At 38.3% G+C, this 70,298-nt stretch overlaps 5 protein-coding genes and 1 non-coding gene across 15 annotated transcripts in view; 2 read left to right on the top strand and 4 right to left on the bottom strand.

Annotated features, from left to right (window-relative positions):
- The window catches only part of phf11 (PHD finger protein 11), a 7,198-nt gene extending 4,764 nt beyond the window's left edge, over positions 1-2,434 (top strand). For 2 of the 4 annotated variants that reach the window (XM_044130707.1, XM_044130706.1), the window contains exons 14-18: positions 65-126; positions 260-404; positions 714-1,094; positions 1,569-1,640; positions 2,086-2,434. In XM_044130707.1, the coding sequence (XP_043986642.1) occupies positions 65-126; positions 260-404; positions 714-1,094; positions 1,569-1,640; positions 2,086-2,192 (767 nt within the window). In that variant the 3' untranslated portion in view covers positions 2,193-2,434. Of the gene's footprint in view, positions 1-64; positions 127-259; positions 405-713; positions 1,141-1,568; positions 1,641-2,085 lie in introns of all 4 variants that reach the window. The other 2 variants (XR_006372017.1, XM_044130708.1) reach the window with 2 other exon arrangements.
- A 1,419-nt stretch (positions 2,435-3,853) lies between these two features.
- On the bottom strand, positions 3,854-12,479 carry LOC122839281 (RCC1 and BTB domain-containing protein 1-like). Of its 3 annotated transcripts, none has more exons than XM_044130695.1 (12): positions 12,305-12,479; positions 10,156-10,320; positions 8,867-9,017; positions 8,621-8,787; positions 8,048-8,206; positions 7,848-7,955; positions 7,407-7,549; positions 7,124-7,314; positions 6,139-6,265; positions 5,892-6,070; positions 5,635-5,765; positions 3,854-4,845 (listed from the first exon to the last, which is right to left on the bottom strand). In XM_044130695.1, exons 2-12 carry the CDS (start codon positions 10,279-10,281, stop codon positions 4,705-4,707), a joined length of 1,623 nt encoding a protein of 540 aa, XP_043986630.1. In that variant the 5' UTR covers positions 10,282-10,320; positions 12,305-12,479; the 3' UTR covers positions 3,854-4,704. The 3 variants fall into 3 exon arrangements, with proteins under 3 accessions (XP_043986630.1, XP_043986632.1, XP_043986631.1); XM_044130697.1 differs by having other exon boundaries at positions 5,892-6,043; positions 12,305-12,477; XM_044130696.1 differs by lacking the exon at positions 12,305-12,479 and adding an exon at positions 11,302-11,420.
- A 2,850-nt stretch (positions 12,480-15,329) lies between these two features.
- kpna3 (karyopherin alpha 3 (importin alpha 4)) lies at positions 15,330-35,809 on the bottom strand. Its single transcript, XM_044130698.1, has 18 exons — positions 34,755-35,809; positions 34,269-34,590; positions 30,737-30,781; positions 27,228-27,317; positions 25,304-25,333; positions 25,117-25,169; positions 24,938-25,033; positions 23,919-24,004; positions 22,398-22,484; positions 22,151-22,320; positions 21,365-21,409; positions 21,133-21,264; positions 20,919-21,047; positions 20,542-20,646; positions 20,242-20,313; positions 19,813-19,975; positions 18,285-18,379; positions 15,330-18,188 (listed from the first exon to the last, which is right to left on the bottom strand). The coding sequence occupies exons 2-18, from the start codon at positions 34,335-34,337 to the stop codon at positions 18,090-18,092; spliced, it is 1,566 nt and encodes a 521-aa protein (XP_043986633.1). The 5' UTR covers positions 34,338-34,590; positions 34,755-35,809; the 3' UTR covers positions 15,330-18,089.
- A 425-nt stretch (positions 35,810-36,234) lies between these two features.
- On the bottom strand, positions 36,235-44,085 carry spryd7b (SPRY domain containing 7b). 3 transcript variants are annotated; one of them, XM_044130703.1, is made up of 6 exons: positions 43,115-43,205; positions 42,908-43,028; positions 41,220-41,336; positions 40,745-40,911; positions 39,446-39,548; positions 36,235-37,316 (listed from the first exon to the last, which is right to left on the bottom strand). In XM_044130703.1, exons 2-6 carry the CDS (start codon positions 43,011-43,013, stop codon positions 37,219-37,221), a joined length of 591 nt encoding a protein of 196 aa, XP_043986638.1. In that variant the 5' UTR covers positions 43,014-43,028; positions 43,115-43,205; the 3' UTR covers positions 36,235-37,218. The 3 variants fall into 3 exon arrangements, with proteins under 3 accessions (XP_043986638.1, XP_043986639.1, XP_043986640.1); XM_044130704.1 differs by lacking the exons at positions 42,908-43,028; positions 43,115-43,205 and adding an exon at positions 43,961-44,085; XM_044130705.1 differs by lacking the exons at positions 42,908-43,028; positions 43,115-43,205 and adding an exon at positions 43,816-43,867.
- On the top strand, positions 43,165-52,150 carry trim13 (tripartite motif containing 13). Of its 3 annotated transcripts, none has more exons than XM_044130700.1 (2): positions 43,165-43,239; positions 44,560-52,150. In XM_044130700.1, the coding sequence occupies exons 1-2, from the start codon at positions 43,210-43,212 to the stop codon at positions 45,745-45,747; spliced, it is 1,218 nt and encodes a 405-aa protein (XP_043986635.1). In that variant the 5' UTR covers positions 43,165-43,209; the 3' UTR covers positions 45,748-52,150. The 3 variants fall into 3 exon arrangements, with proteins under 3 accessions (XP_043986635.1, XP_043986634.1, XP_043986636.1); XM_044130699.1 differs by lacking the exon at positions 43,165-43,239 and adding an exon at positions 43,642-43,883; XM_044130701.1 differs by lacking the exon at positions 43,165-43,239 and adding an exon at positions 44,323-44,467.
- Positions 52,151-56,983: 4,833 nt separating this feature from the next.
- On the bottom strand, positions 56,984-57,057 carry LOC122840485. The gene has a single exon (XR_006372241.1). It is a non-coding gene; the product is annotated as a small nucleolar RNA SNORD34 (small nucleolar RNA).
- Between the last annotated feature and the right edge of the window lie 13,241 nt (positions 57,058-70,298).

The raw sequence follows: 70,298 nt of genomic DNA, 5'->3' as shown, positions 1-70,298 counted from the left end.
GCGGTTTTACCAGAAATACAATCAAAATTTAAACATTTTTTCTAATCTCTGTCTGGTTTTTCAGGGTTTCGGGTAGAAAATATAAATTCAGACTTCAATCACAACGACGACACCATCATACACTCTGCAAGTTCTCAATCAAGCCTCCAATGCCATTTTTAGTTTGGCAGCTTCAAGATTCGAATTATGTAACTTCTCTGATTCAGCGTAAACAAAACATGACGGTTTTGTGATGCAACGCGTGTCGTTTCCTCTCAAGGATGCGGAGTCCGAGAGTTTGCTGTCCCCGGTGGCGGACGGCGCCGAGTTTTACCCGGATCCCTCACCTCGATCCGTAACTGACGAGCGTCTGCAGGTTCAGCTGATGGAGAAGGCGGTGCAGACGATAAAAAGAGAAAATCCAAGTAGGATCTCCGTAATTTGGTGTTTCCCCACTGTGTCTCCTTGGCAACATGCAGATTTAAAGCTGCTAGAGTAGAGAATCTGAGCAGTCCTGTTGGATGGACAACATGCAGCCCTTCAGTTGCTGATAGATTATTATAGATTTGTGAAGAAAAGAGAAAATGTGTCAATTTCTTCTCTGATTGACAGAATAATCAATTACTAAAATTGATCCTCAGTTGCAGCCGTAGTGTGTTTAGAGCAAATCATCGTTCTAAATCGCTGTGATCTTGAAATCAGTTGTCATGACGTCGCTCTGTCTCTGTCCTCAGAGTCCAGACCTGAGCAGCAGGAAGAACACGTCAGCGGATCGTCCGTCCCTCATCAGAGTGCCGCCGCCCTCTACCCTTACCCAGAGCGCTCCAGCAGCGCTCCGTCGTACACCAGCTCCAACTTCACCGCAACTCCACCCAGAGCCGACTGCGCGACTATTATCTCGCCCCCGCCCCGTTCATCCGCCCCACACTCTCCCCACACTCCTCCTCGCTCGGAGCGCTCCTCCACCCGAGCGCCTCCCTCACCTGCCGTCGACTCGGCCGGCTTCTGGAGGAGCTGCAACGCGGCTGGATGTACGCAGGCCATCTTCACCGAGTTTATTAGAGAAATTAACAACATTTCCAGCAGAATCCAGAGTGATCAGGCCAGCCAGGAGGGTGAGGAAAAGAGAGCTAAACACAACTACAGTGGCAAAGTTTACAGGTGACTCCTGGTAAAGATGGATAAAAAATTCATGTAATTTATTTTTATTACAGCAATGATGTATTTAGAAAAAAAGCACAATTTATATTTGAGTAAAAATATCAAGGATTTTTAAAAAGTAGTTTTAATTTTCAAAAGGCACACATTTAGACACCCCCACCAACTTCTATGAAATTGACATAGTTGAACTTTTATGTTAATGTTATCAGAGTTTCATTTATAACCCATGACTTCCTGTTTCCCTGCTGAATGATTATGATTGGACATATATTTCACTTAAAAATAGAAAAGACTTAATGAAATGTTTAGGGTGTCAATAAATGTGGCACCTGTGTTTAAGAACGATTCTGACTCAACTCTACCAGGAGTGCCAGTAAACGTGGAGCACAGTGTTGGTTCAAGAAGTGAAACAGAAATTTTCTCCACAGATTATGACCAGGCTCTTTCAATGATGCGGGCTTCTGGAAGTCTCTCAGACCTGGTTACCAAGCAGAAAGAAGGTATGTCGGCTTCCTCGCTCCTCATTCATGTTAAAACGTCAAAGAAAACCTTACGTTCTGGGCATTATTCCTTCCTTCAGCTGTTCAGAAATAAGCTGAAGTTCTCCTTTCCTCCGTCGTCAGTGGTGAACTGAGCACAAATGAGCAGAGCTGCAGCTGGACTCATTTAAAATGATAAACAAAGCCCAGTGGTGTTTGGGTTTGTAGGGGCTTAATTTGCTCTTCATTGAGAGTCTAATTTACATAAATAGTTTACATCAAGCTGCAGCCTCAGCAGAGAGTGTTGCTTTTCTGTTAAGTCTCCAGAAAATGTATAAATGCCATAAATGGGGGGAACTATCCCCCTTTTCTGTGAATAAATAGGTTATTGAAGTTATAATGTATAGTAATAAGTCTGTAACTTGCAAACAAGTTTAAATTTTAACCTGAAAACTCTGATTTTTAGAGTTGGAGAGGAGACAAGTGGAGCTGCAGCGAGCGTCGGCATCTCTGAAGGAGGCCGTCTCCATTCTTGAGATGGTGGGACGTGGCACAAAGAGAAGCTACTTTTAATCAGTGATCTCCTGGTTTTAATTTACAGTTTTACTCATTAGGTTTTACATTTTTATAAGGAAATTCAACTAACTGTAGTAATATCAGGCTTCCTGATATGTGAAAGCAATATTTTTATTTATGTCCTGGAAGATCACTGAGCCTTTTGGCTGTTTACAGAAACGTGTTCAGAGTTTGGTTTTAGAGTCTGAAATGTCAAAACTCTTAACTTTAAAACATATATATATATATATATATATATATATATATTTTTTTTTTATTTATTTATATATCCACACACGTTTGGTTACAAGTGTTTTTAATAAAACTCTTTAAATAAATGTAATTTGTGTGCTTTATTTTTCTTTCTTCATTTTGTGACTTTGTTCCAGAGCTCTCACATGTTCCATGGGCATTTCAAGAAAATCCACTCTTACTGAAATATTGTCTCCTTTGTGCACAGAAATACTTTTTTAAAAAAACCTCAATTTAATTCTGCATCACATTTTATTGTGTTAGCACATGGGTCATTGCAAAGTGCTGCACACTTTTAAGTAGCATAATATCACGTTTTATTTTAAAAAGTTTTCACCCCTCCATACGGTTGATCCATTTTTTGTCTTTAACAAATCAATCATGATCAACAAAATCTTTTTTTTTTTTTTTTTTTTTTTGGAAAATACAAAAAAATTACCCCTTTAATGTAAAAGTGAAAACTTCTTTGAAAACGTAAGAGGCAACCTGCGTTCCAGAGTGAGAATCTTCCAGATTTGGTGAAATTTGTTTAGTGCGCAGCAAAGTTTCCCTCTTAACAGATTCTTCCACCTGAGCTGTGAGTCTCAGCTGCTCCTCCAGATTTTCCAATGGCCTCATGGCTGCTTCTGTGAACTATTCAAATTTGCATACTGAAAAGCTATTCTGATGAATGAAAACAAATGCCTATGCCTATTTTGTAAGATTAAAGTATGTTGGGTATTACTAATCAGCTCTCAGTAAATTGGTCAAATATGGAAAAGAACATCTTAGTATCATTAAAATACATTTTAGAAAAGTATTTTCCAGACTTATTTTTCCCCATCCTATCGTCTAAATGTTGCGGCTTTACTTACCTTTCCCTTTGGTATTTTTCTTGTCCTTAAATCTCTTTACTTCCAGTTCTCATGTGTGTTCTGCCTTTCTATCCTTGTGGACGCGGTAAATGGCTTTTATTGGGCTTTCTCCAACTCCAGAGCATTTCACAGTCAGTCATTCGCCCACTGCTGCCCTACGGCCACCACCAGCTGGCAAAGTGGGGAAAGCATGTAGTGGACAAATCGCCGAGTAGGGATTTGAACCAGCGACCCACTGGTTGCAATAGAACTTCCTAAACCACTTGCCTTCTGTTCTCCCCCCTTCCTTTGACCTTCGATCCTTCAGTCGCTCATGAAAGTTTCCTCTTTCTCGAGTTAGAAAGAGGAAACTCTAACTACAGAGACTTATAGTGGAGTGAGAGTTCATAGCACATACATTTGTGTTATATTAAATTTAAAAAGCACCACTCCATGAAAAAACGTCAAATTCTCTCTGGAGGAACATTGTCAGGAGGATCTTAGGGGGGGAGGGGAGGGATATCTCTCTACCTTTAATATGACCAGGAGTGAAACATACTTATAGATAACAACCAGACAAATATTTTTTGCTAATCTGTTTTCAGAGGTCAAAGCATTTTACTGACACTTATTATTCAGCATCAATAGAGAGAAATTGGTTGATTTTCAATGTCCTGCAAAGAAATAAGTGAAAAATATAATACACAAAGAAAACAATAAGATATAATACTGTTAAATGTAATTGTCAGAGTACATCAAAGATTTAAGGAGGGGGGAAAAAAATATCTAAGCTAGCGTCAGCAGTTATGAAGCCACCAATAAATTTCACTGACCATGACCTCATCGTGGAAAACTACATAAACTTTTTTTACAAAAAAAAAAAAACACCTTGATGAAACAAATCAATAGATAAAATCCACTAAACCTGAAGAACTACTCTTAGGCCTCTTTGCAACTCAAGTTTCTTTGGATCATTTTACCAGAAAGACTAAAAGGCACTAATAGCTCAAACAGAGGGGTTGACCTACACAGAAGAACCATCAGTTTTCAGTCATTTCCTCTCATTAACTACTAGCACAGAGTCTCAATCTGCAAAGCATAAAAGTAGACACTAAACTGATTCATTCACTTAAAATAAAAACAACAAGACCGAATACTTAAAGTCTTTTAAGTTAAACTAAAATACTATCAACAGCAGCACTCCTCTCTCCTGCCCTACACAATATGTGTAAATTAAAAAGCAAGGCACTGTAGGGAACCAGCTGCTGCTCCCAGTGTGAAGGTATATGCAACACTCGCTCGTGTTCAGACCCAGCGCCGACACAGATGGCTAGAAGGGGAAGTTTTCCATTGTGCAAACATTCTAAGACTGGATTTGACGGCATGCAGGATTCCGGATCGGGAGTCTCTCTGGATGCGTTTCCGTCACTTCCTGCAGTCCAGGTTTAGTTTCTGAAGGCTCCACAGAGACTCGCTCGACAGATAAAGTCTTTAAGCAGATTGCCGTCGATCTGCCAGAAAGCAGCCGTCTGGGTCACCTCAGTCAGGTGGTTCACGCAGAACTTGAAGCAGAACTCTTCCAGGTCCTAGAGGGAAAAGAAAAAGATAACAAAAAGAGGTCATTTTGGTCAAACAGGATGACCAAAATGAGTAATGAATGTCTGTGGTTTTAGGGTGTTAAGACAAAACTTTGTTATATTTCAATCAATCAAGTAGTCGAACAATTTTATCTATAAAGCACCCTTCATGTTGGAGGCAGCTTGATGGAAACACATAATAAAGGGTTTTCCTGAACCGGGTTTGAACCGTCCAGGGTCACAGTCTGCTGGTGCAAATACCAGAGTTGTGACGTAAACTGAAACTCCCTTTTTATCCTCCACTCTTCGTAAGAGGGCTGGTGGATACGAAAAGTGATGCACTTTCATCTTTTTCTTCACTTCCCTGGACTAGCCAGGGAAATTCATTGCTTATATTCTTTGCTTAATTTCTTAACAAAACAATTATCAAAATGCATTTTGATTCGTTCTTGATCGACTCGGCGTTTCAACTTAGGTAAGACTTATTTATTTCCTTAACAAGGGGCACCAAGATTCACAGATACAATTAATGTCACTAGTTGACTCTGACAAATGTTTCAATGCCAAAGAAAGTGAGAGAGAGAGAGAGAGAGAGGAAGAAAAAAATAAATGTAGAAAGTATGTATGGCATCAGGTTAGAAAGAAACTAGGAAGGAAGGACACAAGATATGAAACGACAAACCGATAACTTCACAAGGTTATTTTAGGGACAACTCATGCCCACTTTCACACTGATCAACTGTTTGCTTGTTATGTGAGGCTTGGTAAAGAATGAATGAACGTGCTTTGAAGACCGACCTCTGCATCGTAGCGCACAGCGGCAGACAGCAGAGAGAAGGCGTTCTCCACCGTGATCCCCCTCTTGATGATGTGCTGACACAGACGTTTGAGTCGGTTCTCGCAGTAAGACGTGGCCAGATCCAGCAGCCCTGAGGGGAGACACAGACTGGATCAACAATTAGGGATGACACGACAAATACAAGCCGAAATCCGGCTGCGTGCTGGATTGTGTGTGTGTGTGTGTGGGTGTGTGTGTGTGTGTGTGTGTGTCTGACCGATGGCGTCTTCAGGAGAGAGCTCCACGTTGTCCGTGTAGAGGAACTGGAGGAAGGCGCGATAGACGGCGTAGGAGAACTGGTCTATCTCAATCACCTCCTTCATGTCCTCGTTCCAGTGCGACTGGAACATCGATCGGAAGTGTTCGCACCTGGACGGCAGAGACGGAGGACAGCGGCTGCAAGAAATGGTTCACGCGTGAAGGATTTAGGCAGAGACTGAACGTCCAGGCGGAGAATAGCTGACCTAATTTTGAGGACCGCTTTGTGCACGTAGATGTACTTGCCACCAACGCAGAACTTAAGGTCAGCGGTCTCTGGGTTATCGAACTCCTTCTTAAGAGCCTGAGCCACAGTTAAGAAGTCATCGTGCTCTGATGGGAGAGAAGCACCACAACCAGAAGTTTACATACACTAGGAAAAAGAGGTTGTTTTCTTTTTTTTCCCTCACAGTCTGACAATAAAAACAGAAATGATTTCCATGATGATGAAAAACAAAGAAAAAGCTTTAAATTCAGCTTAGCTAGTAAAAATGTCTTTAAAAGGTATGCTTTATAATCCAGCATTTTAATGTTACTTTTGGGGTAATGGCTTCTTCCCATGTTGGTACAAGACAGCTTTTATTTCTTTATTTTTTACAGAGACTTTTTTTTAAGAACTGTTCACTTTCATTGACAGGAAATTGGCAGAAATACAAGGACCAAGACGTGCGGCAAAGGTCTCCAGGTCAGGGGTCAACAGTGAAGACAGGCCTCTGTGGCACCTGCTCAACTGCTACACCACGCGATGCAACGCAAGACTGGCTTTTATTAGGATAATGACATTCTTACCAACCGCAGCATCTTCACAAGGTTTTGCTTTTTTTTTTTTCCCTTGGGTTTACGCATAAAATCTGCACCAAAATTCTCTCACGTTCATGGTGTTCAAACGTGGTGTTGCATGTTTGAACAGTTGAATGTGGTCATTTCAGGAAATAAGGAATTGGCACAAACCAAAACGCCTCCGGGTCCAACTGGAAAAGCTGTCAACAAAATGTGACATGTCTCCACAACGTACAGGTTATCTGTGTTACAGCTGATGTAATAACTGCAACCGGCTTTGATCACTAGGACTGCAGGGTGGAGAGGTTGAGATCATCGACGAAAATACATGGAATTGGTGAAATGTGCTCTACAAATAAAATTTGACTTGACTTGGTTTTTCCACTCCTAGCCCCAAGTTTCTCATCTCACCCATGGAGAGAGGCCGCCACATTACGGAGGGCGTGGCGAAGCACGCAAAGACGTCGTCCGTGCAAGAGAAGTGTGTGAGGTGAGGCAGTACGATGGACTGGCCGCGGCACTGGCCCCACATGTACACGTGACCGCTCTGGGTCTTGGCGGCCGACGTGTGGGTGGAGTGGCAGGCGGCGACCTCCACGACCCTGTAATAAAAAACAAAAACGGACGGAGCAGTCGGACGGAGCGGCGGCTGCGGGAATCGAGAGTTTGAGAACGCGGAGAGAGACTCCGTCACCTCTCCTTCTCCGTCAGGATTTGAAGCGGGCTCAGCTGGTTGCTCTTGTTGCCTGTGCCCAGCTGTCCATACGTGTTTGCACCCCAAGCGTAGAGCAGACCCTCGTCTGTTAGCGCCAGGGAGTGGGCGTAGCCGGAGACGATCTGGGCAGAAAAGAACTTCAGCAACAAACTGAGCCCTGAGTTTTTAACCACATGCTACTGAATAGAGAACACGTTCATCGTCTGCGTATGATAAGCGAGTCAGCTGCAGATTGCTTTTATCAGTTAGTTTATGTTTATACCCTGTCATTATTTTCCTTCCAAATGGTTTACGTCAGTCTCTCACATTAAATTGGATGGTTTATAACCACAACGTGAGAAACAGAGGGGGGGAAAAAACTGTCAAAGGATGTGAATATTTTTCCAGGTAGTTTATATTTGACTCAGCATTTTCTCTCACCTGTTGCACACACACACCTTGCAGACCTATGAGTCGACAGGGAGACAGCTGGTTCCCGTTATTCCCAAGACCGAGTTGCCCATTCCCGTTGTAGCCCCACCCGTACACCTGCAGACAAATGAAAGGCATGCGTCACAGCAGGGTGGCACCCAGCACCGGCTCTGCCTAAAGAAAAACAACAAAAAAACCCAAATGGTCACCTCTCCGTTGTTCACCAAGGCCAGGGACGAGGTCTGACCACAGACGATGCTGATGGCCAGCTTGTTCTGCAGGCAGCTGGAAACCCTGCGAGGCGTGGGCTGGTTCGCCGTGGAGCCGGAGCCCACCTGGCCACAGTTGTTGTAGCCCCACGCGTACACCTGGAGGACAAGGTGGCCACATCGTCAAGGCAACGAGCTGAACTAAAAGTGTGACAACCAATAGCTTTGTCCCATGAAATCCCACTTAAATATAATGAAATATGTAGCTGTGCAGAGAAACATTTCAGAGGGTTTGAGAGCTTTCAGAGTAATGTTCAAAGCACAAAGTGTGAAAAAATTCTGCTTTTACGCCAAAGTGCAGCTTCTGCTGTAAATTGGCTTGAAGCACAATAGGTTCCTTTATCCTGAGCTTGTTTTCCAGACTTCAGCTCACAGTGGATTATTCATGACTGGACTTTTGTTTCTGCTCAACACTCCAAACAAAAGCAAATCTGCTTTCTGCAGATACTCTGGTTAAATGCAAAGACCTCTGTTTATTGCAAACATTTGTTGAGTTCAACCCAGGAAACTCACTTCTCCCGAGTTAGTCAGAACCATGGAGTGGTGGGAGCCACAAGCCACCTCCGTGACCTTCTTGTTGATCAGGTTGGCAGATACGACCACCGGAGCGACTCCCTGATTGGTCGTCCCGTTTCCAAGCTGGCTGTAGCCGTTGTGTCCCCACGCAAAGAGCTCTCCGTCTGAAACGCACAAGCACTTGTCGATCCACCGCAGGTTCTGCGTTTGCGGCAAAAATGGGGGCGAGTTCTGTGACGCTACCGTCTGTAGCCAGCAGGATGTGGGGCCCGCTGCCGTAGCTCAGGCTCACCACCTTCTTGCCGCTCAGGAAGTCCAGCTTCTTGGGGACGATGGTGCTCTGGCTGTCTCCCGTCCCCAAGCAGTTGCTGCAGTTCAGCCCAAACACAAAGACCTGGACAAGCGGGGAAAGAACACAGGAGAAAGGGTGGGACCATATGAATATATGGCAGCTCTAAACAGAGGGATTATTAGCCTTGATTCAAAGGAACTCACTTTCTTTTAAATCAAGACTAATGTCCTCTCCTCAAAACAAGCATTACCAGGCATGAATTTCACTATTTTTCAGGACATTTTTGAAAAAATTCTCAGTTTTTGAAGACTAAACATGAAACAAAATAGCTGAAGCTATTCCACAGCTTTTTTTTTTTTTTTTTTTCGATCAATGACCCAGCTCAAAGTGCTATTTTAAAATCACTTCAAGATTGATCAAATCAGGATCTAATTATTCAACACAAAATGCATGTACATTTGTGATCGGTAACATTGTTCTATTTTTAACGTTATTCTGTTTGGGAAAGTTTCAATGCTTTGGCAGCTAAAACAAAACCATGGATCTAACCTGATCTAAAACTGTAAAAGCCTTTTTTTGTTTGTTTGTTTGTTTTCTGGACTAGTCTGATGTGATCTAACAAAAAATAAATAAATTAATGCATTGGACAAAAACTTAAGTATTCATGTGGATAAAGAGCGCCCTACATAAATAAATTATTATATAAAGTGTTTTACTTTTCAGAAATTCACCTTTGTGTCCGTTAGATTTTTTAAAAATGGATTTCAATTTTTCATAATTTTTTTTTCTACTCATCTGTTATTTTTCCAAGTGGGCGTATGAACTCTGAACCTGCTAATCTGAGCAGCTGGTGTATTTCCAACCAAGTATCAACACCAGCAGGAGGTGCTGAAGCGATCATAGCTCATTATGAGAGAAGTTTTATTTAAGCTTCAGACACCAAGGCTTACAGCAAAAAATACTTTACCCTGACCTTGTTTTTCTTTTCATTGTCTGGTCATTGTCTTGGTAAAAATAATTGTATTTGCTATTGCCAGAGGTAAAACAGATCGTTTATAACAGCAATAGATTACATATAAAACTCAGTAAAACCAGCAAAAAATAGTGATTAAGAATAATATTAAATGAGATCCTGTGCAAAATAAAAATGAAATAAAATCAGCAGATATGAAATGTCATGTTCTAGATAACGTTCAAATGAACTCCAAACCAGAAAAATGTGTTTCTTGTGACCTCTCACCTCATCGTCATTGGTGACGTAGATGGCCTCATTAGCAGATGAGCCAAACACGCAGGCCTTCCTTATTGATGGGAGCTCCTCCGGCGCCATAAGGCTGAAAATGGGCCATTTGGTTACATCCACCATGATGTGCTCGCATTGGCTAGTACGCCCCAGCTGCTGTCACTGTTTTGAGTGGATGAGGGTGCATTCACTTATAAATAAGGAATAATATTCCCCTTAGTCAACACACTTAGACAATCACAAAAATATTCAAGAATCTGGATCACTTTTTATATTCTGATCTAATATGAATTAAAGCCGAACACACACACACACACACACAAATGATAGAGATCAGACATAGGTCGCGTCACAATGTTTCATAATAACTCAGAGATAAGGCAATGATTTAAGGGAGTAAAATCCTCCTGCTTTAACTTTTAATCTTTACTAAGAATGTTTTGGCTCCAAACTCACTTAAATGGCAAGATGGGAAACAAGCTGGATCAAATATAGAAGCAGAGTTTTTTTTGCACCTGGAATCTGGATCGTCGTAAATCGCTTTAGTAATTAGACAAATTTATTATCTTCAAATTCCAGTGTTCAATTCAATGAGAAATAAATGGAAGATATAAAAACATTAATAGATAAAATGTGCAACAAAACATTTCCTTAATAGCAGCTTAATGTGTTTAAGCTAATTTGCACAAATAAATTTTCAAGAAACATGCGTCCGATTGTGTCAGTGAAACTAAAATTGCATGCAAATATTTTTTTAGTGTTTTACTTTATTTAGATCATGAATGTGAGACTTTATCTATTTATCTATTGCTTGCGGTCAATCTATTTCTATTTAAATATAAAATCTCTATTTGATACAAATAGCAGACCTCCCAAATGAAGGATTTTGGCTTTACTGATGAACAGCCATGTTTATTGACGTAAACCATAAGTTTCACCGTAAGAGCTGTTGCACAAACACAAAAACACAGTGTAAGATACAAAACACGCTCTTACAACACGCTCTCAACGTTTGGAAACTGAAAACAACGTTCACTAACAACATCAACCGATTCATAAACTATACCGTATTTGATTACAAGCCAAAAATCACAATTCCAATTGATCAATATTAGAAATATCTAATTTACAAAATAAACGTACCTTGTGCCTCTATCAAGGGGGCCGCTAATAAGAAACATTTATAACACTGTTGTGTGGGGTATACAATGTATGACTTCCACAGTTGCAACTTATCCTCCGTTCTTTCTATTGCCAAGCTGGCGCTGCACAACATAAACAGCGGACGTTCTCTCGCCAAAATAAAAGCATTAAATTCAAAAACCGGAAGTCAACTAACAAAATAAAGAAAATAAGCGCTTAAAAAGGAACACAACAAACAAATAAGGAGCTTAACGTGGAGTTATTTACACAACTGAATAAAACAGAACAAATTAAGGATATTAATTACATGAAAATTTTATATTTCGACATATTTCATTAACAGAGAATGTAATTAAAATTGTGTTAATAAAAAAATATTTTTAATCAATGGATTAGTGCATCTCTATTGAACAATAAACCTACTGTCAAAATTAAAGCAACTATCTTTGTAAGTGGTGACCATAACATGCTGCTCTATAATGGAAACTATATCTTAAGTATTTTGAGGGTCTGGCAGAAGAGTTAAAGTATTTTACAGAAAAGTCTAGCTTGTACTTTTAATACCCCTACCCACCCAACCGCCTTCTCCCTCCGCCACAGCTTTGCTAAAACATTTGTTTATGAAACAAATTATAATGCTCAGCAGATAATGGGTTTGTGTGAACTGTGGACTAAAAATGAGTTGGAGGGGCAGACATCGTCGCTATGTTGTGTAAATGATGAAAACGGGACTCAGGCTGACCTGCGCGTGTGTTTGTGATGAGCAAACAGCAGACTCTAAACGCTGGCAGGGACAGCAAGCTGAAAGCCGATAGCTGCCTGTTTAGCTTTTCCTTTGTTACAAACACATTATTCAAGCAAAACACCGCTCAGCAAAAAACACTCAAGAGGAGCTGCTCCTGGACTCGTTTGATTTAATCTAGGTCGCACAGGAAAGAGAAAAAAAAAAAACACGAATAGCTGGAAGAACGTTGACCGTAAAGAAAAGATATAATTTGCTCACCTGAGCGACGAGTCTTTTTAAGAGGAAGATATCCCATCTGACAGCTCCAGGATGGCGTGCGGAAAGGTCGACACCTCTTCAGGTTTTACTTTCTCTGCTGGAACAGAAACAAAAACAACTGCTCCAACTGGCGTTTGTTTGGGGAAGTTGCGCGAGCGGAACACGTCACGTGACCACAAGACCAAAACAATCGACTTTGACTTCCGGTGAGTAGAACAGCAGCATGAAAACTCGCTCGACATTTTTTACAGAAGGGACATGTAGTCTAGAAAGAACACCAAAATGACACCATGATTTATATTTTATATAAAAAAAAATCTATAATTGTATTGGACATTTTTTTATTAATGGATATCCTCTTAGAAAACAAAGTTATGCGTATTTGTTTAATATTTATACACGTCATCTATAGAATTGAGAGTAAATATCTAGATAATCTGTAACAGAGATCATCTTAAATAAAATGCATTTCAGAGTATTTTTGTTTAAGAATCTATTTATGTCATCTTATTAAAAGTGTAATTCAAACAATAACCAATATATGTCATGTATATTAAATATTTTTTATTATATTCATATATAAAGCAGAAAAGTTTCAATAGACAGGGGAAATGTCATGTTCCTTACATATTTACACTTTGTCTAAAATGTGTGTTAGTTATACATTGATAATCTGAATAAAATGTTCATCAAAATGAAATTGGAATAAAAAGAGAAAGTAAATTTAAGACCTGCTGTGATACAAATGTAATGCAAAACATAATTATAAATGCTTCAACATAAAGAATATAGAATTTAATGAATTATTTTAACATTTAGTTATTTTAATTATGTAATAAAGTATTTGAAAATTAAAATGATCAAATTCCTTAAATTTGTATTTAATTATTTATTGATGTATTGCATGACAACACTTTGTCCCTCAACAATAGATACGATTCTTTATAGTACTGAATGCCAACATGCTTGGCACATGAATAAGAAAAGAAAATCAATGTAAAGATTAGTCTGAAGGATGATTGCAGATGCTTCTTTTAGACATGAGAAACTCTAACGTCAGATGGCCTCTCTGTGCACAACAGCTAAACAGTTCGTCTCCATGTTGTCACCCGAGAGAAACCGGCAGCATGACCTGCTGACGCTGACTGAGGTCATCAGCTGAGTGGTTGCCAAGCTACAAATGTTTGTGACACTCTGTAGCTTTTTAACAAAGTATAAAAGGACTTTTCATCTCTATTATTTATTTATGGAGTCGCTTCTCCCTAATTATAGTTCAACAATGTAATGCTTGCTTTGAGAATAAATCCAGTATGAGTCAAACATTCTGCTTTAGGAACGAATTTTCCCACTTCAAAATTCCCTTGCGCATGTCTAGAACGCAATAAAATTGTCTTGCAACAGTACTCTGTCATTAAATTTCTGAATTTGTGGATACCATTGAGTCCCCTAACTAAAATCCAGTTCTATCAACTGTCTACAAAAGTCCTAATTGCCATACAGAAGACTTCAGACGGTGCAGCAGCTGTGAACGGGTAGGTTTTATACTCACCACTGTGAAATGTGGTAGTGGCAGCATTAAGCTGTGGAAATGCTGGGGAGCAAGTCAGAGTTGACGGGAACGATGAAAATAAAACTTAACACTGGTTAATATTGGAAACATGTTAGTGGAAGGAAAGGACTCAACACTGGGCCTTCCATCCGAATATTGACTCTAAAGATACTCGCATAGCCACAGTGAAATGCTTCTATTTAAAAAAAAAATAAAGACATTAACAAGTTTGTGACATGAACTGAAAACTGATATTTTTCCTTTCATCTGACTTAAAGCATTTCAGAAAAGTGCAAACTTTCAGCTGCAACTGCACTGAAAGGAGGTTTCAAAAGACATTAGCTGAAAGAGGCCACGCAGAAACACACACCACACTTTTCAGATTCTTTGGGGGTAGAAATACTGCATTTCCCCTGTTAAAATGCCATACTTTCCCAGACTTCATTTTCTTTATTAATCGTGAAAGAACATGATGTGAAGCTTGGTTTCTGATCCACATGTTTGGTAAAAGGCATTGGTTTATTTTAAATTTTTTTTAGCCAGTTAAGTGAACTAACAACTACAACTCTTAAACTATCAAATCTGGACTGAATTGTCCTACACTTCAATAAACTTTTAAAAACAGAAAAAAAAAAAAAAATTACAATTAGGAGTTTTAGTGATTTGGTCAATGCCTACAACAGGCAAATTTAAAACCCATGAAGTCCAGCCTAAAACTTTGATCCGAGTAAATACCACATTTTTTCCCCGTCAGCTGATTCTTCTGCTTTCTTACTCAAGTAGGGCCCTAAATCCATTTTCTCCTGTTTTACTCATTTATTGAGAAAGTGGTTAGACTTACCAACTATAAACTGGCAAAAAGAATATATATATATATTGGAACTTTAAAAAAAATAAAAAAAATCAGTTTCATAGGTATTATAATACCAAATCAGAATGGCAAAAATAGACAAAAATAAATAGTTCTATATGAAATAAGGAATTTTTTTTTTCTTTTAGACAATAGGATATTAAATGAAATTTTAAAAAAGTTTTTTGTTTTTTCCCCCCCATGGTGCCTTTTCTTTTTTGCACTGGAAAATGTTAAAAACCTACTTAGTGCTTTCCACTGTGTAGAAATGTAGGAGTTAATGTTTGGTCTATAAACATTGATTTGTTTTATTTATATATATATATATATATATATATATATATATATATATATATATATGATAAAAGCTCAATATTTAATATGTGAATATAGGTCAGGCAGGATTAATGTCTCATTTTTGAAGCTGGTTATCTTATACATCACGTTGTTTGGACCGACCCCACGGGAAACCTCTATTCAAAGTCTAAGGCTAAGTTAATGATTCCCTTCTTGGTCTTTATCTCCAACAGTTGGAAACCCTCTCTGTGGAAAACTTTTCACATTTTAGCCAACCCAAGAAAATCTCCTGGATGTGTGAAACAAACACTTGGAAGCTACAAGGAACAAACAGCTAAACAGCAAGTTTATTTTGGTTAGAATCAGAAACACAGACGACGTCCTGAGGGTGAGATAGGAAAGGAAACCACGGTCTGTTGACTGAAATTATGGCAAACCAGTGAGGTTTGTGGAGTCAGGGTTGGAAGGAATGGTGTCGTACATTGTTCGGTGGGTAAAAGATCAGAAAGAAACAGTTGTTTTTGACAGCGGAGAGCAGCACTGACCATTCCTCATGGCAAACTCCAACAGTAGGGAGACGACAAATTTACCCCCGTGTGAAGATTCTCCAGTTGCTCCATTTGTTCAGAAAAATCTATTCGCAGTTGAAATAAAAAAAAACTAAAAATAAAACAAAAGGCACAATGATTTCTCAACTCATTATTGTCTTTAATATGCACAAGAGTTGAAAGCATCAATGAGCCACCTTAAAGAGAAGAGTTCAATCTAAAATTTATAAAAAGATACAAACAATCAGAGGCCAAAACGCTGTCTGTTGCTTCTTTTTCTCCTATTATTTCACTTAAAACAGCTTTTTATTAGCAAGTAAAAATCTTGCAAACATAAGCTTGCATCCAATTTGGATGCAAGACAACAAAATTGTAAATCTTTAAAGTGGCTCGGTCTAGTCTGCTAGTTCATGACTGTACACCCTCTCAATAGTTTTGTTCAGTAATATTAGCTAATCCCAAAAAAAAAAAAAGAAGAAAAAAAAATTCCAGGCTGCTTTCAACAGCCCTACCAGATATTTAAAGCCCCCCACTGTGATCCAATCGCTGCTCTGTACGCCCACCCCAATAATCTGAAAAGTTAGCAGCCAACCAGCGGATTCATCTACAAGACTGAGGTTCGGGGTCCGACTTAAATTTAGTCGCCTCGGCCCCGGATCTACACACCAACTGGATCGTGGGACGGTACGTTTTCAAAAACAGCTGTCACCGCAATAAGAGGTGAAAACAAAACAAACCAAAAAACCCGCCCTACTCCAATTTATCAGCATGTCATCACAATACATTTGCAAGTCAAAAAAAAAAAAAAAGAAAGAAAATATTGCTTCCAAGAAACTAAACAAAAACCCTCCCCAGCCATGTGGGATAGTTATCAACCATCCAATGACCGTCAGCTGCAGCAGCTTTGTACAGGCTTTATGTAAATATATTCATATATTTGTTAGACGGTAAGGAGAGATACACATCACATTTGTTTGTCGTTTTTTTTTTTTTTTACAATTATTCAAATCGAGTGATGACATGTGACCTCTTAATCAAAAAGCAGTTAAGTACTATAAAGATCAGGACCTGCACTCTGTATGAGGCTAGTCCTCAATGAGCATAGGTCCCTTTCTGCAGGCAGACGTCACTGTGCCTCAATTGTGTGCATAAGACTGGAGGAAAATAAAACTAATAAAAAATAAAAAATTTTCCACAGATTATACCAGACCAGGCTGAAATGCAAAATTAATATCCATTCAAAATGAGAATTTCTTAAAAAAAAAAAAAAAAAAAAAGCTAAAAAAAACCTTATGGTTTGATTTCAGTTTGAAGTTTTTTTTTTTTTTTGTTGTTGTTTTGTTTTTTTCAAACCCCGCCCCCTTATCTGAGTTTTCACATTACAGGGGAGTCCAGAGGAAAACAGCTTGCAGGGCGGGGTGAATGGTACGGCTGGTGCAGTCCCTCTGTTTGAAAATCTCTGTGCCTTCATCGTCCGCCTGGTGACAGAAATTTACATATTTTGACGACAAAAAAAAAAAAAAAAAAGAAAGTTGCTGTTCTTCTGAATCTGTAGAGGGACGTTAGCTGTTTTGTGTTGAGAGAAAAAAAAATATGGCATTTTCTTCACATTTGATGAATTCCTTTAAAAGAGTCTAATATTTCGACAGAGGTCACACCAAACAAAAAAATAAAATAAAATAAAAAAAATTGAAAGTTGAGTCAGGAGTCCCGTCAGTCAGTTTGCCACGGATTCCTCTATTGTTTTTACCTTTGAGCCCTTTCACACCTCCACCTCCTGGGTGGGCGGAGCGGAGGGGGTCCGTGGTAATCATGGCTTAGCTCGGGGATTATCTCTTTAAAACGGGTGACAGAGGGGTGTGCCTGTTCATCAGGAAATATTGTGACCAAGTGTGTACAATGGTGTGTTTCTCTCGCTCTCTGTGTGTATGTGTGCGCGCGCAGAGGTGAAGTTACAGCGGAGGACGATCCACGGGAGGGAAAGCACAAAAAAAAATAAAACCACAAACCAACAGCAGTATTTCTTCCCCAGATTTGATATGACGGCCTTTAACAGAAGTATGCACACAAATCCCAAGTGTCAGAAAGTGTGTATACATATATGTATTTCTATACATTTATATATAAATGTGAGAGTGTGTGCGAGCGGTTAGATCTGAAAATGTGCTTGTGTTTCTGTCGTGAAGACTTGACATTTGGATCTTGCCAAGAAGGCTTTTTTTCCCCCTCCTTCTGGTTTTACTTTTGAGTGATAGAAGCACTGGCAGCACTGACAGTTCTCCTCATGCAGGTTGCCAGCTGAACAACTAGTATGAAGAGTTGCACTAGAAGGAACTAAAATAAAAAAATTAAAATAAAAAACAAGACAAAGAAAAAGCTCCCACAGTGCAGAAGTGGCTGTGATTTAAATCCTTTAGTGGCGAGATTGGTGTTTTAAAATCCTTCTGTACCGGGTTGCCAGATTGTTGGGAGAGATGGATGAATGTCTGCGGTAATTACAGGACGCCCCTGCAACTAGTGGAACCAAACATCCTGGCTTTTTTAGAAATTGAACTCCTTTGTTTGCATGTTGGATGAAGGGTCAAAGTTGAAGGTTCCTCCTTGAGTGGTTTCAGGGATCAAGCTAGGGTCTTCATCAATCTGAAAACAACAGATATCGCCAAACTGATGTTAGAGCAAACACAAAGACGAGAAAAACAAACAAAAAAAAAGGCAAATTGGTGATGGAGAACTTACATCGTCCCCTGAAAAGTACTGATCAATGATCTCAAAGGCTAATTTGTAGATATCTTCATTCTCATGCTGCTGCAAGTTTTCTATTTTCTCCAAACCTTAAAAAGAAGGACAGCAACATTTCACCAGGAGGCCAAGCAAAACATTTATTTTGTTGCCAAAACTGAAGATGCTTTGTAGAGTTCACGTTCACACACTGAAAAGTCAATTACAATTGTTTCTAAGCACAGAGAGGAACCTAACAGAGGTCAGATACTTTGTAAGCTTTAAAAAAAAAAAATGCTGATTTTTAAAAGTCAGCGTTTATTTTCATGTGAAGAGCTGGCACATTTTTAGATCAGCTTCATTATTTAGTCGATCCAACTAATTTGGGCTTTTCTTCTGTCATTTGTAAGCTATTGCAAAGTATTTTTCACCCTGTGGAATGAACTTTACAGTAATCGGCCGTAAACTTAAACAGCAGCTTCTTTACTCGGGTGATCTGTTCATCATTAAATTTTAATCACATCCAAGGCAAAGAACAAAGTCAGAACTGAGCTGCATTATCATAGCAGTTCAGCAAGCTAAGCTGCATGACAACAGCCAGCAGGAGAAAGATGCAAGTTTATGAAAGACTTGTTGTTAAGAGTCGTAAATATAACTAACTCAGTACAACAAAAAAATCTTGTTGGGAGAAAATACCAAATCAATCCGACACTGCAATATGGGGAATTAAGCCCGTTGCAAAAAGCAACAAATCAATCATGTACTTCTTGTTCTACCTATTTGGCCCCAACAATTATTAAGTGAAGGGCAATTTTGTTTACAAAGACTTCATAATCCATTATATTTATGGTTTTGATTGTGTTTGGTTTTTAATTCCATTTTATTTATTGTTGTTGGTCGTTTGTTTTTTTTTATTATGAATATTTAAAATACATTCTTGTTCCAGTGTTCTTTAGAAATGTTATAGTTTATTGATCTTTGAGAAGATGTATTTCCATTTTGATGTGATTATCAATGTATTATCATTACAATATGACTGTTTATCAATAGTTATCAGGACAGTTTATAATCATGACAGAGAGAGAGCGAGAGAGATTTATGAACTAATATGTCATGTTTAGTTTTCTACAAGTTTAGCCATTTTGTTGTTAAAAATAAAATGTACCCTCCTTAAAGAAGTTGCAACCCACCTACCTCTGATCATATTACAAAAGGCGTGAAGGCAGCAAAGCTCAATTTGCATTTTTCTTGTTTTTTTATTTCCCCTGCTCATATTTTACAAATTTCTTCTTCACAAGAGTACATTTGAATTCTGTTAAGGTTTTCTAACAGGCTCTTATCACATCATCATTGTGCTTCTTGTGATCTCAATCCAAAATCAAACGTTTTTTTTTTGTTTTTTTTAAATACTTTGCATTTAGTGAAATCCTCCAGTGGAAATCCATATTTATTATTTTACAATTAGCTAAAAATGTCTATTCTTCACATCTCTGTCCCAACAGGACCAATCCTAATGTTAACCAAAACGAAGTGAATGAACACAGACCTCCACACTCCTCTATGATTTCAGCAATGGTGCTGGCTTCGTCTCCAGCCATGATGAGGATGTTCTTGAGGCCGTCCAGGACAACCTGCACCACCTGAGAGTCCTTCACTGACAGCAGGTTACAGAAGGGAGGGATGACATTCTGCTCCACTAAGAACTCCACCTACACAAACCCATACATACACACCACATTCATACTTTATTGCAACACAGGTACACAATTACAAGTCTGGAAAACAAGCTTACTCAACGTTGACAGTGATATTTAAAGAACAAAATATTGCCAAGATGCATCCGTCAAATGAGACTTCTTTATGCTCTGGTAAAGATTTACTACTGAGGTCAACAAGTAAATTCACAAATTAAAGCAACTTAAATGTAAGGAAAGTGGAAAAAAAGAAAGATTTCTACGTCAAAAGTCAGACTCACCTGGTCTTTCCTCCCACTGATGGTGAGGTTGCTGATAGCCCATGCTGCTTCCTTCTGAGTGCCAAAGTCGCCCTGTGGAGAGCCAGTCTGTTAGTAAAAAGTCCTACCACAGCATACTGCCAGGCCAGATATTAAATCCAAGCGATAATTTCATTCTAAGAGCATGTTTCAAAAAAAACAAATAAAAACAAAAGCAAAAACATCAGATTACCACTGAGACAATATACTTTTCCATTTGTTGCAACAAGGAGAAAGAACCTGAAGCTTAAATGTCGAGCCGCTCCTCTAATGTGCACAAACCTTGGCCAGTTGGTGGATGATCATAGGAATTAGCCCGGCCTCGATAACTGCCTGGACCTGCTGCTGGTTCCCAGCTGTGATGTTGGACAAGAACCACACAGCTTCCTGTAAACAAACCAATCACAAACGGTCAAAACTATTCCCCAAAAAAAGAAAAACGTTTTCAACAACAACCACTCCTGGACTTAAAACCAACTCCATTAGTCCTTCACATTATTACCAGAGTTTAAATGGCTACGTTACTCTGGTTAAATGTTAAGGCTGGATTTTGATTGGTATGTTTTTACACAATCATGACGATGCGTTAACGTTTAGAAATTTATATAAGTTTACAGACATTTTTAACAGAACAAAAAGCACCATTTAGTTAGCGATACCTTGTTAATCTTTTCTTTAGGATGGGTGAGCAGATTGGGGAAGTGTGAGAGAACGTCGCAGTTAAGAACCACCTGCGTCTGTTCGTCTGTTCCTGTCACAATGTTTCCAACTGCCCTCAGAGCTGCAGTCTGCAGTTTGAAGACAAGAGAACAAAAAACAATTTACTTAATTATAGAGACGAGCAACATTCAGACCGGCAGAACAATGTCTTACCTGAACTTTCACCTCCTGATGGCTGAGGAGAGGCACAAGAAATGGAACAACTCCAGAATCAATGACCATCTGGATTTGTTCGTTTCCTCCGTCCGTCAGATAGGACAGAGCCCACACTGTGTCTACGAGTATCTAAACGCAATGGGGTGAACAATGATTGCATAATTTTAAAAACACACAAAGTCTAAAACTGGCATGAGTAAGAAAGAAATGTATTCAGTTCGATGCTTACATTTATATCAGTGTGATATATTAGCACACAGAGAGCAGGCAAAATCTGTGAAAAGGAAAAGGAAAAGTTAGATTTGGGACATATACAGCTTTGCATGTACCCTTGGTACAGAATTTAAAAAAACAACAACTTCAAAACAGAACTGGGTAACCGAGCTAGCATGAGGCTGGCAGGTCAGCAAACTAATCTGCAGCACAGTGATACAAGTTTGTGGAAAACTGTATCTGGGATTTCTTTTCACCAGAAAATCTGATATTGCTACATTCGTTTGTTTTTTTCTTTCTAGTTTTTAAACCAAAAGTAAATCTGCACTCCTACAACAAGCTTCCATGCGCGCCCCACTCTGATGACATCACACATGGCGACCGATAACAGCTTGTAAGTGCATCTGTTTATTTTTTTGTCTTGTTGATTTTCTGTATTTTGTTAAATCAAATTCCTCCCTCAAAGAGTGTCTACTTGGATTCTGTTTCCTGCTGCCAGCTGATCACTGCCATCCACACAGCTGAATTATAGCAGCTCTTTTAACATGCTTTTTACAAATGGTAAGAGTGAAATCTTGCTGTGGAAAGCCATACTTCATTTCAGATGTTTGTTGTTTTTTGTTGTTGTTTTTTTTACCATCAGTGTACAACAAAAACACAGTAATAAAAAGGGAGGGGGGAACCAAACTTGAATAATCACAGTTTTCTACTCCATCCTCCTCCTGTACTAATTATGAGAACAGAAAATTCCCTGGAAAAGTTGAACACACTAATGGACCAATTGCTCTTCAGGCACACCCACCTCTTGCACCGTCTCCATGGGCGGAGGCGGATCCTTGTTGCGGCAGAGGTTAACGATGACCCAGGTGACATTGCGGAGGAAGGTGATGGGGATAGATGGGTTGATGAAAGAAAGCAGAGGCTTCACTACGCCCAGGGAGATGACATAATCCCTGCACTGTGGACCATCGCCTGAGCAGGAAGTGATGAACATCTCAGCTCGGGCTGTTGCTTGCTCATGGACACTTGTGTCAGTGGGTCACACTCACCTATGATGTTTCCTAAAGCCCATACGGCCTGTTCACAGACGTTCTGGTGAGGAGAGTGTAGCAGCCGCAGGAACAGGGGCACTGCGTCTGGATACGCAAACATCAACACATCAAAATTCTGCCCGAGGTGACAGCTTGTGCAACTCCACAGAAAAGCTTGTTTCCCAGAACACTTGAAGCCAAAATAAACATAAATCTACTGTGGCAACTCGGGGCCCCAAACCTCCCGTGAAAACTGAAGCGGAGGCGACAACAAAACAACCTTCATAAAAAATTTACTGGCCTGTTCTTAATGGTAAAAGCAACGGTTAGAGTACACACACGCCTCCTCTGGGTCAAGGCCCGAGTGTCTGCCTCGGCCTTGTAAACTTTAAATTATCTTGCATGTCTGCAACATCCAATACGCACCATTTAAATTAAAACACTCTACTTGGTTCATTTGCATAAACAAAAAAAATTGGCCTTTTGGAAAATTCAGTTTTATCTTTGGAATAAGCTTGAATAAACAATTTGGGACACATTTAAATCAAAATCTGACCAATAATTTTTTTGACTCGAGTTTTTTGTCCCCCCACACTTAATCTGTTCTAAAGGCAAAGAACAAACAAATTCACATCATAAATAGCATTACTCTCTTCTTGTTAGATGTGACGGTCTCACACATGCAGTCCAGACATGAAGCGTCAGATTGTATTGCATGTTGGGAAATGTATCGTCATTACAATTTGATTCTAAACAATATCAATAAGACATTGGACTGCGGTAATAAAGAGGTAATAAACCACAAAGCAATCATTATCTTTATACTTTCAATGTATTTGTTGATGCTCATTTACTGCAATAAACAGTTTATCGTATGATAAATTAAAATGAGCTATATAAATTCTGATGGTTTAACGTCATAATCCATTTTATTTGTGTTTCGGTTGTGTGTGGTTTCCATTTCTATTATATTTATAGTTTGAGTTTGAGTATAGTTTGTTTTATTTTGGATATTTGAAATGTGTTCAGCTCCATTGTGAAGTGTTCACTACAAAATTTAAGTTTATCGGTCTGTGAAAGGATGAACTTGAAAATTATCTCAAATCAACAATGTTATTGTTTATCGCGATAATTTCAGGGACGATTCTTCCAGTAAAATGTTATTGTGACAGGCCTAAACATCAAGATCCTCTGACAAGGTTGCTCCATCAGCTGTAGGCAGATGCAGTATTTTCAGTGAAAATATGTAGAAAGAGAGGAACTAATGAGTCCCTCATTATGACATTCACCATCATTATCACACTTTGCATGTATTCCTAAAGTGCATTTTCTAACTTCAAGAGAAAGCTTCAGTCGGATTGACCGTCTCTGTCCCACTAGCGAGTCACTTTGTCTATTTTGAAACACAACCAATTTTCTAAACGTTAAAATAAAAAAAATAAAAATATACAAACATGTTAGCTCCTCAGACTCCAGACAGAACATAAACACAGACTGACGGGGTAACACCGGGGAAGACAGAATGCCGGGTCAACATACTTGATTTAACCACAGCCTGAGTCTGTGCTGACGTCCCAGAGGCGATGTTGGTCAGAGCCCAAGCTGCCTCGAACTGAAGTGAAGGACTGTGGGATTAAGAGCACATTTAAATCAGTTAATAATAAGCAACAAGTTTGAAGATATTAAAAATGTAGTGGGGGAAAAAAAACTGGCCCCATTTATAGTCGACATGTACCTTGTTAGTAAAATATTAAATGCAAATAATTGGTTATAAAACAGATTTAGAGTTCAGACTCTTTAGCAGAATAAGGTTGAGTTTATGCTAGAGGACTATAATTCTTTTTTTCAGAAAAACTGAAGCAACACAAGAAAATAAATCAACATATTGTGGTCATGTGAGTAATCCATCTGCTACAATAAATATCTAACTGGCTCCAACAATTATCTGGAATCTCTGAGAGTTTGATTTACTCCTCCTGAGCACAGATGTCAAATAAACAACATCACTTTGTCATGACAAGCCTTCTGTTAGTTAGTGGTGAGAATACAGACTCCCAATTCAAAGAGCTTTATATGACTTCTTTTGTTTTCTTTTTAAGTGGTTATCAATGTAATTTAAGCTCATAACAGTTAAAACTATATATTCTTATACAGAATATTAATGCATTTTAAATGTTTCACAGACTAGCTATTGTTTGATTCCACTATAAACTTCTATACCGGCTTCTTCCTTAAGGATCTTACAACCAAGCTATTCAATCTGTCCCCTGAGTGAGCACAAGGTCCTGGGAATTGGGGAACTCTTAGAGACAGGAATGTCGATATATTTGGCTTGGCCTGAGCTGAGAGCGCCAGCCAGCTGCCCTGCATGCCTCCACACACACACACACTCACGTGTGGTCACAGTGGGGAACAACAAGACCAGTGCACTGTTGCAACAAAAACGTGCTACGGCAGCATCAGATTTTGAAAATGATGCAGAAATATGCCTTTTTATTTTTTTATTTGTTTTTAGAAATAAATGATGTGTTGCATAAAAGATATCTGAACAGACTTACTTGTCATCCCTTTCCAGGCATTTGACTAAAATGGGCAGGATCCCAGACTTTATCAAGTCATCAATAGGAGGGTTTCTGTCACTGGAGAGAAGTTTTCTGGCAAAACAAAATATCAGGATTATTATTAATGAAAATCCATGTCATTTTAGCATACACCATTTGATTTTAGAGCAACTTACCTGGCTGCTTGCACTGCACTGAGCTGTATAACAGCATTGTCACTGGTTGCGTTCTGTGTTAACAAAGAAAAACAGGATTATATGATAATATAGAATCAATGACCAGGATCAATGTTGCACAGATTATGTGCAACATGCAGAATATTTAGGACAGATTTAACAATCACAGGATAAATTTAATTCCTACCTGTAAGATTGCATCAAGTGTAACATTTTGCTGCAAAACGAGAAAAATGAGGTTATTAAAAATCTAGTCCATATTATTTTATATGTGTTGCAAACATCATTTGCAATAAATCCACATTTTTTTAACCACTGCTATTACTCTCCAACGGGCTGAATAAATTACTGGTTTGCAAAATCTGACATCTTGATATTGGGAGTATATGCTGTGAGGATATAGTTGCAAAATATTGTGCAGTTCTACGAGAATATTCCAAAATGGACAATGTTTTAACCAATTCTGTCTAGTATGCAGAACTTAAACCGGTCTCTATTCATTTGAAGAGCAAAAACAACTTTGAAATAGGACAAGTCGCAAACAAAGTCCATCATTTTTAAAATCCACAATAAACTGCATTTGTACATTGGTATGTTTTTTTCCCCCCTCAAATTATACAATTTTAAGGCTGAAATTTCTTCGAATATGATTGTTAATATTTATTTATTACACCAATCTCTGGTGTTTCAGACCATATTCCTCCACTGGGGTTTTTCTGGCAAAAGGGTAATGATTAAATAAATAAAAAAATAAATAAAAGCTAGAAAAGTAGTATGAAGGAGCTCACTCTCATGTAAATGTGTAGGAGTAGCTACGACTTGAGCACCATTTGATTACACATGAAGAGATTTTTGTGAATCCAGCAACAACAAAAGCTCCACATAGTGGCATGAGGAATAATAATAATTATAAATAATTGGGGACATAATTTGTGCAATTTCCATAGTAATAATGACAGTACATTTTTAAATGAGCCAATCACATGTGAAAATGCATGCAGCTGCAAGCACTGCAAGATTATATTAAAAATACAGAAGATTTGAATATTTCAACCATCTGCCAAAAGTAGTTTCTGTCCATCAACAATTTTATTTTTATTTGCTCCGTTTTTAGTTTCATTAACTAGGTTTGAATATTGCTGTATAATAGTGTTGGACGCTTTTAATGGGAAAAAACCCCCAAACACAGTTAGTGTTGAGTCCAACATGCCTAAACTCAGTGATTAAACAGCAGTTGCTTTTTTCATGTAAAAGATAAATAATTTGTCCTTTTCCAGTTGTTTTCACATGTGCTGAATTTTAAACAAAAGATACAATCTCTAGAATCAAACTCCTATCATGCGTTTCTTGCCTGGGTCTTCACAGGTAAAGAGTGTGTGTCAACATATGGTAGGTTTCTCTAGTCTCACCCAGACACACACACACACACACACACACACGCCCACACACACACACACACACACACACACACACACACACACACACACACACACACAGACTGCCTCCTCAGGCTGCAGTGCTGGATCTTAAGTACGTGGGTGTTTACTGCTGCCTGACCCTGGTGTTGTTTTGCCTATCAAGCATGTAATACAGCACAGCTTCAACTATGAAGCAAGATTCAATTCAGTTCATTTTTTTTTTTTCCAACAAGACAAAAACAGTTATGACTCAAATATTGCAGTTTCACCATCACAATAAATTACAGGCTCCCAGGGAGGCACATTTCTGTGTCAAAACAAACAGGATGTTTCGTGGTGAGGAACGCAACATCCTCGTATCATAATCTGAGTTCACACAATCATCACGACTTTGAAAATATCCTCACCACATCAGCACTGGGGTAGAATTTCTTCATAAATGCCTTTAAACAGATCTGATTATCCTGTTTTCTGAATAATGGCCAGCTCTATAAAATGCATCCGATTTTGAGGTGGTAAATGTCTTACTGCATAATTTTTTTCCCCCCAGAAATTCATGGGCTTCTTCTTATTATTATTAGTTTTTTTTTAAACTATTTAAATATGCGCAAAAGCTGTTTGTTTTATTTTGTCTCCCTATGACCTGTTATCTTAATAACCCGGTTTCTCAGTCCAACATACTCCCACACTTACCCCTTTAAAGTCTGAATCCACATCAGAGTCCTCCAGACTCTCCTCCTGTGGGACATTTCTCTTCTTCAGTAAATGTTCGTCTCGTTTATTCTGACCAAAGGAGAAAACACAGGAGGGCAGCGATGAGTGTTGATATATTCATGAATGTTTAAACAAGCACAAGACACAGTCTAATCTTTTGGAACCCAGATAAATACTTTAACTGCAGCCTCGCTTGAAAGCCAAGTGGTCAGTTTGAAAGAGAAGGTTAAAAAAGCCTGCACAAATTAATCTTCGCTAGACACTGAATCCCGAGTCTAAATCCCAACACGCTGCAACTCTGACAAGCTCATATTCACACAGCATGCGTCTGCAAGGCATGTGAGTCAGTGGTAGGAGGAGATTCCCTTGCCCTACATTCCTGTGCATCATGCTGACGTGCATCACCGATGACTAATCAGCTAGTGCGGTGCTTCTTGTTGCTCTGATCCGGCTAAAAAGGAATGTGCTCGACTCAGAACCGCTTTAGTACTTCACATAGAAAACGTTCAGGACTGTTACTTCAGCCAGTATTCCTGACGGCTGAGTTGCTCTCAGCAACAGCTGGTCTGCACAATATCTTCTCTCCAACCGTTAAGCTAAAGGATTCGAATGACGTTTAAATGCTGACCAGAAAACTAAGTGGGAACAAAGTTCTGCCAGACATCGGATGTCTTTATTTAAAAGTTTCATTTTTTTCCTAGAATAAAAGATGACAATGATCTCATTTACATTTTCTAAAACTAAATACTTTTAGGAAATGTAATTCTGCTTGGGAGTAAGCACTCCACATAGATCAGCCTTGATACCACAGTAGTTATACGTTTCTTGGGGACAGTTATTGTGGTCGCACAACATTAAGACAAATCAAGAAAGTGAGGATAATGAGAAGAAAATCTGAGAAATAAATTTCTGGATGCCATAATTTTTCGCCAGAGCAAAAATGCTTTGTTATAAACACAATTAGCTTAGAATAAAAGAGCAATGTCAGCAATTACTTTACATTTACAGAATTTTAGGTAATTATTTCTTCATATGTTTGTTCAAACTGGAGCACTTTGAAGATAAATTAAAGCCTGAAATTTTGGAGCAGACATCCTGACAACTAATCTCTGGACCAAGGTGACTTGGCACGTTTTATGGAAAACATTACTACATTTTTTTGTCCTGTTTGGTTATTGTCTAAATGTTCCAACTGCTGAATAGTTCAAAAACTAAAGGAAACGGTAAAATAAACACCAGATAGTCAGTCATAACATATACATGTGACAACTCTGATAACCAAGGAATTACTAAAGATTACCCACTAGCTAAAATTTTATAGATGCAGCTCTAGGTTTTTCATGTTTTAACAGCACAGACTTCCTCACAAATTCTCACCCCAGAAACAGTGCAGCTGTGAAAAATCCCCCCCAAGCATGTGTGTGACACCTCAGTAATGCCAAAGCACAAAGGCGAGAAAACCTTTGTTTACTCTGTTCATAAAGCTGTTCTTTATATTAGTAATAAAAGAAAAACTTGAGATGCACAGGAAAAATAAAATAAAATACAGCTGGTGATGATAATCAGTCTATTATAATCTGAATAGGGCCTGACGGGTGACCAGACGGTCAGAAAAAAAAGAAAAATAATAATAATCAGATTTTTTCCAGTGTTTTGTCCCAAGTGCTACCAAACCATGCTAAATACAACACTGGTCGGTGAGGAAGTAGTAACAGCTGGAAGAAGATTCCAAGTTAGTCATTTCTAGTTTTTGACTGAGACGTTGTATTTGGAGTTACAATCGAATACACCCTCCTGGCCCTGTCAGGTTTGTGCTTAGGCTCTCAATAAAGAAGGCTGTCTTTTGCTTATAAAATGTACTACACATATTTTTTTTTAACTTGAAGTATTCTTCATTACAGAACATAAATGGTGCAAGCTCTACAACTGTATTTAAATATGTATTCAATTTCCGTTTTTGATTGATGCTAGGAAGTGATTTTCAATAATTTGTTATTTTAAAATGCATTTCTTTTATCCAATGCTTTGAATTTCATAAAACATTAAATTAGATTTTAGGCGTTGTTAAAAGTCTTCGTTTTCTGTCTTTTTATGTCCAGTGAAGCACATAAGATTGCTTGGTGTATGAATGCATTTCTTGCTTTAATCTTTTCTTAGAAACAACTAGAGTCTAAAAAAGGGGATAGAAAATTGAAACAAAAGTTTTGAGGGACCAATATCTTAAAATATACCTGCAACTATTTAATATGCTCTTAAATTTAGACAGTAGGGGTACGGATACCTCAAACACATGTGCCACATGTTTCTAAAAGATTTCTGTTGATTTGGCAGCACAAAGATCTATTAAACAAACCATGTAATCATTTAGATGGAGTATTCACTAATAAAAATTATTTAGCACTACTTGTTTAACTTCTTGCACACAACCTTGTTAATTGTAATTAGTCTTTTTTCTACAGTTGTAGAGAAAATTTTAATTAGTCTCTGTATGAAAAAAAAAAAAAGGTGTAAATGTATGGAAATTATCCCGTATGATAAGAGTCAATAAATCACCCAAAGTTCCTCCAATTATGACCCTAGCCTATACAGAAGCAGTGCTAAACAAATCTTGGCAGTGTCAAGGGAATAAAGACAGTATAACCATAATAAAATAATTGAAAGGCAGCTTATTTATGACGGTGTTAACTTTTGCTGTGAATGTTTTATAATGGGTGTACTGTTGCCAGTCTTGGCCAGGGTTCTCCTGCAAAAGAGAGTTTTAATCTCAATCGGGCTTCCCTTGTGAAATAAAGGTTAAATTAAAAAATAAAAATAAAACATCCCTTATAAAAACAGATTTCTCAGGCAACAGCTCAGAAATGCAACTGACCCAAGATAAGATCCCTTTGAAAGGGTAAAAGCTACAACCACTATGAGCCTTCTTTAGGCCAGACTAAGCTCCATGAAGACAAAACAAACAAAAAAAACTCCACAAAATTCTTCACTCTAATCTTGTGTTAAAGAACCTCAGCCATTTTTTTTTTAACTGGGGATATAACTATATGAAGACCACTTGATCAAAATGCAACACTATACGGAAAAAAATCTACCATCTCCTACCTTCGCATGCGTCAACTCTTGCACTGAAAAACTGGAGCTATTTAATCACTAGCCACAGGTGGGCTAATGGAGGCAAACAACCAATCAAAATGTTCAGAGTACCATGTTCACAACCTCATTTAGGGTTTCCCACCATGTATTATAAGCCTGGTGGGCCACCAGGCTTTACTTGTCCCCCCACCAGGCTCAGCATCTTTTGATTATTTTAAATGAAGTTTTTTAACACACCAATAACACTGATATTAAGACAGATTAAGCTAGGTTTATAGTTGATGCATTGCGCATCAATTGCGCCGTCCATGCAAAAATCGCTTTGATGCAAAAATCTTGTTTGGTTCTCAGATTAGTCTAAAATAGTATTAAAGTGTTGAGTATATGTCGTTTCTCACCTTTCTCAACTCAACCGTCACCTCATTTCGATGTCTTCTCATAGTCTGTAATAGAGGAAAATTGTGAATTAGAAGCTATTTTATTAGCAGACATTAACTGTAAAGGTGAAATATACATTGGAAGGTTTACACACTTTTCAAAGCATTACAGCACATTGGTTATAATCAAAAGATACAAGCAAAAATAAAAGTTAAACCATTTTCTTCTCATTAGATGACAAAAACATTTCAATGTTCAGGGACAGAATCATGTCAGACGAAAACATGGAAGGCAAGACATCTGTAAATCAACCGAAACACAATCTAAGTGATGAAAGACAGTTTAAGGGTTCAGCTAATTACTGGATTTGTATGTCTGCTTGGGTTCCAGATCATCCATTGGAGTTGGAAATGGTCTATGATCTTGTGACTGTTTAAAAAGGTTCGTGTTGCCTTCCTAAATAGACTCTTACGTAATTTGGGCCAGTCGAAACTCAGGAGGCAGGGGATAAGAGAGGCATCTCCCAACCACTGCAAACCAATGGCAAAGCTAGTAAATGGACCCAAGTCAGAAATTATTACTGTACAGTGAGCATGTAACGGTCTAATATGAACATTAAGCAGTACACATAATTTGTAAAGTTAAATGTATTAACATCTAAACATGTGAAGTGTATAACTATTTGCTCACATTTCTACTGCTGGTATTACAATAAACTCACAACAAGGAGTGTATTTTAAATATATTGGGAAAATAAGCCACGGTTTTCACAGTAGGTTTGGCGTTACTCTTCCAATACAATACATTTGCCTGAGATGACACCAAATCTATGATAGACCAAAATAAACCCTTTCCCTACGCTGTAGCCCGAGTCATCCATGTTCAAAAACTCAATTTCATGCTAAGGTTCTAAGAAGGCCTGGATCAGACATCCCAGATGCCTTGAATAGCATCAGGAATGCACTTGGCAGAGACTACATCGCAGTAGCCACGTGCTTCTCAGACTCCTGGTTTCAAAACAACTACCAACAAGAGAAGTTGAGCTGTGTTTTGGAAAGTTCACAGTGAAACTCAAATCACCACCACAGTAGATTTTGAAGAACCATTTCCAGACATACCTTTGTTTGGGGATTATCTCAGGATTAACATTAAACCAGAATGACCAAGCACAAGCATGTTTTTGTTTAGCAATCCCATGACTGAGAGATATACCGTCTGAGAAATTGCTTAAATATCCTGCATAAGTAGAATAAATCTAAATATTTACAATTCTTTATTCCAGATTTAAAAAGCTTTTGTGCATTTTTATGTTTAAAGACATAATCACAGAGTATTTCTTCCTCAAAGAAAAATGAACACTAACTATAAAGAATTTGGATGCTGAATAAAAATTAAGAGCTGTAGGATCTCACATATGCTTTTATTTAAAGCTGACAGAAGACAATAAAAAGCCTGCTCTGCTTCATGTCACATTAGCAAACACCGTTGATAGATTTTGAAACAAGATCCAGAGGCACTCAAGTTCCACTCTAGTACACTTCCATGTGCTTTATTATTGCCAAATAATACAAAAAATAAATCTATTCAGTTTTCTCAAATGAGGCTACATTGTGTCTCTGCAGCGATACGGAATACAATTCAAAACATCGGAAGCAGAACTTTGATACAAAACAAAAGAATAAACCCTTTTTTCGTCTGCTTCACAAAAATGTATAGGGCAAATAAAAAAAAAAAATAAAATACTAGTAAGGGACTTGATGTTTGTTACCATTATGAACTGCAAAGTTCCAAGTCGTAATTACATCAAAAAGAAAGTGTGAACTCAAGTCAGAAGTTTGACTGGGAAGTCAGAGGTGTGCAAGCAAACATGAGTTCAGCATCCATTATGGCTGCCACACATCCGAAACTGTGAAAGTTTTAGATGTAAACTATATTTATGACTATTATCTCAAACCAAAGGCTCCCATAGGATTGTACTACCAGAATTTGTCAACACATTCTCTTTGTAGTCAAACACATAAAATGTAAGAAATTACATTATCAGCTTGTACTGCTAGCAGTAGTGAACTCCACAGTAATTAGCAAATCCCACTGGTTTCCCACGAGTTTGAAGAAGTTCATTCCAAGATCTGAGCTTCAACTTCCAAGGCAAATCAAATGCACCCATACTCAAAAGCATCTTGATGAGTTGCTTTAGGCCTTATGTGATGTCACTATAAGCATCTGTGCCTGGAAGTATGCTTTAGGGAGGCTAGGCTTTTACCTTGAGTAATAACCATTTGAAACAAATACGACTAGAAAAATAAGTCTGTTTTTCGTATTTATGTAGGTCAGTGGTTGTCAATGCTGGTCCTAGGGGGGCTACTGTCCTCCATGTTTTAGAAGTGTCTGCTCCTATACACCTGATTAGAAATGGTACTACAGAAATTTGCTAATCAACAAGTTATTTAAATTAGATGAGTGGGTACAGGGAAGCATCCAAAAGATGAAGGAGTCTGGGCCTTGAGAACCAGCAAAGGTGACAAACTAGCCAAGAATGGCCAATTCAACAGAAAAACCTGTCTAGTAGTTTAAAATCACAGGTTGTATTTGCCTGAATAGCTTATGGCATATTCACCGAATAAATCACTGATTTAAATGTAGACATGCCGGCTAAATTATGCGTTTGCTAACGCAGATTTCCAAACAGGGTATAAGCCAAAAGCTCGTTGTTTTCAAAAATAGGTGGCTCAAAGTGCACTTACTGTAATCTGCATGTTTGCCGCATTATCGTTTAAGCATGTCATATTTAAATGCTGACTTTCACTAACACTGCTAGTTGAAGTTAATATCGTCTATTTTGTTTATTCGCTCAAAGGTAAAGCCCCCTTAAGAATTAGTAGTTGTTTTTACTTCTATGGAAAACTGTAAGGTCAAAATATCGTTCTCATTCAGCTAAGCGTTTGGTGGCTTAGCTTGGTTTAGCAGCCTGACGACGTTAGCTAGCTACCAAGAAGGGGTGGGTATGGTGACTGTGGGCAAGTCGTGTAAATTACTATAAAATATAATTTCCAAGATAATAACGTTGTGGTGTGACCTTGGCGTCTTTTTCTTAGAGTCAATAAGAGCGATTTGGCTATAAAACACCAGTAACGACACGGTTGTGAAGCCGGGCAGGCCCAGCCTCGCTTGTGACCCGGTGTCCATCCATCCTACCAGCAAGCTAACCTGACAGCTACACCGCTTGTCCTCAAATCTAACAGCGGACCAACCGCCGCGAGCTTCCTGCTGAAAAACAGTCGTCGCTAAGGTCAAGTGAATTTGTCGGCCACCATAGCATTCGTATTTACAAGTTCAAATATGTGTATCGTGTTTTAGTAGGACATCTGACGGCAAACTCCTTATGGTAGCTGAAATTAGCTAGCTAGCTAGCTAGGTAGGTAGGTAGCCGACTGGTAGGCAGGCAGCTTCAGTTGGGGCCAGACTGTCTAACGAGGCCCGCAGACAGTCATTTATTGCGCTGAAACATACTCGGTAAAGATCATTAATGCTTGTATTCCCGAGTGAACTCACCTCGACATCGCGCCCCTTGTTTTTAAAGCTCTTGATGCGGTGGTTTTCCAAGCCGGCGTTGTCTGCCATGGCTATGTGGGGTGTAGCTCTGACTCCGGCTTACTGTATCTGCTCCGTCAAAGGCACGGCAGCTCCTCTGCTGCTGCTGCTGGTGCTTCCAAAGGAGGGGGAGGTAACAGATCGCAGAGTGAGGGGAGGAGTTCCTCCTGCCTGCTGGGCTGCCCTGGTTTCCACTGTTTCACAGAAGCAGGCTACTAAATTCACCTGCCAGCGAGGCTGTAGCAGACTTTGAAAGGGAATCCTTCGGATATGTGGGCGTAACCTGCAGGTACATCTCACTAAATGAGAATATTATCGAAAAGCTAATTTATTTCAGGAGTTTAATTTAAAAAGTTAAACATGCATTCAGAGACGAATTTCAGCCATTCTCTTTATTTGAATCACTATGGCTTACAGCTAACAAGAACCGCTAAGAAAATTACATACCAAGGACGTGAAATAGAAATGTTATTTCCAGGCTGTGATCCTCGCGATCCTGATGAAGATGGTTGACTCATCAGTTTTAATTAAACTCAGTTCAGTTCAAAGATACTTCATTTATCCCGAAGGAAAAGTAAATGTAGTATCTCATCCCATCCAAGTATTTTCAGAGTTGGTTAGTGATGAAGAAGGCAGGTATGTAGTCAGTCTTGCAGGGAGTCTTAAGAACCCTCTGACTGAAGACTCTGTTGCTGATTGACAGTCACGCTTATACCCTAATTTCCGGGCAGCAGAGACAATATGCCGCAGCAGCATATCCTGGATGATAGTTGTTGGCAAGCACTGCTAATCCACCTCATTTGTTTTTGACACTCCTCTTTAAATCTCTGTCTGATCATATCAGAACCCTCCACAACAAAGGTAAGTCACAAAGTTTCTTAATAGAAAATTAAATACAATTTTTTAAAATGGAAAAATCACAGAGGTGCAATAACAGTGGATAAACTCTTAAATTAGTACTCTGTTGAAACATTTTTGCATTAGATTTAAGTTTAATAGTCAAGCATAGTTGATTTTGACTTGGTGATAGTTGCCCACTGTACCTTGCGAAAGTTGTCTTAATCCTTCCGATTGTGAGACGTTCTCTTGTCCCCTGCCTTCTATCCCTTGTGACCCCAAACTGGCTAGTTCAGCTCAAAACTTTCATTTCCTCCTCATCACATCATTAATTTGTTGTTTTGTATGCAGGCTTGGTCTCAAAATGATGCTAATAAAATCAAAGCAATCTAAGATCTTCTGCATACACGAAGCTTCTGAGTCAAAACCAACCATTTATAACGGTTCATATTTTTCATGACCTTAATTTCTCAAATTCTTCATAAGATCCTCCAGGAATCTTTGTGACTTCTCTGGAAAAAAATGGCTGCCGCAAAAATATGCATTTTAGTAAATGTGAAGAAAATTCTACAAAGATGGCTGTCCTGTTTCACAATCAGATTCACTAGATCTGATGTTGGTTACAATTGAATGAAATAGTGCTTCAGGAAAGTTTCAATTGAAGGGTGCATAAACTTTTCTAATCAGGCAATATATATATATATATATATATATATATATATATATATATATATATATATATATATATATATATATATATATATATATATTCAAATTTGTTTTGTAGTTGAATTGTACAGAATAAATGTTCCATTTAATTTATGATGACCTTATTTTACATTCATGCCTGGTATTTCAACAGGCATGAATGCAATTGTCTATAATGACAGACTTTTATTTTAACTATGCTAGCTTTAGGTGTTTTCTGGCCATTTCAGCTCTTTTATTTTAGTTCATTTGCAGAAAGAAAATTATTTTTCAGTTTAACAAAGTCTGCCATACAGAGATCAAATTATCAGCATAATGCCACTTAAAAATTCACCACGTATAAATTATGCACCACCTTTCAATAAACACAGGACGCAAGATGTCGCCTCCAAAAACACAAGTTCAATGAATTAACAATATTTGGATTTGTACAGCGTTATTAGTCCAAACAAAGACAAGCATTTGAAATATTTTACCGTCACATCAGCAGCTGGTATGCTTTGCCAGCACGGAACTACTTGATATATTTGCAGATACATCTTTAATTGGAGACAACCAGCACCAACTCTCGTAATAATCTTTTTGAATAAACAGACTGAGAAAGAAAAGGATTATCAAGAAAAGTGATTTGTAAAGTAATCCAACTACATAATTGTCTACGTAAATCGATTTCCAGCACCAACAAACAACCAAGCGCTGGATGTCACCTGAAATGTGAACTCCTTTGCTAGTGTCAGTCTTTTTAAAACGTTGCTCTCTCAACAAAAATTCAAACAACAATGCGGCATGAAGATGTCCCTACACTTAAAACAACCAAATCCTTCTTCTTTTGCAGCTAAAACTACATGTTTTGTGATACAGCAAAAAAAGAAAAAGAAAAAAAAAGACATGTCACTTAGATATGAAAGTAAAATAAATACAAATAAATATGTGATGCATTTTGAGACGTCAGCAGATCCTTCAGAAGGTTAAAAGCAGAAAAAGATAGGAATAAAGCAATTTAAAATATGGCTTCTGATCCTGAAACCGGGAACATCTCACTGTTACAACATTTGTTCGGTAACTACACATTGTGGAAGTAAGCAGCAAGTGAAAGTTGTTCTGTTTACATAGGTCGATTACCAGTGAAACAAGGCAATCATTTTTATTCCTGCCTACACAGACTGCAGCAGCCCACAACAGCAGAGTAATATCAGAAATCCCCACTTCTTTAATACACAAGAACAATCCGAAGCAGCAGAAAAAAGACAAGGTAATCAACACAGACGACATGAGATGCAGTCAAGTTACACATCAAAATAACAGCCAATCAAAGTCAAACTGTAGTGTCACAGATGGTGCTGTAGGATTTAGAGGAGGCGCTCATTCAGAAGATCTGTTGTTCAAAGAGGATCTTCTCAAATCCTTGCGGAGCAGTGTGATAGAAGTCGCTAAACTGGCAGTCTAAGATGGCGCTGTCGTCCACTGAAACCACATGAGGAAAACCGAGTGTTAGCTACTGGACACGTTCACCTTTTGAGAGAAAATTCTCTGACATTTTTCTTGTTCCTTCAAAACTTGGAGTCATTACATTCCAGCCAAAGAACACAAGACATTTTATAAATGAAAGGCTTGAAATCTTTGTATTGTAAATGTTCAATTGCTTTAATGACGATGGGGAGGATATGATAATATGATCGTGAGAGCAGATCATCAAATTTTGTACTGTTTGAGAAGTTTTAATGCCCCAAACAGAAGACAAAATGGAGAATATGGCCCATAATTTGAAAATCTTGTCACTTTAAAACAACAAAATTAAATTCATTTAACTGGGATCTTATGCTTCAAATCAACGTAACGTAGTGCATCCTTGTAAGGTGGAAAGAAAAAGACTTGTGGCTTTCAAAGCTTTGAAAAACAAAATAATCGCATGTATTCATCCTCACCAAGAAAATACTTAGGAGAATCATTTTTCATTGTATTTTCAGCTACAAGTCAATATAGGGTGCGTCTCTACTAGCTTTGCACATGCAGAGATTCAACATTTTGACCACTCCTCTTTGCAATGTATCAAGCAGATTAGATGGAACAGAACTATGACAATTTGTTTTCAGGTTACACATTCCATTTGGTTTTACCTCTGGACTTTGACTGGTCCATTTTATTACAGGAATATGCTTTGATCTAAACCTTTCCAATGCAGCTCTGGCAGTCTGTTGAGGGTTGTTCTGCTGGAAAGTGGACCTCTGCTCCAGTCTCAAGCCTCCAGCAGGTTTTATTGTTCAAGGCTTGAGATATTGTATCCCTGTACGACTTAATCTCTGACCTGCCTAAAATACCAATAAAATAAGACAGCTTGAAGTCGTATTGTGACACAATATAGAAAAGGGCTATACTTTTTTTTGTAAGGCATCATTTTTTTTTTTTTTTATGTAATCATGAAAAAAACAAAGGGGTGTCGGCTGTGTCTCGGTAGGTAGAGCTGTCGCCTTACAACCACAAAGTTGTGTTGGATTCTAGCTTCCTCCTCCTCCGCATGTCTGGGAGCACTTAGCCCCAAGATCTGCGTACTGGTGTATCAACTGGTGGAATGTGGCTCACATGGGAAGGGCTTTTGGGTGGTCAATATGACTAGAAAAATATTTGATCCACTAACAATGCTTTATTACACTAAACTACATAACACATGTGAATATTGCAAATATTGTTCGCCGTAAAATCTGTGCGTTTCCTTTCAATAACAGCAAAAAACATCTGCTGGATTAAACACTTTTCTACACTGCTCTGCAGCTTTGCAAATCTCTTGGCGTAGCGACTGACTTTTTGTGCAAGTAACCTTTCAGAGTGCTGAGGAGGCGTCACGTTGTTCTCCAGCTCAAAATCATGCCAAAGTTTAGACAGGGAGATAAGCAGTTATCAGTCTGAGCTGTGGGGGATGCAGGAGGGATGCCCGAAGATAACAGTTGAGCAAACCTCTCAAAAATCTACTTGTTTACTGTTTGAGAGCTACTGTGCCTGAAGCACAGCTTTACAAATAGGAAACTAATTACAGAAAGTTTTCTAATGGGTATTGGTTAAGATCGCAAAAGCATCCAAAATACAATAATGTGATGCAACTCAACCAAAGCATAAATGCTCTTAAACTATGCTTTAAAATATGATTTTAATGGATCCTCGATGAGATTGTGTCTTGGAGCACTTTTTTCAGTTTGTGGTGAAAACGAAGCAGTTGACCAAGCTTCTTGTTACAACTTCACAATCAATTAGCTTTCCAAAGAAACCATGATTTTGCTTAGTAGTTAAATAAAAATGATTTTATTCAAACAGCGAGATTGAGTGAAGAAATAAAAAAAAAAAAAATGTGCATATACAGCCCTCTTGTGGATTTCAAGTGTAACTGCAATTTAAAGGCAACATCATATTCACCGGGTTAGAACAAAAACAACGCAATTCAAAATCCTAAACTTCCTCCTTTTCAGTTGGGCCTAAATCTTCGAATTGTGCAAAAATATTCATAAACATTTGTAGAAACCAAGTCACCTCCCTGGTAGAGGAACGTCATTGAAATACTTGTGTTTGTCTCCCTCAACAACAGACGTGGCACTTCAACTTACCATAAACAACTGGGTAAACGGTGCCCCGGATCCCTGAGGCAGGACAATGCATGTTCTTTCCATTAAGATACAGGTTCATCTCCACGTGGTCGTATGTGATGCCCTGAGAAACAAAAATACATGTAAATGTATCTTCACTTATTCAAAAGACAGATCCAGGGATTTAAAATAACGTATTGCAAAATGATTCATATCCTTTGAATTTTTCCACATTTCATATTGTCGATATGACAGAGCGTTGCAAAGCAGCCCATTTTTGTGAAGCAGACAGAAAAAGGGTTTTAAACAAAAATCTAAAAAGTCTGATATGTATTTATATTCAGTCCTTTCACTTTGATGCCTCTAAATAAAATAAAGTGCAACCAACTCCTTCTGAATTTTTTAAAAAATCTCTAAACATCATTTGAACTACCCGTCGTCTTCCCTCCACATCCCCATTATCCGCTAGTTAGTGTTGGTCCATTCCCTCTAATCCCGGTAAATACCTTAAGTGCAATGTAACTAAATGTGAAAAGGTCCACCGGGTCTAAATACTTTCAGAATGCACTGTGCAAAGTTTATAACATTTACATATACATGTATGCACTGCTATGGGAAAATTTGTGATTCCTGACATGAAGAATGTAACATTTGCAGCCCATGTGCAGAATTCATCTGTGAACAGCGCCTCTTGATGCCTCCAAATCCTTGAGTGGATTTGCTTGACAATCCTCTTAAGGCTGCGGTTATCCCTGCCACTGTTGCAGCTTTTCCAACCACACTTTCTCCTTTCACTCAACTTTCTATGAATATGCTGAAACTTTTCTACAATATTCAAATCTTCTGATCAACTAAATTTTGAAGGGTAATAACAGACAAGTCATAAAATCAAAATTACAAGAAATAAAGGTTTGAAATATTTCACTATATATGTAGTTAATCTATGCAAAATATGAGTTTGAGTTGTATTTGTATGTGCAGAATGTTAAAAATACAGGCTTGTTCCTGGACATTAGCTCTAATGCAGCACTTAGTTCATCTATATCAACATTTTCTCTCATATTTTAAGGGCAACAATAAAACAGTTTCAACTTCATCAAATTCAAATATCTTCGAAAAGTTTTTTTTCAGTTTTATTTCTGCTCATTTTGATTATTAAGTAAATATCAAAGTATCCCTATCCTTCTATGCACAACTATGTTAAAGTATGTTTTTTTTTTTTTTGCATATTTCAAAATGCTACACTGGTTAATTCACAACCCAGAAATCTTCAAATACAAACACACACACACACTAAAGGAAGTGTGTTGCTGCTCTTACCACGATGTCGCCCTCCTGAGGAAGGCTGTTTGCAGGCAAACGATTCTTCTCTTCGTCGTTGTGGTACACCGAGCCATCGTGCCGCAGGACTAGGCTGTTTGTGTCTCTGCCCAAAGGCACTTGGTTAAGATTGACTTTCTGAGTGGCCACTCCAATTCCCCAAATACCTAAAGAAAAAAATACAAATACAAAATTTTTTTAATATTTATAAATTTAGACTGATATTTTTAAACACAACTTCTGATACTTAATTTGGATTACTGGTCAAATGTACTTAAATACTAAACATGGCATACAACTAAAACTGGATACAATTTTACGTCAATACAATGCTGCATTTAAAACATTATGAAATGAACATGATGTTTTATACAGCACAGGCAAGAACAACTACAAAAAGCCCCAAAGAAATCAATTTAAAGAAGGTGGAAGAACAGGATAGGAATCCAGTAAACACCTAAAATCCAGGACTTACCGCTGGACTGGATCTTAAATTCAAAGTAGCTTTTGTTCTGATGCAGAGGAGCATTGGCAAGGCAGCCTCCAGTCCCGCATATTCTCCGGCCGCTCTTTACAATGACGACGTCTGTGCCTGCAACGAAAAAAATATTAACAAGACAATGCACTGCTTTCCTATGCATTGATATAGCAGGCCCCAATAAATCCTCCAACTCCTCTCTGCTCTGGTGTCATCAACTGTGTAAACCTTGTCAGACTCAAGGGAGGAATTAATGGACATCCTCGTCTTCTCTGTAACCCCGTCACATAATTTTCATTTGCTGTATATTACACACAAGAGGCTCCATCACATCTCTTCATTAAGATTCTTGAGAATAGAGGCTTTAAACCATCCCTGTTGAAGAATAAACTCCTGAAACATTATTATTTCTCTACTTACACACTATAATTTAGCCTCCAAGGGTTTAAGTGAAGCATTTGATTCATGACATTTTCTGAACATTGCAGCAGTCAGTTTTTCATAGTTCACATTTGTCCATAATATACATTTTCCTTCATAATATTCTCTTCTTCATACATATCCTGATGGTCAGAGATCTCGGCACCTCTTTGAATTAGTTTTCGTGGCTGGCCTTGAGACCGGATTACACATTAGCCTGATTGTGCATGCCCTGCTGATTTTTTTTTTTCTTTATAAGTTTCCTTAATTACAAAGAGATGAACAGCCCAGGCAGCACATTATGTTTCACTGAAATTAAATCTTGTGGGCTCCTGCATCAGTAAATCATTATACAGCAACTGTTTTTAGTTTGCCAAGGAAAATCTACATGTTTCATAAAAATTTGGGGAGAAAGTGCATTGATCTAGTGAGACCAAAAAAAAAAAAAAAAAAAAAAAAAACATCTTCAGCATCAATTTGAAAACCTGACAAAGACATGCTAAGCATGCCATAAGATTTCGCAGATTCACCACTCCTCCAGTTGGAAGAAGTCTGATCAGTTGGCCTGGGCATCTGATCTTGATGCCTCCTTGATGCATTTCTTACTGGGAAACAAATTGTGTGGAGTGTTTGGTTTACTTAAAATGAGCCGGAGACTACCACTGGGCACAGGGAAGCGTGGGTATCCATTCTGGACCTCCTCTAACTTCTGTTACTTGAAGTCAGATAAACTGAAATTTTTCCAATACTTTTTGTTCACATCTTTGCTGGTGCTTTCCGTCCTCAAAAGCAACAAAAATTCTAAAAATGAGAGACTGTATTACTTTGTAGTTTTTCAAAATTACAAAATCATCAAGGAATTATGTATCCCTCCTCTTAATTCCGTTTTTTTTTTTTTTTTTTTTTTTTTGGAATTAGGCATGTTTTTTTTGTAAATCGTATATTAATTGTAGAAGAACATATTTTTAAACAGTATTCTTGTATGTATATTCAAGTCAGTTACTTTTTCTTAATTGGAAAGGGAAAATGGCCAGCAATCAGCCACAAACAAAGAATTACCGTTTATTAATAATTAGCATACACTATTCAGTCCAGACAATTAAAAGCACGTAATTCAAGTTGTAAAACGAAGTAGTAAAACACAAGGAAACAAACATCTACAATGGTTCAAGAAGCTAAAAGCTAACTAGCTTCGATTGTATATTTTTTCCCAGTAGATAATTGGTGTAAACATGGTTAACAATTTTTCACATAAACGTACTCACCCATGTGATGAGTGTCTAACTGAACAGTGGGCATCTCCTTGAGGGGTATATGCCCCGAGCCGCCCTCTCCGCAGCAGCCGAAACAACACGTAAACATAGCGGCCATTCTTTCCTCCTGATCCTAACCAAACATCCGGAAAAGCGAGGCTATCAAACCAAAGAGCGCTGCTGCGTCAGAAAATTAAAAGTGCTGCCCCCTGGACGCACCAGTGACACCTAGCGGCAGAGGGGCGGAGCTACAATAGTGGCTGCTCCCGTGTACTGTATCCAATCACAGCGGCAAAGACAGGCAGTTGCTCCTGATGGCATGGAAACAAGGGAAGAAAATCAAGGTCAACCTTGCTCCACGTGACTCAGTAACTATTGGGTGTCGATGTTACATAACCCCGAATAAACAGAAAGTGGATTAGGGTTTAATGTAGGCGTTCAATCGGTAATATGCGAGTTTATCAGAGCAGAGCATGGACCCAGGTCTGATTTGGACTGCTGCTGAAACAGTCTGGATGCACTGAGAGTAGCACAACTCTGGGTCAGCTAATATGCAGCTACAGCTACACTTTTACACTACCAAAGGTTAACAGCTGCCTGAATCAACTCGTACCAACACGAACTTGTAAATTAGTTCAGAGTTAAAAGATGCTAAAAACCTACTTGTAACACTGTAATGTTTTGCATAGCAACAGCCCCTCCCCCAACCGACGGCTTGGGGGTTGTCTGCCAACTACTCCGCGGCGACAAAACCGTACACTCATAAAAAAAATCCCAGTCGAAGCCATTAAATAATCCAAAATACATTCAGATTACACATATTCTCAATTCGGCACAAAATCGGATTTATGTGTGCACAAATGAGGACGAATCGTCCGATTATATGTTTCTGCTTGGCGCTGAAGCGGTTAACTCCATACCCGGAAAGGGCGAAGTCTGCACAGCAACAAGCGCCATGATTGCGTTGCAAAGAGCGCCTCAGCAGCTGGTGAGTGATTCTTTTGGTCCAGTAGTTGCATGTTACTATGCGCTTGCAAAAATCTGTCACAGCCCTCCTTTCGGTACCTTGCCAACAGCAGCAAGCAGAGCGAGCAGCCCCACTTCTGTCGATAATCTGTCGCATTGGATTGGTGAGGGGAATCGCTGTGATTTAGAGCGCAGCTGTCAGTTTACGGCGGTCCCGCTGACCAGGAATGCAAGACAAGCGAAGAGTAGTTTGTTGCTGGAGTTAATATCCAAGTTATTTTTGGAGGCTTTGGGGGTTATTTTTGACCAGTCTGTGTGCTGGTTATGCCGAAAAAAAGCCTCAGGATGTGGCGCAGCATTAGATGGGCAAAAGGAGCTCCAGTGGCAGATTTTTTTACGCGGGCACACCGAACCAAGACGGTTTCACTTTCAAAACGGGAATGCATCAGAAACAGCTGGAACGTGACTTGACCCAAGCAAGCAAGCAAAAAAACAAAAAAAAAAAAACAAACTGTATCCTTTTGGGACCGTGTTCTCGTTTGTAATTCGTTTTGTTTGTTTTTTTATATATATGAAAACATATAGCGGCATCCCCTCTGAGTGTGGGTGCGTATTGTGACAAGTCTGTATTATTGAGTGATTTTATTGGTTTTCCCCTGCATGTGTGTTTTGACGCCTGGGTGATGATGTGTTTGCAGGGCATGATGGAGCAGCTGGAAGAGGAGCTTACGTGCCCAGTCTGCTGCGGTCTCTTCGAGGACCCGCGGGTGCTGCTGTGCTCGCACAGCTTTTGCAAGAAGTGCTTGGAGGGGCTGCTGGAGGGCAACCGGGGTCCGGCTTTCAGGGCGCCTTTGAAATGTCCCACGTGCCGAAAAGAGACCCCCCATAACGGCGCGAGCAGCCTGCAGATCAACTACTCTTTGCGCGGCATCGTCGACAAGTTCAGCAAAATTAAAGGGATGCCCAAAATGTCCGCTTGCAAGAAACACTGCGGGCAGCCGCTCAACATATTCTGCGCCACCGACCTGAGGCTCATTTGCGGAATCTGCGCGACGACCGACGAGCACAGAGGCCACGGCTTCAGCTCCCTGGAGGACGCGTATGAGCGAGAGAAGGGGGCGTTCGGAGACCTGCTCCAGGAGGCGGAGAGCTGGCCGAGCGCGGACACCCTGTCCTGCCTGGAGACGCTGCAAGGCAGCAAGAAAAAGGCGCTCCAGTCGGTGGGCAGGGACGCGGAGAAGGTGGCCGACTACTTCGACAAGCTCATCGTATCCCTCGAGTGCAAAAAGAGCGAGATCCTCTCCGACTTCGAGACGCTAAAGCTGGTGGTGATGCAGGCGTACGACCCGGAGATCTCCAAGCTGAGCGCCGCGCTGGAGGAGCAGAGTCGCGCGCTCCGCCTGGCGGAGTCCGTCAGAGGCGTCTCCGACCCGCTGTGCTTCCTGCAACACATGCAGGAGTTCCGTGAGAAGATCAAAGTCCTGAAGGAGACCGCCCTGCCCTCTCCGAAAGACATGGATGTGGGGCCCCTTGTGCGTAATTTCGATGTGAAAAAGTGGGATTCCCTCCGGCTCCGAGAAATAGACAAGATCTCGGTCCCGCACGAAAGTGGCGCCTACCAAACAGGTGGCTCTCGGATGTCATCATGGTCCAAATGGATCGTTTGGTGCCTGGTCTTCCTGTCAACACTACCTGTCTTTTTCCTGTCACCGCCGTACACTGCAATCGATGAGACCTCAGGAATCCAAGCGCTGATCACTGAATGTGTCCCTTCCGCTTCTCCGTACCTGCAGGAAATCAAAGACATGTGCGCAGGTCTGATCGAAGCAGGTCAGGAACATGTGATGAGGTTCATTTCCACTATTTTCACTCGTAACTCATCCTAATTCGTGCAGAAGAGCAGCGAATGAATGGAAACACCGATACTTGTTTACATTATGTTGTGCTATTTTATTATTATTATTATTATTTTTTTTACCTTTGGTCCTTAATGAAGCCTGGAAATCCAACAATCCTCTTCTAAATCCTCAGAGGTTGCAGTCTAAACCTAATTATGTTTTTGGTTTTTTATTTTATTTAATTTTGTACATTAATAATATATTTTTTTAAAACTTGAATTTTGGAAAAATAAATTTGGAGAATCCCGAGTCACTGCTATGGTTGTTTTCCTTCAGAGCGACAGGGTGAGATCAGGCTGCCGCTGTAGAAACTCAGCGCTCCGCGCATCACCGTGATGCTGCAACCTCTTCAAGGTTACAAACGTTACGTAACAGGGCCCGTGAGAAGCGGGCTGCAGAGGAAGGTACGAAGACACTGCTCGGTCATGTTTTCAGTGAAACAGAAAAATTGCTCAACGTGTAGCAGCAGTCAGATGCTCAACTTCAGCACTTAATAAATGCTGATTCGCCACATTTTATTTTTTATTTTTCTCTTTAAGAAAATCAGATCTGAGCCTCTGCGGCTCTTTCGTTTCACGGCTGGCAGTGCGAAATCCAGAAGGTGCGCCCTTGTTAAAATAAATGGCGCAGAGCATAATTTACTCCCTAAAAATCTGATTTCTTTCTTTCTTTCTTTCTTTTTTGCGAGCAGTGACAGCGCAGGGAAAATTCTTCAGATTTCGGATTGGAGATCGTTTCCCCACCAGCAGTGTTTATTGAAAAGAGGTCAGCTCACACAATTAAGGCGGGAATTATTAAAATCACTTAAATGTATTTATTTTTTACTCTGGTACATGCGGGGATCTCTTGTGTGGAGTGGGAGGAGGGGTGAACAGACCATGAAGTGAAGCAGTGATGTCAGCAAAGACATTAATTCAGCATATACGTCACCCAGGTCTGTACATAAGCCCATAACATATATAGCTTACTGTTGCCAGGCAAATATAGGATGAGGCATTAATATTTTAAATCCTGTGCCACATTTTTATATAATTCATGTTGTTTTTCTATATAAAGACTAAAAGGTGAAGCTATAGTCATGGCATAACAAAACGCAAAAGCGCGAAGTCCTCCAGTTAATATGCACATAGATGTTAGGAATAAGCCTCTTACCCAGTTATGAAACTTGAGTACCAAGGTCTGTTTTTTTTTTTAAAATACATATATATGTTGTCAGGATGAATCGTAGATTTTTTGCGTGCAGATTACATACCAGAAAAGTAAAAAAAAAAAAAAGAACGAGAGAAAAATATTGCCATATTTAGGCTATAACTAAATGGCGCAAGGTATTTATTCACGCGAAGGTAAAAAGGAATTGTATTGACGGGAAAATGCTATTTTAATCACACTGAAGCATATTTTTAAAAGGTTTCACAAACTATGAAAACAGGCCATTTTTAATAAAATCAGTGTAAAGGAAAATTGCTACATGACAGCTTCCAAATTAAGAATTTGTATATTTTTATGTGGACAGATTTAGTTTCGTCAGTCGGTATTAAAGAGTGTCAGGAGAAATTTAAAGGGAGCTAAAATACAGGCAATTCACTTCAAAGTAAAACATTAAAATATGTAGGCCATATTTTCAGCATGGTGACTTCAAGGAGAAACCGGCTTTTTACATAAAACCGCAACTATTGCAGCATTAAAATGAATCTCGGATTTTTTTTCTTTTTTTTTAAAAAAAGGTAACATTTACTTAAATGATCATAAAGTTTAATAGGCTATTCTTTTATTTTTAATAGAAATATATATATATATGAAGAGGCCCGAAAAGGCCGGAGTAAATATAAACGCTATAAAGCGGACAAAATATCGGGCCCGTACGCCAGACTACGTTACGAAAACCCTGTTTGTTAATGGAAATGTAATGATTTAATAAACGAATAGAAAACGTTCACTTTTTAATTTAGAATATCAAAGAGAAGTTTAATATTTGGGAAGCAGGTGTTAGACTAGCTTTGAATATCTACCATTTCACATAAGTGTATATATTTTAGAGGGGAAAAAAGAAATGGGAAAGGGCGTTATTTTCACGACCCACAAGGCAAAAAAAAAAAAAAAAAGAAGAAAATAAAAGAGTATTGGTTTATCAAATTTGAGATTATCGCCAGTAATATTCTGTGCGCATAGCAAATACTTGAAACGCTTTCGCGTCCAACTGCGCCTAAAATGGAGTCTGGTAGCGGGGCAGGGGGGACGACGAGTTACGAAACCGCAGGACTTCACGTAACCGCAAACTGTCCTCAACATTAGGGGATTTACAGCGTCCACAAATACCTGAAAGCAAAGATCATTTAAAAATACAGAAGAGTCACGATAAAAATCACGTTTTTATTCTTAAAAATTAGGGAAGAAAGCCCTAACGAATTCAATGTTTAAACCAGATACTTCTGTTTGTATAAACTGATCAGACGACCATCTGAGCAGCGCAGCAGAGGCCATGCAGGCCCCGGTGAGCGCTTCTGTTTAGCGGCTATAATTCTGAGACAACTGTGGAAAAATATTAAGTCAGCATTTGTAACGTGTTTAGTGTTACTCTGACAAACAAAAAAAAGGTTGATGTACAATTAAATCATGTCGTTATTAGGAAAAAAAAACCCCACAAACCAGGTCAGTTAATGTTTTTATTTCTCAAAAATATTCACATAACAAAATAGGCTTAAAATCTTCAAACAAAATAGTTCATTGAAAAAAAATAAATAAATAAAATAAATTCAATTCCATGTAATGAAACCTATCATTACCTGCAGAGGGTCTGAGAGCATTCAGAGTGTGTGAGTGGTCAACTTTGCTTCAGCAGCACGATCAATACTGGAGACTTCAGCTAGTCTTAACTCCAATATTTACGTGCTGCTACAGTAAAGCGACCAGCCGGTCAGAATGATAAATGCCCTGGAACCGTTTCATCATCGTCATTAGCAGCACAATTATCTGAATAACATGAGCTCAGGCAGCCAGTGGTCATCAAAGACATCTGGAGGGGCTTAAAGCTGATCGCTTGCATGTTGTGTTATTCAGGCTTTATTGCGGCAGCACGGCATGGCCTGCATCTCAGAGTAACCCACAAACCATTCTGTGCTGCTACAGCATCACCAGAAACATCTGCTCCTCCTCTTCGGCACTCTGCACTTGCCTTGTTGCCCGCGCTTCAAATGGATTCATCTAAGTAAGAGGGCGGAGACGATCAGCATCCACGTCTTCCATCTCCATCTGAAACAGAGGAAAGGACAATTCAGGCTGTGACTTCTGCAAAAGAGATGTCTTCTAGTCTGGAAAAAACAAAACAAAACAACTTTCACAACATTTCAGAGACTGGCTACAGCAGTTTGGGCACAAGGAGACGGCTTTGATGTCGGATGACAAAGTTCTTGGCTCGGCGTCTCTGAGCTGCTGGATGAGGACGAGGTCCAGCCTCTCCACGGAACGGCACCGTTCGGTCTTTCTACATTCAAAAACTATTTCTCCACGCACGTGGCTTAATGCACAAAGGCGTCGTCATGTTGAAATGTTGAGAGAAGGGGGCCTGTCCCAGACTGTTGCCACAGCACTGGCAGTAGTGTTGACAAAGATCAGCTTTATGCCATGTAGTACAAGGATTCCCAAAACACTTGGAGACGTTTCCACTGGCCACATGGCGCAACAGAGGCGTTTTATATTGTGAGGTCAAGTATTTAAGTAAACTGAGTGGTTTCATTAGAAATGTACTGATCAGTTTTCCTGACCAATGCCGATTTCCGATCTGTCATTCTGATTAATGAAAAATTGTAATGTAACATGCAGAGGAAAACATGTATAGCTCAAAAGGTTATTTGATAGAGGTAGTAGTTTTGAACTAACAGGAATATTTATTTACTTATAACAGGCAAAAAAGAGTAAAAACTGAAAAAAAGAAACAACCATGCTAACTGACATGTAATTTCACATAATTTGTTCAAAAAGGAGCAGGTAGAAGATAATTAAGGAATTATATGTTCTCCATTTCATCCCAAATTTCTTTTGGTGTGTTTAAAGATTGGAAATGCTGAGAGCTCATGCTTTAATGAATAGAAAGAATCCTATCAGTGGAAAATAGGCCCTGTTCTAATCTCTTGGGATTATTGATTGGTGCACCTCTAGATTAATTAAAATAATAAAAAAAAAAACAGCAGCAAAACTGCATTAAAAGCTCTGTAAAACCCAGGCAGCGACAAAAAAAAAATCTGAACATAATCAGTTACTAATCTTACAAACAGGAGAGACACGCTGCTTTGTGTCAAGTTGACTGTATTAACTATTTCAAACGCAGCAGCAAATTTATTTCCAAACACTAAAAAAAGCACCGTAAGCAAAATAATCACAACACACTTGTAAGATATGTGTGGTGTGGCTTCAGTTTGATAGTAAGAGTAATAACTCTTACAAACGCTCATATTTAACTTTTATGAGAAGGGTGAAGGTTGTATTTCTATATTTTATAAAAAGTAATAAACTAACCAGCAACCAAAGAAAAACACATAATTTCTATATTCAAAGCAAGAAAGAACTATCATATATTTTATTTATACATAAAGAAAACACATGTCAAACTTTCTTGAGAATTATGACATTCAAGGTAGCAATTATAATCTATTTGAAGCTTAAAGTTATTTGATCTTGATAGAAATCCCAGTGGAGTTGGGATGTGGTGTTGCCACTAGAGGTCTCAATGGACCCGTGATTATAACTTTACTCTGAAATGGACTCAATAGCCAGAATCTAATAAGATCACATTCAACTTCTCTTTATAATGTCACAGGGAACTAATGCAGGTCAGTCTGTCGACACAAACGCCACAGCGCATTAGATGGTGGATTAATTGGAGTAAAGCAAATTTTAAAGCAGTTAAGAACTCGGGTTTAGCTTTCATTTACCTCCTATGCTGTCTGATAAACAAAGGTTCTAAAATAAATGTTATTGTGTAAAGACAGAACACATTCTGTTATGAAAACTAGACTTTTATGTGGTGCATGTTGCTGATACTAAAATTCAAAGAGGCTATATGCATAATTTAATTTACAAGTCAACACAGGATGGCTATTAATAGCTTAACGTGGACTTAATATTTGGTGGTAAAGAAGAGAAAAACAGAAAGACGTAAGTGAACTTCTGACATGAAAGCGAAATTTGAAAATGCTTTGATTAATGTCTTCACCTGACTACTGTAAGAAGTTAACAAACAGTCTATGTTAATCATTTTTAGATTAATAACACTTTAATAAGAGCATTTTTAAAACTCAGATGAAAAGTGTGTTGAAAGCTTCTTTTGCATGACTAACTTTAGTCATAGTTAAAGATATGGGACTTGTGACTCTCTTCCTACCTTAAGGCATAAATGCTTTCTCAAACAATGACACGCACCAGAAATTTATTAGGTGACAGAATGTCAGACCAGACTGGTTCAGCAGCTGTATTAACACCCTGGCACTACAGACAGTAGCACAGTGTGTGGAAGACACTGAGGGCCAATGAGTTCAGCATGTTACCCCCCAAGGGTTTTAATGCGGATAACTAAAGCAGCACATTTAAAAGGAAATTTTAGTCACTCACTGGCAATACCATAATTTAAAAACTACATCTCTCACTACCTACAAGGCAATCTTTTGGAAGGCAATTTTAAAGGCAGCAAAAAGTGGTATTTGTGAGTCTTGTATATGTACGAAGTAAAGAAGAAAAAACGATTTTGAGATTATATCATAAGTATGCTGATAAGCATCATGGTACTATCCTAAAAGAGTAGAAAACTTAAGCACATAAGATATCTGACTTTTGGTATAGTGTAGAGCCATTAAAACGTTACGTCCAGGAATTAGAAAATTGTTTATGAAAATGGGACATACGGTGTAATTCAAAGCTCAAAACAACTACACCTCCTCTCAAAACATGCAATAGCTGCCAAGTCAAACAATCTCAGATTCCAAAATAATAATAATAATAAAAAAAAAAATTAAAACAAGGTACAACCTTGAAACTGAAGAAAACACACTCGGGAGAAAATGCTTTCCCTTAAAAGAGTGTTATCCACTTATTATAAAAATAAATAAATCAAAAAATGTAGAAGTTGTTTTAAGATATTCAGAATCACCAGTATACACAGATGTAGATAGTTTAATACCAGGATAAAAGACACCACATCTCAAAAAGCACATCGACACTTAAGTCACAGTAGAAAGAAATATTTAAATACAAGCATCTGTAACACTGCATGGATAAAATATGTGCATCCAAGCACAATTGATGCAAGATTCGTTTACTGTACTCTGGATTGGGGAAAAAAATAAATAAATCTAAGCAATTCCTTTCAAAAATAGAAAAATAAAATAAAAAATCTTCTTGATCATGTGAATTTCAGTGTTTTCTTTTTCTAGACTAATATTTACAGAATATATATATTTCATATGTTACAAAGCTGCATGTGGAAAAAGTGTGTGTGTGCAACAGTAAGAAGGAAAGGTGCATGCTTGTAAATTTTAAACTGAAGTTCCAGCAACAAACGCTTCACCTTGCTCATCAGGCACAAATCAGGTAAGCAAACACATTTCCTTAGATACCAGTAATTACTTTACACGTCTGGTTGCAAACCCTTCTCATCAATGACTAACCCTGCCCTTTTCTTCTTCCTCTTTCTCATTTAAGGAAGCATGCTCGGACAAGTCACCTTCAATGCTCAGCCTTTTTAACCCATTCCTGACACTTGCTCCCTGCACAATGACCTCAAAGAGTCACCTGACCCTGAGGCTGAAAGGTCAAGTATAACCTCCTCCACCCTGCTGGGTTCAGGGACATTGACATGACAACCCATCAGCACCCCGGATCAAATATCTGGCCTGGCCTCTTCTGGCCAGTGGTACAGAGCTGCATAAGCACAGATTAAGAAATGGCATCATGTGGGAATATACTCCAAATCTATCCGCATAAAAAGATAAATGTTTGGGGGAAAAAAAAAAAAAAAAACTGATTGATAAATACACCTACTTATCTAGCTTTTTTTTTTTTTTTTACTCTTGTGTTACATGTTGGGGGGAAAAAACAGGTACTTTCAAAAAAAAAAAAAAAAAAAAGAGGGAGGCAGATTAACACCAGCTGTTTCCACAGCTGAATTAAAATTTTACAAGTTTGGGCAACAATTAAAAAAAAAAAAAAGAAAAAAAAAGAAGAAGCAACAGAGGTAGGGAATTTTGTTTTGCTTCATGCAGAAATGGGAAGTCTTAATCCCAGATAAGGCAGTAACTTTTGCACACCCAGTGAAGCTCTAAAAGCAGAGGCTTGGTAGGTGAGGGCCACATGGACTAATTTTTATCATGGGACAATAACAGAGGGTTCTTCCTCTTTAGGTACACACTAACCTCTCCATGTACTGTTAAAGTGTAACTCTGATAGCCAACACTCTAAATTTGTTAAGAAGTCCAGATTCATAAAGACAAACCTGAATGCAAAACTAAAAAAAAAAAAATAAATAAAATTATATATATATATATATATCCTTACTGTCTCACTTGTAGTGTCACTATTTATTTGACTGCAACTGTCCGTTTGATTTGCTAACAAAGTTATGTCCTACATTATTTACAGAACATCTCTGTTAAGGTTTACCACTTAAGCGTAACTAAATATTTTTAGCAGATCCAGTGTAAATCCGGGCTGCAAATGTAAAGCTTCCCCAAGGACTCGCAACACTGTTTCCTCTAAATACATCAGTTCACCCACAATGAGTCGGGTGAAATATTTAATCCAAACTCAACAAGTGCACCTATTCCCACAATGTAAGGACCGGCTTTGCAGGGACTCAGTCCTCAGCAAATACATTTAGATTTCATTTGAATCATCCGAGAGCTCCGCTTACTCTTTACATAAAACAAAGAAGCAAAAACAGACAACACACCCCACAATAATAATTCATATGCATCACCAGGGAACTCAGTTTACACTAAAGTCATCAACAAGTACCAAAAAGAATTAAAAAAAATAAAATAAAAAATAAAATAAGAGAGAAACTTTCCTGGCCTCACTTTTTTTTTCTGCTATCCTTGTAAAACACTGCATGTAAAAAAACACCAATGTTAAACCCTCCTGTTATGTTCGTTTCCGAGGTACAGCAATAATGTTCGTGGGTCAATTTGACCCAGGGGGTGTTTAATCATGCAATAGTGTCAGAAACCAAAAAATTCCTCCAAAACATTTTTGTATCTGATCAATAACTCCAATACTAATCCTTTCAATCAATATTTGTGCAATTATGCTTTTTTTCTTCTTCTCAGAAATTAAGGATCAATGACAACAACCTACTCATTTACTCATAAAAAAAAAAAAAAAAGGAATTTAAATTTTTTTATGTCCACTGGAAAAAACCTAGACACACAAAAACAATAATTTCCTTGAAAAATTATTATATTACACTTTGGGTTGTTTTGTTTTTTTTTTCCAATGGGTGATCTTTAGAATTGAACTTGAAACACACATACTGTTCAGAGTCAAACTGACCTGCTGATTAAAATCAAGATAAATGAGTCGTGCAGAGAGTATTTATGTTTCCCTCCACTTCTGCTGAGTGTCACTCAGGTGGGTGGAGTTTGTCCACGGGAACAGAAAATGTTCCCGTCAAAAGCTGTGTGAACACCTGCTTTCTCGCAGTTTCCTAGTGAAGTAAAGAGAATAGTGAGGAAGTGGGCTTGTGTGTGTCCACGTGTCCATGTCTGTCTGTGGTGAAATATGGTTCATAGCTGCAAGGAAACATATAGAATTGGACATTTTTGGACAAATATTTAAAATACTTTTTAAAATATTTTTTTGCACTTCAACTTGACTGCCAGGTCAAATTGACCCAAACAGTATCTATGTAAAAAGTAGACACAAGGGGGTTACAAATGTGTAAAATGAATATATTTTCAATTTATATGTAGAGTGCACCTATTAAGACAAACAGAAAAAGTATCATGCAAAGAAATAAAAAATTGCAATACTTCCAACTATTAAAAAAAAAAAAAAAAAGTTTAAACTTTAAAATGGGTCAATTTGACCCAGAACATAACAGGAGGGTTAAACTGAGTATGCTGCATTTGCAGACCCCCGTGTGCAAGTGGGGCAAAAGAGGAAGCAAGGCAAACGTGTGAGAGCAGGTTCACAAGCTTATTCACTTGTGGAGCAATTACCGAAACACGACCTAAACTGTTATTTAAAAAAATAATAAAAAAAAAAATAATTAGAAATTAGAAATTAAAAATACACATATATTTAGATGCCACAAACTGGAGTGATTCAAAGTGTAAGAAAGTATTTCCTCCCCACTTGTGCTTCATCATCTTTTATGCTAAAAGAATGAAACCCTGCAGTGACATTAAATTTGTTGACCTTTGAATATTACTTACAGCATATATTACTTGTGAACAGAAAATTATGTGACGGTATAATTATAAGTTGCGTAATTACAAAAATTCCTAGCAGCTCCACATTTGGCCCAGCAACCCGTCTAGCTCTGTGCTGACAAATACACATCAGCAGATCAACATCAAATACAACAGCGATGAAAGAAGTGCATGTAATGCACAACTTGGTGGAAAAAAATTTAGGATAAACATTCTTATGAGATTATACTCATTTATACATCTACATATATGTAAAGTGACATCATGTGTATCAATAGTGGCAAGCAAAAAAACCCCTAAAAATTAATTAATTAATTAAAAAGATGAACACGAGCATTCTTAATTAATTACAGGTTAAAAGAAAATTTGCACTGATTTGCAATTTTTAAATGACAAATATAGGGTCCAGAACCAAGTCACCGAAACACCATGTGTGTTTTGCTACAAATGCTTTTACAAGTAATCATTCTATTACCTAAAATTGAATAATGACTCAAACTTCAGTTAAAAAAAACCTAACAAAATAAAACATTTAAAGATATTGCCTAAATAAATCGTGTTTACAGTACATCACCTAACTGTGGGACTATGGATTTTTACATGTTCGGTTCATGTCATATTAAATCTTCACCTACACATCTCACAGTAACGCATATTGTTACAAAAAAGAAATAAAGGACAATATTCCAAGTGAGAACTAAGTCTCCGCTGTAAAGTCATTTTAAGAACAGTAGAAAAAGCTAGAGCAAAAACTTTGCATACAGAGCCTATGCAAGGACTTTCTTTAATTACATGCCATGTTGCCACTACTGACACGAACCTGAACCAACATCATGCAAAAGAAAACCCTTTCCTTCCCCCGAGACTGAATCTTAACTTTTTTTTTTTTTTGCAGTTTCAGTAAATCCTCGACTAAAAAGACAACCGTTTCACTGATTACAGAACTTGAATTCTGTCTGGAGATAAAGTGACTGACAACGTGACAGCTTCTGTTTTATGCAAATCAGATGCAGAACTGAAACCTGGAAATGAACCAACAGGACCCAAGAAAACGGTTCCTGTCAAAACAAATTTGAATACTATAAAGTTTATGCTGAGTAGTGCAGAAAGAAGGCAGAGAAAGAGGAGGGTGGGTGGAGGGAGTTCTGCAGTCTGGTTACAAACACATGTGAGCAAAATGCAAGAGAGGAACAGTTTCACCAGGAAATGGGGGGTGGAAGCCCATTTTGCCAGAGGGGTCTGAGGAGACAGAATGATGAGTCACAGAATGTCAAGCCAGCAGTCTGAAACAGCACAACGGTACACTACAAAGAGGGTGAAAAGGTAAATACCAGAGTGTGGAGGAGAAACATAAACCTGTAGCATTTAAAGTAGATTATCACTACAGGGTGGAATATCATGAGCCACCACAAGCAGCTGTTTCTTCGCAAAAAGTGTTCATCTAACATGTCTGGGTAGGTCAGATACCTCATGGAAAAATATGTTACCAAAGGTGAAAAAAGTACAAATACAATTCATGACTCCTGATCGCAAAAATTCAGTTTGATATCTATTATGTAACAAACAGGGAAATATACTTAAAACTATGTAGGGGTGGAATATTGGAGGATTACTTGAGCAAATTCAATTTAATTTCAGTAATGCTGCCTTGCCTGAAAAATAAAGGCACCCCTTCAAATTCACCCTATTGGATTTCAAAGATCTGATGCTTATGGCTGCAAAATGGCTAATGTATTTTTTTGTATGCACATGACACGCTCCATGTAGGTCGGCACCCCCCACCCCTTCATTCTTTTTTTAGATGTCTGTGGTGTGTCAGCAATTTGCCTTCTAATCTTAGATTTTAAAAACAATGTGGGTAAAATGGCAGAACATCACAACAAGATTTAGCCCGAAGGTATCGATATATATATATATATAGAAAAAAAATGTCAAGAAGACCATGCAGAATATTTTGACAGCTCAATGCCAATACTGTCTCATCAGGCTTGTTGACCACACGATCAAATTCATTAACAATAAATATTCATAATTTTTTCTCTTTATGTTAACATAGTAGTTAGCACAATTTTACAACAAGAGTAAAATGGAAACTTGGAGGAAATTCAAGTGATTTACACATTTTACTCCATATTCTAAATCATATAATCACACATATTGAAACCTAAAACATAACAATAACATTTAAAGCGGTCTTCATCTTGACCCTGACATTTAAGTTCTGTAGCTGTACAATAATTCACTTGCTGTGTGTTCATAACAATTTTCCATCACAGCAGATTAGCCAGTTTCTCTCTGAACAAAAATGCCCACAAAGATAACCAAAATCTTACTAGATGAGCAGAGCAGTTTCACAATGAATAAGCTGCCCCAATTCAGAAACATCTATTGTATTAAAGTGCCACAAGAAAATACTAATGATAACAGAGTTGCTTAGCTACATTTCCATTCAACTCCTGTGTGTCATGTATTTAAAATGACTTTTACACACACACACAAAAAAGTATAAGTAAGCACACTTCCAGATGTAAGGAGGCTTGGCGAGGGAAAAAAGGCAGTTCGAGTTTACAGAGGTGACTGCCATGTCTCATTTCCGAGCCTTTGAGTTATTTCTTTTAATTATCTATAAATCTATTTAGCTGTGTTCACACGAATTTCTCTGAATAAGTTAAAACTATAAAACTGAAAAAGGCCTCACGTTATGTAACACATCAAACCGATCTCTACTTGCAAGGAAGTAAAAGGGGCGGGTTCACACGATCAAATACATAGAGCTCCCATTTTTCCTCTTATTTCCAGAAAAAGATACAAAAAACCAAAAAACAAAAAACAACGATTTATAGCTGCATAATATAATGGCATTTAAGGGTGTTATGATGATGAATGACTCTGGTCTGTCAACCTTCACTCTACGATAAAACCACGAAGTATTCTGCCTACACTTAAAATAAATCAGTCATCAGGATATAGAGAAAGTGCAGCGATGCCTAAACGGGTGAAAAAGGGCAAATGGAAGCAGAAAGCGACGCCCGAGAGTCAAACTACGATAAACCAAAACTCCAGACATCAAAGTAAGGCGGGAGAAGCACCGAAAAAAAATATAGATTTTTTTTATATATTAATTTAAATTCAGAACATGGTTTCTAATCAGGATAACTACTCGTTACATTAAGGACTGCTACAATTCAAGTGAAAAAATCTGAAGTTGAAGTCGCAGTTTGCTGTCACTTGGCTTAGAGCCACATAGATCATCTAACGCTCACTGTAAGGTATTCGCATCTTTTAACAGAAAAAAAGCGAATGCGAAGCGTTTGACAGGATAAAATAACAGTGAAGTGCCATTAGTATACGAATTTTCACTTGTCATTTACAGTCATTTTTGTAGCTTAAGGAGACATCTAGCTTCACCCTTTTTTTGTAATTATTGTCATTACTAGTTTTGAGGTCACAGAGCGATATAATGACAAACTTACCAGGTGTCCTCTGTAAAACAACCTCGGAAGTCCATATATCGCAATTCACAAGACCGAACAAAATGTCTGCCTTTGCTAACAAGATCGTTAAAATGAAGTTACTACAAAAAGCACAGTGTCCGTCCCGGTCTTTCATTTGGATTTTTTCCCTCCCAGGGCAATGCAAGTGCCGTGTGCATTTGTTGACACTACCGACTCTCCGCTGCCTCAAACCTGGCAGCTTCTGCGCCTCCCGCTCAAAACTGGTCAATGTAGAAAAAAATATCCAATACAGCTCAACTTTCACTAATAACACTAAAGTTAACGATCACATTGTTGTGTCAAAAAAAAATCCTGTGTATTTTTTTTTAAGTGGTCTCCATCATTGTTTGGATAAAATAATCCACTGTATGAGCGCATTTTCCCTTTACCGTTACAGCGCAGCAAAGTCAGAAATCCCTCTCTTTGAGGTAGCTCGCTAAGCTAGCCTGCTAACCGCTCGGAATAGTATAGGCTGCCAACACTGGCCAAACAGCTAACGTCTCCCCGCCACGGTCGGTCTCCCTCCTGTTTTCCACGTATTTCCTCCCCTTAAATCCCCTCGAATTACCAGAATAAAAACGTACGTTCACGTCTGTGGCTGTAAATACCTGTGTTCCAGCTGAAATAAAGGATTTTCTTCTCTAAAAACGCAGTTTGGGTTTTAACCACTTGGCTTCTTCTCGTGCCCCCCCCTCTCTCCGTCTCAGCGACAGCTCTCTATATTCGCAGCAGCATCCTCTTCCCGCAGCTGTTGAAGCGATCGCTGCTCACTCGAAAATGGCGCCGAAAGATACACTGCTCATTCAAATTCGATAGAGCCTCCCATTCTCCCTATTGGCTGGATGCGAAGCGGATTCGGCGCATCTGATTGGACGCTGAAAATGCACTCTGTGCTGATGTCACAGCTTTCCGCAGTGGTCGGCTGAAAGAAACAGCTTTAACTCTTTGTGTCCCAGGTTGACTATTTGCAGCAAAACGATGTATAGGGAATCACGTTAAACTTTTCAAAAGCAAAATGTTGTTACTAAACGAATGCCACATCATGTGGTTTTATTAGAACATTACAATAGTAAGGCTGGAAAAGTCTTAAACTGAAATTAAAACAACAGAAAAGTCCCTATTAGGACAGCCAAGTCATGAACAGGCCGTACTACTGCATTTGTTCTAGAATCAAAATTGCACCAAATCTTTGACATAATATAACATCAAGCACTGTTCTCTGTCATGTTTCTTAGCACCTAAAACTCATCTTGTTTATATAGTGAGCTTGTTGAAAGTCTTTGGTGTCAACTGAGTGACCCACATCAAAACAACTATGAAGTTCTATTTATCCTCAGGGTTACTCTACTCTGTACTTTACCAGGAAGACACAAATTAGTCATCTGCCTGCCTCTTTAGTTCCACTCAAGGGTTATTCATACCTTATATTTGTTTTGCAAGTGTGCAGAAGAAGTTTTCAAAATATGTAAACATAAAAAGCTACACTGAGCTAATACATATAACCAACATACATAAAATGAATATTTTAGAATATTTAAAGAGGGGTTATGTTAAAAGTCGATAAGCTATGTCGTACCTGCTGTAGATAACTCTTACACCAGATAAAACTTCTGCAAGCATTAGTCTAGGTTCTATAAATATCAATATAAATACCATCATTATTTTCATTATTTATATATATTTTAGTCATTATATTTCCAGTTAGTGTAATGTTATGACATATCTTTTAATTTAATCCCAGTTTTATGTTTATGTTTTAATTCTCAAACACCTATAGGCATGCAGTTTTGGCCATAAACTTGGATACATAGCACAATGTTTTCATTATAAATACATAGCAATGTTTCTTGCATTTATCCCTGATGAATAAACAAAATATACCCAAATTAGTGTCTTCATTTAGTATAAATCCAGAATAGAAATAAATCCAAATAGAAGCAAGATTGACATTGGCCAGGATCTAAGTAAACTTAAATCAATGCAGAGTCAAAAACATCACAGTGGTTTATCCTAGTGCTATATTACGAACATTTTTAAAGCAAACTATTTTTACGTCTGCATTGAGAGGATATTTACAAAAAAAATTACGTAAATGATTATTTACATGAAAAATAGGAGTTTGTGTGCTACCACTGATCTTATTGGGTACTGGGAACAGAACATGTAAACATTTCTTTGGTCAGAGTACCTGTTTGACAGAAAAGTCAAGCAGGGTAAAAATCAATAAAATACCATTAACTTAAACTCCTAAAATACTTTTGCTTTTTAGACCACTTTAGTGTTATTTCACGCAGTCACTCTTACAAAAATTGCTTTGGATGTTCCTTTCTCAGTACATTTTAAACAAGAGGACCTCTGGTGGCAAACTGCTTACTACTTCTATTTTTGGCATTAAATAACAGTAGGTTTCTGTGTACCGTAAATAACAACTCTAAGCCAAAATAATGACAAGTAGAAAGTTCATAAATTAATGTTAGCATAAACCGCTGTGACATTTTTGACAACGTGGTTCCTTTAGCACAGCAGAAGCTTGTTTTGGTCTTGGCATCTCTCAAACTGGCTTTTTTGCTTAAATTTCCAGAGCTAACTCTGGATTGTACTAAATAAAAACCAAGAGAGTTAGCTTAAAATAATAGTTCAGATTCTTTTTTATTTTTATTTTTTTAAATTTGCTGTGTTTAAGCAGTTCATATCTTACCTGAAGTAGATAATTCTCTCGGCATCTTTATTTTGTATCCAGATTAATTGGAACAGGAAGCTGAAGCTAATAGTTAATCTGAAAGGAGCCGAAGTCAAAGTGTAGTTATTTCGATTCACTTTAAAGAATTTCTATCTCAAAAACTTAATGCTGGTTTGCGTTTTTTTTTTTTTTTTTTTTAAATAAACCTTCAAACTATAATTACATTTGCATTGGATGGTTATTAACAGAGAAGCTGGAGTTTTCTTAGAGGTTGGTGATAGAGCACCACAGATAATCTACATGAATGAAACACATTCCTGGAATAGAACATAAAATGTTTCCAGTCATTTTAACTGTCTGATGTAAAAGTGTAAAAAGGAAGAATATCATATCAGTTTTAATGATAAACTTTTAACAGAACCTTTTTTAAAATCTTGATCTATCCTGCAACAAAAACAAATTTAACAGTTATAATTTCATTAGACACGATTTTTAAATAGGCAATTGAATAGCAATGTTTTAAAGAGGCAAGTGAATAAGGCACTTATTCATATATATATATGGAAAGAGAGAGAGAGAGTTGGTGCCGGTGGTTACCTATAGTCAGCATCTTGCTTGTCTATCAAGCCTATCAGGTGAATTAGGTGAATATAAATTAGTGACTAATATTTCAGGGATAAAAAAACCCAGAGGGTTCATAGGAGCGACAATGAGTAGTAAGCACAAACATTCATGATGCAATTCTTCCTCTTAGCCATAATTTAGAGTTGGCTTTTTTTTCTCCCTCAGTCTGAATGAGAACATTTCTACATTATCTAAAATTGCACTGACATCACATTGCCTGCTCTAGTTTTAATTAAATTTTAATTTCAGTGGCATCATTTAAAAAAAATGTAAAAAATTGTTCACTGATTTTCTATGTGACCAAATATCCATTATAAACGGGAATTGGACTGAGCGCATTTGATGTGAAAAAATTATGACATAACTATTTCTTTCAGTTCAGGATCACACTGGCAACAGTTTATGTTAGCTGACCATTGTGGTGTGGTGTACACACACGACTCTTCGACAGCAACCCTGCTGCAGTCATGTCTACTTTTGCACACTGCAAAAACACCAAATCTTACCAAGTATTTTTTTCTGTCTAGTTTGTAGTGCAAATATCTTAGTACAGATGGAATATGATAAAGCTAACTTAAAAATAACCTATCAGCAAGAAATAGGAGCTTGTTTTAAATAATTCCTTAATATTGATGCAGATTATTTCACAAATTGTCTGCCAGTGGAACAAGAACATTTTCATCAATATTAAGGAAATATTTACTGAAAACAAGCCTCTATATCTTGCTGATAAGTAACTTGTAAGTTAGTTTGGTCTTATTTCAAGCGTAATAAGATATTTGCATTACAAAGGAGACTAAAAATACTTGGTAAGATTTGGTGTTTTTTGCAGTGAATGCACTTTAAGCAAAATGCACACACAATGCATTTTGTGCAAAAGGTGCTTAAAATTCAAACTTTTCACTTTTTCCCAGTCAACATCTTTAACGTGTTAAATCTTTCCTCTCAAACAAGCCCAATGTTTCATTGCACAACTGTGTGTTTTCATAAAACAAAACAAAAAAAAAAAAAAAAAAAAATGATGCTTTCTACTTTTAGAGCACAAAAGCCAACTGGGAGAGAGAGCGGGCGCTCACTGTATATGCATTCTAGTGTAGTGTGGACAATAGGGCGGAGAAGAAAAAAAACACACTTGTTTACAGATAAACTGGTTTGGACAGGAAGCCAGTATGGAGGAGCTCTGTGTTGTTAAACAGGCATGTGGAGAGGCAGGGATGAGCCAGCAAAAAAACATGACCGTGACCATGGGACAGATATCACGCTGTACTCCTAGACACACACACACACACACACACACGCACACACACACACACACACACACACACACACACACACACATACTGTAGTACTAAATATCCTCAGCAGACTTATGCTATGCTTCTAGCTTGGCAAATAATACAGGAAGAACGATTTTTAGAAACAATGCCTTGTTTTGCAATCTGAACCGTAATTGAAGTTTGTTTGGTTTTAAAATCAAAAAATTTGAAATGCAGTTATTGGCCTGAATTTGTAGTGCCAAAACAGTAGCAAAGCGGAGCTGTGGAGAATACTACACAGTTCACCCTGCATTGTGTCAGCGTCACATGAGTGCACACTGCCTCCCATTAGGCAGGAGATCCTTATGACTCACGAAAACACAAGTCACATGTTACTACACAAATGAACCATGCTACTCAGGCGCTGCTAACCACAGCAGCTTCTTCTTCTTCTTTTTTTTTTTTTTTTTTCGTGCAGGCCCAAATGAAATCACATCATAATGCATCTCTTCATTAGCTAGACTGAGACAGAGACGGCCTCTCCCTTGTCTTCTGATAGGCCAGCTAAACAAGAGCCACAGTGTCATGTATCATGGTGTTTGGCCACAGCAGGCAAACCTGGCCTGCAGAGTTGCCAGACTGGGGTGGCTTTAGTTCAGTGTAATTTGATTTCATGTTGAGGCGTCTAAGGTGCATGGGTGGCTGTTGAATGCACATACCTTCTCTTTGGTGAGTTTTACCAAAGAGAAAACTTTGGGGACACATGTTGGTCGCTCTTCTCTCTGAGCAGAGAGAGTCGGGGTGCAAGACGACAGAGTAAAAGGCAGCAAGCAGATTGCCCTCTATTGCTAAAGTTCAGAAAATACAATGCTTTTCGAGCAGATCAGCACAAAGAAGTGCACGGTTGTGATGTGAAAGGAAAATCACGCAAGGTTTTTCAAATAAAAATTTGAAGAATTTTTGTTTTGCATGTAGGTAAAAAATGCTAAGCTTTGGTCTCCCATGACTGGAGCACCATAAAGCAGAAATGTTGTGTCCATACTTGGCTTGTTGCGAACTGCTGATGAGCTTTCTTTCAACAATGAATTTCTTCTTGCCACATTCTTACAGAAAGGGCAGGTTTGGGAAGTGTGTAACTATTATCTGCCCTGCCAACAGATTCTCTCACCTGAGCTGTGGATGTCTGCAGATCCTCCAGAGTCCCCATTGTCCTCTTATTAACTTTTCTGACTGATATAGTGTTGCCTCTCCTATCTGTTTAGGTGAACAGTGACATACTGGTATTTTTGCAATTGTAAAATTTCTCCACAACTCCCTGAACAGTCTGCAGTGTTCCAGTGTCTATATGATGCTGTTTGTACAAAGTTCTCTGAAGAAACACCTGTTGGGTCTCCACAGAACAAATGCTTTTACGCTGAGCTGAAGTAGTAAAATTGTTTTCCCCAACAAGGTGACTTCTGAGGCCAATTGGTTGCTCTGGAGCATATTTGAGGGTGTAAGAGTAAAGTGGGTTTAAATGTATCCCACCCATCTTTCAAATTCCTGTTTGTAAGAAGACTGAAGGCCATGTAAAATTTTCCTTTCAAGTCGCGTTTATACCTTAAGTTGAGCTGGTCTGCCTAAAAAAATTACAAATAGGATACACTCATGCAACAGAAAAAATGAAATGTGAAACAATTAAAGGGTTTGGCTACTTTGGAGAAACACTGAAAACACAGAAATGGATCAGATTGGGGTCAAGGGTAAAATTAAACGGAGGCTATGCACCCATTCACCACAGAAGACAAAAAACTTGCCGCTCTCCTCAATGCACAACAACAGCAGCAGGTGATTTTACAAGGTGTTTGTTTTCATGGAGCTCCTTTTACCACGGCTCTCGCTATACTTGAAATAAATTAGGCATCGCAACTCAACCAGGCGTGAAATATGCTCTTCTTCTTTTCTAAAAGTAGAAGTGAAATCGGGATACTAAGTATTAGGGGCATCGCTTCTTAAACTAGAAGTTGTGTCTCACACTCCAAGATGTTTCCCAACTATCTCATTTTAGCAACTATCAACCTATGTAACATTTCAGGACACTGGACACCAAAAAGACAAATCCTTCTGAACTACACCCTGCAACAAAGTATAAAAGACTATGAGCTTACTATATTAACACTGACTATTCCCTCGTCTTGGTCTCTAAAGAACACAATGAGCCCCACAGAGAACTCCATACTACAGAGAGTCTCCATTGATGTCCTCTCAGCTCCCCTCCCCCTCTCAGACATCTGTAGCAGCTGCCCCCTTGTGCTCCTGTCAGCAGGGCAGAGTGTGTGTGTGCGTGTCTGTCTATGGACTCGCTGAGGTGGGGTTGGCTGCGAGGTTAGAGTAGGGCGTGTTGTGACACCTCCCCCTTTGGAGGGGTCCGGCCCGCACACTTGTGGGACATCACATTCATCAATGGCTAATAGTCACTAGCAGGTCATCCTGAAAACACAACAGAGACCTTTGACCTCTTTTTAGCGCAAAAGGCTGCAAGGTGGCCACATTAAGCCTTGGGCACTATGAAAAAGTGTGCAGCACACACATATGCAATGCAATAACATGGAAATTTAGACGTGTGAAATTGGTCGTAAACCGCACTTTACACTTCGTACACTAATAAACGCTCACTTTAAATCTGGGATAACTTAAGCCTGAAATAAGGGAGGAAAAAAAAACAAACACTTTTGCAGCTGGAGTTCTGTGAAACTGTCACATGCCAGAGCAGCAAGTTCAGATCTTATAATATAAGAAGCCTTGTTTGACTGAGCCGCCACAGTTTTACACACATTCTGATGCATAACAATCAAATTAAGTGGGCATAATTCATACCCAAGTCTGTGGCTACAGAACAAATAAGGGACAATTAGGAAGGAAAACACTGCTCACTCCAGTGATGACAAGCAGTGAGATTTTCTTTTTTTACTAATAAAAAGAGATAAGGCAAACAGATATTGCACGTGATGTGAGACACCGCATCAAGAACAGAAGTTTCATTATGATCCTTAAAATTAACACCCTCTCACTCCAAAGTACGTACACAGCTCTGAAAAAAAGTGTTTCTTCACACTGAACTTTCCCACATTTCGTCACAATACAAGCAAAACTTCAGTACATTTTGTTCTGATTCCTCGTGACGTAAGAGTAAAGAGAAAGAAAAATACATTCTTTTCAACAATTTCTTCAAGTACAAATCTGAAAAGTGTGTCCTGAACAGGTTTTCAGCCACCCGCTCCCTAACCAAATTCCTGGCTTTAGCACCCATCTAATTACTGAGCAGAGTTCAACTTAATCTCAGGATTAATACAGTTGTCTTGAGAAGGCCTCAGAGGTTCTTTAGAAAATATTAAAGAACAAGGGCATCCTGAAGACCTGAAAAAAGGTCAAAGATACAGTAGAGGAGATGGTTAAATTATAAAACAACCACCCCAGGGAGTATGGCACAAATACAAACCTACAGAGTCATGGTCGTCCACATAAACTGAGAAACCAGAGGCTAGATTGGTATTAGTCATACATGCCACCACGAGGCAAATAATAACTCCAGAGGAGCTTCAGATATCAGAATTTGTTGACAGGACAATTATTAGTCATGCACTGAAAACTGAAAGCTAATATTAAAAACACATCATCCCCACAGTGAAACGTGGTGAAGGCAGCATTATGCTTTGGGATTGCTTACCATCAGAAAAGACAGAGAAAATAGTATGATTTAATAAGCGGTTAAGTGAAACTAAATACAAGGTGATTCTGGAAGAAAACTGGGGCAGAGATTCATTTTTCAGTAGAACAGAAACCCCAAAATACAGCAGTAATGGTAGGCTTTAGATCAAAGCATATTAATGTTTTAGAATGGCCCTGTCAAAGTTACGATCTAAATCTAATTGAGAGTCTGTGTAAAGACTTCAAAATTGCTGTTCACTGATGTTCTTTTTCCAGTATGTCCGAGTTTGAGCTATTTGGCAAAGAGGAATGTGAATTTTAATCTCTAGATGAGTAAAGCCGGTGGAGACATAGCTCTAAAGAGTTGCAGATGGAATTGCAGCGAAATGTGGATCTACAAACTCCAATATGAGGAGGCTGAGCACATATAACATATTCTCATTCTTTTCAGGTTTTAATTAGTGAAAAAAAAGAGAAAACCATATATCATGTCACCTCTTGTGTTACATTTTGCTGGTTTTATTCAATAAAAAAAGCTTAAAGTACATTGCAGTTTTATGGTTGTGACATGATAAAATGCGAAAAGGTTCAAGCGATTTAGTACTTGTGCATCACTCTGCAAACTGTAAATTTCTTCAAATTTTACTGTAAATGTAGAGTCAAGTGCTAAAAGGCCAATGGCTGTCATGCATGATGCGTGACAGATTTGACTACTAACCTCAGAGGCTAGTTCTTCCTGCTCCCTCATTCAAACTTCTAGTGCCCTATCTGGTGTTGTGAGTGGTTGCCCAATTCCCAGAAAGGTTTTTGTGATGATTTAAATCCCCCAACAAAACACGATTCATGTCGCTTCCTGTTCTTGTAGCTTTTTTTTTTCTTTTCTTGAGTGAACTGTCCACACCCTTCAGCATTTTATTCTTTATTAAGGCTAGCTGCTAAGAGGGATTACACAGAGGGCTTAACACAAACAAGATCTAATCCAAGGGCAGAGGAGTTACCTTGAAAAATTAGGTTTCTAAAGTCTGACTTACTAAGTATTTTTGACTGAAACAAATTGCCATAGGGATCTAAATGATTTTAAGATGCAACTGCATGCTGATGAGTGAAGAGAAGGATTTCATGTAAATTAAAATGACTATTCATTAAAGATGGAGTATGTAACTTTTCTAAAAGTGTCTTTTACATATTTATTAAATCTGTCACTACGTTGTGACAGTATAAAGACACTGTTAAAAAAATGGAACTCCTCTTACTTCTCCCAGTGCTAACAGAAACATAAAGCTCTGTCAGAAACAACCAATCAGAGCCAGGAGGAGGGTCACTGAGCAACACATACACAAGTTTGATTGACATCGCTAAGATATCCCTCCTGGCTCTGGTTGGCAGTTTTTGACCGGGAGTGGTGCTTTTCTTCAGATGGCAGCAGTATCACTGGGAGAAGGTGAAGTAATTGAATTTTTTTCACAAATGATCTGTTTCATATCACACTGTCACAACGTAGTCCTGACATACGACAGTTTTAACAAATACTCAGAAACACTTTTATTTTAATAAAACTTACACACCCCAGCTTTGAATAGCAAATGATGCAAAACAGAAAACAGAAAAGCGTAATAGTCTGACTGATCTCCGGAAAAGCACAACAAAATTCCTCTCAAAGGCAAAGTTTGGAAACAATTGTGTTGATGTATGAGATCCATCTAGAGCCATTTGCCAAGCCTATGAGGGCAAAGCATCCTCTTAAACTGCTAGACCACGTTTACAACCAGCATTTTCTTTCTGTGCAAGTTCTACAAAGTTTTGTTTCTCTGGCATTTTACCCACCCATTACATTGCTTACACATAAAGGAACACAAGAATGCTTCTTAATGTTGAAACAAAATCAAAGAAAATCAACTCAGTCAAGATGTTTCAGTATGCTTCTTGTGTTCACGTGAGTATATTGTATAAATTAGATCATTGTAAAATAGCTCCTCAGATTTTTAAATATCAAACATGTCCTCAAAATTTTGAGGAAAAAAAAGCCTTTACACTACACACACACACATATATATATATATACACACATATATATGTATGCATGTCCTCAGGTGCCACTGTCCAATAGCTTTTTGTATGCATCCCTGAATCAAAAACCTGAATAATATCCATTAAGCGTCTGCAATTTTGTTTTGCAAAGTCCTGGTCATTCACTACTGGACCGGGGATGCATCCAGAAGTTGCAGGACAGTGCCACTCAGAGACTGAAGTCACAGACCCCTGTTTTATATCCCATGTATGGCTCACTCTATCCTTTTCTTTGAGGGATTGAATTTTTTGTTAGTTTTGTTAGCTTTATTATAATTTTATTATAACTATCGTTACACGCTGTTAGATGACTGTACACTCCGTGTTCGCTGTCTTTCACAACGACATTCTTGTCTTTCTCGATCAGATGCGTTTACTGTCAGATCATTTATGTCAGTTATCACGTGATTTTTAACAAACAATAGATGAAACCCACTTTGTAGGAGTATTGTACCACTGTTTTTCTTATACTTAAGCACACCTCTTCTTTTATGACTAATTTGCTGTTTGATTGGCACAAATTATATTCCTATTTTCAGAACTTTTGAGTTATTTGTCATTAGGAAGTAAGACAAACCTTCTTTGCTCTGTGCAGTACTAAAGTATGTAATGTTACAGTTCAGTGCCTTGCGCATGTATTCACACTCTTTGAACATTTTCACACTATATTTCACATGTGTTAACCACAAACTTTTGTTACGACTTTAAGTGACAGACCAATACACAGTAGTTAATATCACAAAGACGATTGAAAGTTATATAAAAAATAATTTTGAAGTGTGTCTGGCATTTGTATTCAGGCTCCCTGAGTCTGTGCTTTGTACTTTGCAATTCCAGCCACAAATCTTTTGGCGTCATGCCTCTACTGCTTTTTCATATATACAAAGGCTGAGATGTTAGATTCTGGGAGAAAAGCATTTCTAAAGTTTTTCAAAACCTCTAACGAGTTTTCGTCCAGAATGTAGCTCCACCCAACTTCCAGTCAACTCTGACCGCCGGCCCCTGCTGAGAAAATTCATCCACACAGTATGATGCTGCCAATATCATGTTTCACCGCAAGCATAGTGTTGAAACAATTTCACATATTGGTCAAAAGGTTACATTTTGGTTTGACGAAAGTACCTTTTCTCACATATACCCTGTGGAAACAGCATGAATCGAGGCAAGCCTTACTCTCTCCTCACTGTAAGTTTACACCTTTATGCTTCAAAGCAGATATATCAGAATAATGCCAATAAAAATCCCAAGGCCAGCGCAAATTTGAAAAACAAGCAAATCTTGAATACGTATAAGTGGGAGACACCAATGAGCATCA

The sequence above is a fragment of the Gambusia affinis genome, linkage group LG11 (assembly GCF_019740435.1).
Source record: "Gambusia affinis linkage group LG11, SWU_Gaff_1.0, whole genome shotgun sequence".
Classification (NCBI taxonomy): Eukaryota; Metazoa; Chordata; class Actinopteri; order Cyprinodontiformes; family Poeciliidae; genus Gambusia; species Gambusia affinis.
The sequence above is the reverse complement of the archived record's forward strand: the minus strand, read 5'-3'. Positions and strand labels throughout refer to the sequence as shown.

Excerpts from the sequence above, each read along its gene's own strand:
- LOC122839281 (XM_044130695.1), bottom strand. The coding sequence starts at position 10,281 with ATGGTGGATGTAACCAAATGGCCCATTTTCAGCCTTATGGCGCCGGAG. Across the intron at positions 7,956-8,047 it reads CCTTGGTGAACAACGGAGAG|GTGTACGGGTGGGGCTACAA; the intron begins GTGACCATTTGG and ends ATTTGTCTGCAG. Across the intron at positions 4,846-5,634 it reads CTGTGCGCTACGATGCAGAG|GACCTGGAAGAGTTCTGCTT; the intron begins GTCGGTCTTCAA and ends TTTTCCCTCTAG.
- kpna3 (XM_044130698.1), bottom strand. The coding sequence starts at position 34,337 with ATGGCAGACAACGCCGGCTTGGAAAACCACCGCATCAAGAGCTTTAAA. Across the intron at positions 30,782-34,268 it reads ACAAGGGGCGCGATGTCGAG|ACTATGAGAAGACATCGAAA; the intron begins GTGAGTTCACTC and ends CCTCTATTACAG. Across the intron at positions 21,265-21,364 it reads TATATCACACTGATATAAAT|ATACTCGTAGACACAGTGTG; the intron begins GTAAGCATCGAA and ends CATTGCGTTTAG.
- spryd7b (XM_044130703.1), bottom strand. The coding sequence starts at position 43,013 with ATGGCCGCTATGTTTACGTGTTGTTTCGGCTGCTGCGGAGAGGGCGGC. Across the intron at positions 41,337-42,907 it reads GTTAGACACTCATCACATGG|GCACAGACGTCGTCATTGTA; the intron begins GTGAGTACGTTT and ends TTTTCGTTGCAG. Across the intron at positions 39,549-40,744 it reads CTCAGGAGGGCGACATCGTG|GGCATCACATACGACCACGT; the intron begins GTAAGAGCAGCA and ends TTTGTTTCTCAG.
- trim13 (XM_044130699.1), top strand. The coding sequence starts at position 43,779 with ATGTTTCTGCTTGGCGCTGAAGCGGTTAACTCCATACCCGGAAAGGGC. Across the intron at positions 43,884-44,559 it reads AAAGAGCGCCTCAGCAGCTG|GGCATGATGGAGCAGCTGGA; the intron begins GTGAGTGATTCT and ends ATGTGTTTGCAG.